The 69,274-nt window shown below is 55.0% G+C and overlaps 2 protein-coding genes across 5 annotated transcripts; one reads left to right on the top strand and one right to left on the bottom strand.

The window, feature by feature from the left end:
* Positions 1-30,460: 30,460 nt before the first annotated feature.
* On the bottom strand, positions 30,461-31,751 carry LOC307107253 (uncharacterized protein; the record flags this gene model as incomplete). The annotated part of the gene is made up of 2 exons (XM_079784375.1): positions 30,461-31,206; positions 31,322-31,751. The coding sequence occupies 2 exons, from the start codon at positions 31,749-31,751 to the stop codon at positions 30,461-30,463; spliced, it is 1,176 nt and encodes a 391-aa protein (XP_079640501.1).
* A 37-nt stretch (positions 31,752-31,788) lies between these two features.
* SMAD7 (SMAD family member 7) lies at positions 31,789-60,369 on the top strand. Of its 4 annotated transcripts, none has more exons than XM_079784372.1 (4): positions 31,789-32,411; positions 33,679-33,732; positions 39,482-39,553; positions 58,362-60,369. In XM_079784372.1, the coding sequence occupies exons 1-4, from the start codon at positions 31,802-31,804 to the stop codon at positions 58,898-58,900; spliced, it is 1,275 nt and encodes a 424-aa protein (XP_079640498.1). In that variant the 5' UTR covers positions 31,789-31,801; the 3' UTR covers positions 58,901-60,369. The 4 variants fall into 4 exon arrangements, with proteins under 4 accessions (XP_079640498.1, XP_079640497.1, XP_079640500.1 ...); XM_079784371.1 differs by having other exon boundaries at positions 39,479-39,553; XM_079784374.1 differs by lacking the exon at positions 31,789-32,411 and adding an exon at positions 32,431-32,970.
* Positions 60,370-69,274: the final 8,905 nt, after the last annotated feature.

Below are 69,274 nucleotides of genomic sequence, written 5' to 3'. Positions count from 1 at the left end.
TGGGAAGCAGCGGTGTGAAGGTCCTGCACCCCAGAATCAGAAACCCAGGGTGTCCTTCAGAGGAGGTCACCGGGGCTCTCCCCCTGCTCCCCGGGAGCAGGCCCAATGCAGGCCCCACAGTGTGCTGGGAACGGCCGTCTCCCCCGTGGGCCGGCCACAGTGGGTCCTCACGCCGGGCGAGGCCTTCCTTCCTCAGCCTGCTCCTTAGCTGACGTGGGCGAAGGTCTGCACAGACAGAAGGGAGGAGTCTGGGGAATGTTCCCGAGGGGGTCAAGGTGCCTGGTCACAGGACTGTGGCTCAGAGGGAGAGACCCAGGTAGACAGATAGGGTCCACGTAAGGAAGAAGGCCTTGGAAACCAGAGATGCCTAATAATGGAGGGGGCCCCCTCATATAGGAGGGAGGCTCCACCATGGGGCAAATTCCAGCAGACACTGGGCCCCCCCGCGGTGGTGTCTGAGGAATCCGTGTGGTGCCAGCGTGGGTCAGAAACCCCCACAGAGCCCTTCAGCTCAGAGGTCTGCAGGGGAAGCAGGGCCTCCTGGGACACCTCCCTTCCAGGAACTGCATTTGCCCTCAATCCCTGGAAACCACTTGGTCCTTTTCCCCAGCTGACGCTCCAAATGCTCCAGGCTATCCGGGTGTGGGGGGAGGGGGGATTGAGAGCCCACCCTCCCATTTTACAGATAAGGAGACTGAGGCCCTTCCAGGAAAGGGACTTGCCCAAGGTCACCGTGGTAACTTACACTTAGGGGCTATGTTACACCAGGCCCCCAACGGAGCGCTTCCCAGCATCTCAGTACACCTGAGGGCACCATCTCCATTTCAGAGACTGAGAGAGGCTAATTTACCCCAGGTCACACCCCTAGAAGGAGGGGGGGGGGGACAGCATTCTAACTGGGTCCCCCCTGCCTCTAAAGCCCTTGCTGGTGACTCAGCACCTCAAACCTCCATGTCCCACACACGGCGATAAAATCAGATAAAATCAGCTCAGTCTGCAGAGAAATGCAGACAGTCCCTTTCAGGGATGGCCCCTGGCGGGTAAGCCCAGCGAGGCCAGCAAGTCCTTTTACCTGGAGTTTGTTTCCTTTGTTGTGTCATGGGGATGATGATAGTAACCGTGAAGTTCGGGGCCTGTAGGATTTGAGTAAATAATAAATGTAAAGCCCTCCCTCGGAGCCCTCAAGGACATTAGTTCTTCCATGTCTTTCTGTCCCCAACGTGAAATGATATACTGTCTTAACTTAGTTCTCTCAAATGTTAAGGATGAGGCAAAAGGCTGAGCAGCCACAGGCCCTTGACAAAGTTCCCAGACTTCTGAGACTAACGGCCTCCATTTACCGAGGTGTGATCTGTGTACAATAAAATGCACCCATTTTAGAGGTTGGTGGTTTTGACAGCTCTATAGCGCTCCTTATAACCTCCTCCGTCAACATGGAGGGCATTTCTGTCGCCTCAAAGGGTTCCCTTGTCCCCAATCCCAAGTCGCCTCCCCTCCCCCACCCCACCCCACCCAGGTCGGGCGTCCAGTGGGTGATGGGTCCGATGGGTCTTCTCCAGGTAGTCGGCAGGGGGTCCTGCAGCCTGGGTCCTTTGGTGTGTGGCTCAAGTTCATGCACGGTTGCTCGTATCAGGAATTTGGTCCTTTTTGTCCTTCTAACCAGGACCTAACAACTGAGCGGGATGCTCCGATGTGACGCCTCGCACAGACTGGGCCCAGGATCTGTCCGGCCTCCGGCTCCTCTGTCTCCTAACCACGCGGGGCCTGGCCCACCGTGGGCGCCCGAGTTTGTAGCGAGTGGATTGATGAACGCGCACTAGCTGTGAGAAGCATAACGCGCCAGACCCAGGGGTGAGTCATCCCATCGCCTTTCCAGCGGCTCCACCGGCCTGGAGGGAAGGGAACACTCACCGTGTGGAGCGGAGAGGACGGCTTAAAGGCAGTGTCTCCGCCTCGGGACGGGTCCCAGTGCTGTCAGGGCCCGGCCCCGCCGCCGCACCGGGATCAGGAAAAGCGCGACGCCGCGGTCCCTTCCCGGGAGGCGGCGGCGCTGCGGTGAATGGGCTGGAAGGAATGAACGAGGGCACACTGGCCTCTTTGTTCGGCGGCCGGGGAAACTGAGGCCGGAGGGCGGGAGGGCGGCCGCCGGGTGACTGGCGGCTGGGTCACCGCGTGAGTCAGCGGCGCGGGCGGGCGGGACCGCTGTCATTAAGGTTTACAGTTCGCCGCCGCCGCCGCCGCCGCCGCCGGGAGCCCGGCCCCGCCCGGCTCGGGCCCGCCGCGGGCGCGCCTCCCGCGCTGCGCTCAGGCCGCCACGCCTCGGCGCCCGGCGCCCCCCTCCCCCCACTCGGCCGGCGGCACCCGGGGCGCAGTGCGGGAGCCGGCCCGCCCGCGGGGGGCTGGGGAAGGGGCTCGGGGCCGTCTCGGCCCCGCCCGGCAGCATCTCCTCCTCCTTCCCTAGCAGCTCGGCTCCCCCGGCCCAGCGCGGGCAGCGCGGTGCTCGGGCCCCAGCCTGGACGCTGGAACCCGAGCCCGGGGTGGCCCCCGGCCTCGCCCCGGCCTCTACCTGCGCCACCCGCGCGGCGCCCCGGGAGGCGGCGCGGGCTCTCGGAGCGCGGCGCCGGGCAGACTGCGCACGGCCGGCCTGGTCCCCGCCCGGCGCCGCGGCTGCGCGCGCTCCCGCCGCCTCCCCCGCTCCAGCCCCCCGCGCGCACCCAGGCCCCCTCCGCCACCCCTCTTACCACCCCCCAGCCCCATTTCTGGGCGCGCGCAGCCCGGACCCCGTTTCCCCACCCCCTCACCGGCTCCCAACCCCGATTCCGGGCGTGCGCATCCCGCAGTCCCACTCCCCACCGCCTCACGGTCCCCTAACTCCGCTCCCGGGCGCGCGCACCCTGTACCCCACTCCCCACCCCCTCACTGTCCCCTAACCCCGCTCCCGGGCGCGCGCACCCTGTACCCCATTCCCCACCCCCTCACGGTCCCCTAATCCCGTTCCCGGGCGCGCGCACCCTGTACCCCATTCCCCACCCCCTCACGGTCCCCTAATCCCGTTCCCGGGCGCGCGCACCCGGCCCACTCCCCGACCCCGGCTCCCGGGCGCGCGCAGAGTCCTCCCGGCTCCCTTGGCCGCCGCCGCAGCCGTCACCCGACGGAGTCCCGGGCCGCGCACTCCAGGCGACGGCACGGATTTCTCGGGCCTCGGACCCCTGCACCCCGAAGAGGGGTGGAAGCCCCGCTTCCCCAACCCTGTCACCGGGATGTTCCTGGCATTTGTTTGAGGGGAGCTGCGAGCGTCCCCATCCTCCCAACCCGATTCGTAGCCCGATACCTGCCTCCCCCACCACTAACCCTCGCTGGGAATAACGTTCCCCCACTTTCTCCGTCCCCCTTCTCCCTCCTCGTCTCCTAGCCCAGCCTCCTTGCCAGCACCCGGCAACGGCGGTCCCCAATGCCCCATCTCTCAGCCCCTCCTCGGATAACTGGCCTCTTGGCTACCGAGTGAGACGTGGGGGTGGGGGTGGGGGTAAAGATGCAGTTTCTGGGGGTACGGGGCCTGGGGCGCCTCGGGACGGCAGACCAGGGTCACCGGGAGGGGAGGGCCAGGTGTTGCCAGCGCCCTGCCCAACCTGAGGGGGGGCGGGGTGTGAGGTGTGGGCCGCCAGACTTGGTGTGGGCCTGAATATATCCTTAAGTTTTTAAAAATAGCCTCGCTGTATAGAGAAGAACACTGGCACCTTTAAGTCTTCATCCCCTCCCCTGAGTCCAAAGTGAAACTCCAAACATACTTATTAAGCAACTGTTGCTTTATTTTGACTCGTTTACATAAATTTTCCACTTTGGGGGGTGGTGGTGGGCTTGTGGAATCCCTAAAATAACTTTTAATGGAGTGAAGCCTTCCATTATGGGAAGCGCCGGACGCAAAAAGGCGTCTGGAGGCCCGGGTTCCCGTCACAGCCCTGCCACCAACGGGCCGAGCCCCGGGACCTCGCTGCCCTCCGGCCCGTGTCAGGAGAGTGAACACCCCCCCGTGAGAAAGGAGAGATGGGGCAAGCTGTCTGGACCAGTCAGAGACAAGAGACTGGGTTTTTCTTCCCTAAAATGCTCTCGTAGTGCAGAGACCAAGTGGAGATGAGATTAAAAATAAGGGGAAAGCAGTTTGCTCTTCTGAATGGCATGCTCTCCGCCTGACGCATCCTATTTATCACTCAGTCCAGGTCAAGGTCACCTGCACAGCCTGCGCAGTTGCCATGATCTGTTACCCTATTGATGAGACCTCCACGGAGAACTTCATTCCCATATCACTTCACAACCTGTAGATCTCTGTACCATCCTCCCCCACGGGACTTTCTGGGGGGGGGGGGGGGGCACCAGGGCCTGAGACTTCTCGTAGACGGGGAGAGGAATGAAGGTGGACAGGTGATGTCAAGCTCCCTTTCAGAGAGCCATGAAAGACAGCCGGGTCTGAGGGAGGCCCTACCCCCACCCCCCCAGCTCTGAGAGGCTGAGTAAGGGGGACACCCTGGGTAGTCAGCCATGACCTGGTCCTGTGCTCTGGGTAACCTGTCTCGCTCCTCTCCACTGCCCTTGGTTGGGGTGGGGTGAGGGTGGGACAGAGTCCACAGTGGTTCTGTGTGAAGCAAAGCAAGAGTCAGAGTGTTGTGTCCCCCCCGCCCCCCCCCCCGCCGCCCGTCCACTCCCGCTCCCCACAGTCCCTCAGCAGCAAGCACTTGTGTGATGGGCCAGAGGTGGCAGTGGGAGAGAAGCAAATGGTTTAGTTTAAAATGATGAAATGGTGGGAAGAATGAAAGAGAAGGCGATTAGTGCTTACCTTTGAAAGAAGGCAGGGAACAATTACTTTAAAAGGTTTTAATTGGTCCTGTTCTGAAGAACTCACTCCTCCTGGGCGAAAACCCCAGGCCAGCTCAGACCTGCCCCTCTGCATTGCCCAAGTGCCTCCCTGTTTTTCCCCTTTGAACACGAGCTCTGAGATGATGCCTCTATTGCCCTCCCCGGCTGCCTTCTCCCCTACGTGTGTGTGTGTGTGTGTGTGTGTGTGTGTGTGCGCGCGTGCGCAGCGGGCTACTTATCTCTCTTTATAGAGCAGATTTCCAGGCTGGCAGGTGTGTGTGTGTGTGTGTGTGTATGCAGCAGGCTACTTATCTCGCTTTATATAGCAGATTTCCAGGCTGGCAGGTGTGTGTGTGTGTGTGTGTGTGTGTGCAGCAGGCTACTTATCTCTCTTTATAGAGCAGATTTCCAGGCTGGCAGGTGTGTGTGTGTGTGTGTGTGTGTGTGTGTGTGTGTGCAGCGGGCTACTTATCTCTCTTTATAGAGCAGATTTCCAGGCTGGCAGGTGTGTGTGTGTGTGTGTGTGTATGCAGCAGGCTACTTATCTCGCTTTATATAGCAGATTTCCAGGCTGGCAGGTGTGTGTGTGTGTGTGTGTGTGTGTGTGTGTGTGTATGCAGCAGGCTACTTATCTCTCTTTATAGAGCAGATTTCCAGGCTGGCAGGTGTGTGTGTGTGTGTGTGTGTGTGTGTGTGTGTATGCAGCAGGCTACTTATCTCGCTTTATATAGCAGATTTCCAGGCTGGCAGGTGTGTGTGTGTGTGTGTGTGTGTGTGTGTGTGTGTATGCAGCAGGCTACTTATCTCTCTTTATAGAGCAGATTTCCAGGCTGGCAGGTGTGTGTGTGTGTGTGTGTGTGTGTGTGTGTGTATGCAGCAGGCTACTTATCTCGCTTTATATAGCAGATTTCCAGGCTGGCAGGTGTGTGTGTGTGTGTGTGTGTGTGTGTGTGTGTGTGTGTGTATGCAGCAGGCTACTTATCTCTCTTTATAGAGCAGATTTCCAGGCTGGCAGGTGTGTGTGTGTGTGTGTGTGTGTGTGTGTGTGTGTGTATGCAGCAGGCTACTTATCTCGCTTTATATAGCAGATTTCCAGGCTGGCAGGTGTGTGTGTGTGTGTGTGTGTGTGTGTGTGTGTGTGCAGCAGGCTACTTATCTCTCTTTATATAGCAGATTTCCAGGCTGGCAGGTGTGTGTGTGTGTGTGTGTGTGTGTGTGTGTGCAGCAGGCTACTTGTCTCGCTTTATATAGCAGATTTCCAGGCTGGCAGGTGTGTGTGTGTGTGTGTGTGTGTGTGCAGCAGGCTACTTATCTCTCTTTATAGAGCAGATTTCCAGGCTGGCAGGTGTGTGTGTGTGTGTGTGTGTGTGTGCAGCAGGCTACTTATCTCGCTTTATATAGCAGATTTCCAGGCTGGCAGGTCGGAGGCCCGGAGGGAGGAGGTCCTCTAATTTATTCTCCCGGCTCGGCAGCCTGACTCACGTGGGGCGGGTCTGCATCACAGTCTAAGTAAAGCCAGGAAAGTGGCTTCAAGCACACTGAAAACCACTCGAGAGGAGGGACAGGAAGGCATGCAGGAGAGTACATAGCTACTCAAACCCTAACAACAGACTAAAATTGGGGAGACTGCCCCCCCAACCCCCAAAGCCCCACGCTGCAAGTGGCTGGTTTGTGCCAGATCGTAAGGCTGGGCCAGTTCCCATCGTGAGGACTGCTTGCACCTTGAAGGGAAAAGATGGGTCAAAACCAGTCAGTCTGCTCTTTGAGCAAATGGCTGGTTCGAGGGCTGGGGCAGGAAGCACCAGAGGAGCCTGGAGCATCTCGTAGTGCCAGGAAGGAAGGAGGTGCCCCAAGATCCAAGGATGTGGGTGTGGCGAGGGGACACTGGAGCCAGCCTGACAGAGCTCCTGATAGCTGAGCCTGGGACCATTTGAAGGGGAAGATCATGTCATACTGGATTTCATTTTATTTTTTCAATTTATTGATTTTTTTTCTTTTTTTGAGAGAGCGAGAGGGGGAGAAAAAGGAACATTGATTTGTTCCACTTATTTATGCATTCATTGGTTGCTTCTTGTATGTGCCCTGATCGGAGATGGAACCCACAAACTTGGCATTCCGGGGTGATGCTCTAACCAACTGGGCTACCCGGCCAGGGCTATATTGGTTTTTAATCCAAAGAATAAAATAAGGATCCATGAGTGGATCCATACTGATACAAAGAAATGATGGATTAAGTAAGTACATAAGTGAGGGAGAAGACTGGAATCTCCCATACAGATTGCTCCAGATGCTTTCTATAGCCTTCCTTTCAGGAAGTGGGGCTTAGTCCTCCTCCCTGGACTGTGACCACACTCAGTGACTTGCTTCCAAAGGGTACATGTGGAAAGGGTGATAGGAGAGAGAGCAGCTTCCCAGTGGAGGAGCCTGGCAAACACCACCTGAGCCAGGGGATCAAGGTCAACAGCATCAATGGTAAGTCAGGTTAAGAGCATATATCCCTGACTTGATGTGGTGAGAACAGTGCTTCACCCCCAGGCTTGTCCTCCAAAACCCAAAACCCCAGTCTAATCATGAGAAAAAGCATCAGACAAACCCCACTGAGGGACATCCTACGAGATGCCTGACCAGCACTCCTCCAAATGGTCAAGGTCGTGAAAAGCATGAGAAACTGTCCCAGCCCAGAGGAGCCTAGGATGGGGATTAAATGTGAGGTGCTATCCTGGATGGATCCTGCGAGAGAAAAAGGATGTTCGGGGGAAACTAGTGGACTCGGAATAAAGGATGGAATTTATTTATTTAAATGTATTTTATTGTTTTTTTACAGAGAGGAAGGGAGACGGGGAGAGAGTTAGAAACATCGATGAGAGAGAAACATTGATCAGCTGCCTCCTGCACACCCGCTACTGGGAATATCCCCGAAACCAAGGTACATGCCCTTGACCGGAATCGAACCTGGGACCCTTGAGTCCACAGGCCGATGCTCTATCCACTGAGCCAAACCGGTTTGGGCAAGGATGGAATTTATTTCATAGTAATGTTCCAGTGCAGTTTCTGAGTTGTGCCAAATGGTGCCATAGTAATGTAAGATGTTTACAATAAGGGAGATTACATAGGAACTGTCTGCACTATCTTTGCAACTTTCCTGTAACTCTAAAACTATTCTAAAAGAAAAAGGGTTTTTGTTTGTTTTTCTTAAAAAGCGTGTCTGGCTTGGCTGTTAGAATCCCAGCGTTAGGTGTTCTCGGGAGGAGAGACTGGGCTAGCACTGGGCCCCCGAGAGAGACTGCCAAGACAGTTGCTTCAAAAGAAGGTGCATTAAAAATATGGGGTGATCCCATTCCTGTAAAGTTCAAAAGCAGGCAGAAGTCATCCCAGGTGAGAGGAGTCTGAACAGTGGTCACCCGTGTTGGGGGGTGGCTGGGCGGGAATGAGGAGTTAGCTCCTCGGTACTAGCCACGCTCTGGTTTTTAACCTGGGAGCTGTTCGCTGGGTGTGCTCGCTTTGAGAAAATTCATCAAGCTGTATGCTTTTCTGTGTGTGAGTTATATGTCAACACGGAGTTTATAAATCATGAAATAAATTGATTTCAAGCCTTCGACTTTAGAGCAGGAAAAGACCAACATCCCTCTACCCATCCACCGGCCCCCCAGGCAAAATGTGGAAAGGGCCACGAGCTTGCCTAAGGGCACAAAGCAGATGCCGTGGGTCACCCCAGAACCTTGGTGCCTGCCGGGTCTTTCCCCCTGCACCACGGCAGCAAGAATCCTTTCATCTGGGCACGGGCAGGTCTGCAGGGAGGGAGCCGAAAGGAAGGGCAGCACCTGGGGGACCTTAGACTAAGTTGACCAGATTTTAACATTGGTAAAGCGGGACACCATTGACCGGGGTGGTGGTGGGGTTCTTGATTAAAAATTTGGTCTATATGGAGCAACAAAAATTTTCATAGAACGCAAAAATAGTATTGTAATATATTTTTTTAAATTTCAACATAAGTACAATTTACAAATATAATAAACTAGAGGCCCGGTGCACGAAATTCGTGCACGGAGGAGGGTTGTCCCTCAGCCCAGCCTGTACCCTCTCCAATATGGGATCCCCGGTGGGATCGGGCCTAAACGGGCAGTCGGACATCCCTCTCACAATCCAGGACTGCTGGCTCCAAACTGCTTGCCTGCCTGCCTTCCTGATTGCTCCTAACCGCTTCTGCCTGCCAGCCTGATCACCCCCTAGCCACTCTGCTGCCAGCCTGTTTGCCCCCAACTTCCCTCCTCTGCCAGCCTGGTCACCCCTAACTGCCCTCTCCTGCAGGGTTGATCACCTCCAACTGCCCTCCCTTGCAGGCTTGATCCCTCTCAACTGCCCTCCCTTGCAGGCCGGGTGCCTCCCAACTGCCCTCTCCTGCTGGCCATCTTGTGGTGGCCATCTTGTGTCCACATGGGGGCAGCTATATTGTGTGTTGCAGTGATGATCAATCTTCATATTACTCTTTTATTAGATAGGATAGAGGCCTGGTACAGGGGTGGGGGCCAGCTGGTTTGCCCTGAAGGGTGTCCCGGATCAGGTGGGGGTTCCCTTGGGGTGTGGGGCGGCCTGAGCGAGGGGCCTGTGGTGGTTTGCAGGCTGGCCACGCCCCCTGGCAACCCAAGCAGAGGTATCTGGAATTTATTTTCCTTCTACAATTGAAACTTTGTAGCCTGGAGCAGAGCCAAGCCTGGGGCTCCCTCCGAGGCCAGCAGCCATTTCTGTTGGGGTTATAATTGAAACTTTGTTGCCTTAAGCGGGTGGGCCCGGCCAGGGTGTGCGGAAAGCTTTGCTTCCCCTGTTGCTGGCGGCAACCCTGGCCTGCTCTCTCAAGCTCCATTCTGCTGCCATTTGTTTGAATTTGTTTACCTTCTATAATTGAAACTTTGTAGCTTGAGTGGAGGCTTAGGCCTGGCAAGGGCAGGCGGAAAGCTTGGCTTCCTCTGTTACCTAGGAAACCTTGCTCTCTGTGGCTGTAGCCATCTTGGTTTGGGTTAATTTGCATACTCACTCTGATTGGATGGTGGGTGTGGGTGTGGCTTGTGGGTGTGTCGGAGGTATGATTTGCATATTTGTCTATTATTAGATAGGATAAAAAATATGTATAGTATTATTTTATTCTTTGGCATATTTCTCATTTGAGTGAATTTTTTTTAGTAGATTGCTGTCGTTGTTTAAAAGGTCATGAATTTGCCATAATGTAAGTCGTAAGTGTCACTTTCAAGGCCGGCGCTAGACTTTTTGCCGCCACTAAAAAATATAAATAATATGAGTACTGTCTGCTAAATTCAAGAAAATTTATATATTTATGAAATAAATAAATTACTTACCTAAATTATCTGAATAGCTGATTTGTAATGACATCACTTGTTTAACTAGCTTACTAGCACGCAGTACGATGTGTATCGTCTGAGAGACAGTTACAAAATGTTTTCGTCGTTGCCAATCCCAAAAAATGCCATTGTTCATTAAGTCCAAACAATGGTGGTCGAATTCTAACAACTGATCAACAATGCGAACTTTGATAAGCAGTTCTCGATAATCAGTTATCAACAATTATTTGTTATCATTAAAGTTTAACATTATAAAATTAACAAAAATAATATAAAACTCATATCCTGGCTAAATAGCCACATGGCCGCCGAAAACCGTATATTTCCTTCCCATTCTCCCGCCGTTCCCTAGCTTGTCGAGCATTCTTTCCAAAAATCGGGACTTTTTTAAAATGCCACAGGACGCGGGACAAATTGTTAAAAATCGGGACTGTCCCGCCAAAAGCGGGACGTCTGGTCACCTTACCTTAGACCAAACTCGATTCACGGCACCTCAGCTTGTCCGCTGGTAAAGAGAATCTTCAACACTTGTACTCTGGCCGAAACCGGTTTGGCTCAGTGGATAGAGCGTCAGCCTGCGGACTGAAAGGTCCCAGGTTCGATTCTGGTCAAGGGCATGTACCTTGGTTGCGGGCACATCCCCAGTAGGGGGTGTGCAGGAGGCAGCTGATCGATGTTTCTCTCTCATCGGTGTTTCTAACTCTCTATCCCTCTCCCTTCCTCTCTGTAAAAAATCAATAAAATATATTAAAAAAACAAACAAACAAACAAAACACTTGTACTCCGTCTGCAGGTCAGCCAAAAATGTCCTCCTGCCATCGTTAGACTAGCCTTGGTCGGTTCGATTTCTCAGATTCCACTGTGTACTGAGGTCCCTGGAAGTTCTGTGCCTGGAAAATAGGGGCGTGGTGGTGCAAATGCTGGTGACCATAGCTCTGTCACAGGTGACAACCGGGAGAGGCTGGATGGAGGTGGGAGGACAGAGTCTGCCCGCGGCTCCGTCTCTCCCACCTCAGAGGGTCCTTCAGAGGTTGGACGTGGGGTCCAGCGAAGAGGCTGCTGAGTCCACAGGGGTAAAGGGACTTGCTCAATGTCACACCGAGAATGGGATCCCCATTGGTCCTTAGCTCAGTAAAGTCCTCTAGCAGTCTGCACTGTAACCATGAGTTTTGTTTCCTTAAAGTAATTTTTTTCATAATTTATTTTATTAAAGAAAATATAGACAATTGAAAAGCATAAAAACCTGAATTTACTGTCCAGCCAGCGTGGCTCAGTGGTTGAGCATCGACCCATGAACCAGAATGTCACGGTTCAATTCCCAGTCAGGGCATGTACCTAGGTTGTGGGCTCGATCCCCAGTGTGGGGCGTGCAGGAGGCAGCCAATCAATGATTCTCTCTCATCACTGATGTTTCTATCTCTCCCTCTCCCTCTCCCTTCCTCTCTGAAATCAATAAAAAATATTAAAAACAAACAAAAACCCTGAATTTGCTTGTCATTCCAGCATTGAAAACTGCAATCATCTGAAAGTTTTACTTGTATTGTGACATTATATTTTGTATTTTTTAAAAAATGTTTTTGATTATTATTATTTTATTTTTATTTTTTTAGAGCGAGAGAGAGAGAGAGAAAGGGGGTGGGGGGGAGAAGAGAAGCATCAATCGGTGAACCCGCAGCCTGGGCATGTGCCCTGACCCAGGAATCAAACCGGCAACCTTTTGGTGCATGGTGCACGGGACTGCGTTCCACCAACTGAGCCGCACTGGCCAGGGCACATTTTGTGTGTTTTTAATATTTCATTTCTGTGGTTCAACGAAGGAGGAGAATGGGAACTCCTGGTTTGCCGTTGTTGGGAGTTCCCTGGGTCTCCTGAGACTTCGGCAGAGTCTGGAGAGGGGTGGAGCTGGGTCGTCCTGAGGGAGGAGGAATCCTGGGGAGGCCCTGGAAGGGTCTCTCTCCTGACGAATTATGCCACCAGACCTCAAACTCGCCAACCCGTGCTCAGAGAGCCTGGTTCAGCTTTAAGTCGTCTTTTAAAAACCTTTTTGCTTTTTGCTTTTTTTGAGCGTTGTAGCTTCATCTGCAGCTGTAAGAAATATTAGAGAGGTCCTGTAGACCCTCCCCCCAGTTTCCCCAGGGATCACATCTTGCGTTAAGTTTGTCTTCTTACGTGACCTGATGGACTTAACCCTTTGCAGTCGCTTGCTTTTTTTCTCGATTCCTTTATTCTACTCAGGATTTAATTTTTTTAAATGCCCCAGATTTTACAAAGCGCGGCTGTAGAATAAAAAAACTGGAGTTTCTTTTCATACAAACTTATTTATTTGGATTTTTTTATATTTCAAATTATTGATACATTCAATACAATTCGACATACGAGCTGCTACCGATGCTAACCGTGTCGAGTCACACTCGACATCCGAGTGCAAAAGGTTAAGGAGTTGAGTGGAAGACGGTTTAGCTAAATCCTCTTCTTGTAGTGATACGAACACGGAGACCTGGGGTCGCCGGTGAGTTTCTCAGGCGCACACCTGGGAATGCCAAGGTCCCGACCGTCTCTCTCCGCACCCCTGTGGCTTCATCAGCATGAGGCTTCGTTTTCTGGGCCCTGGATGCCTGGAATTCGGTCGTTTGGTAGGTAGAGGTAGCAACCTGCTGGGTGCCCCCCCCCCCCCCCCACACACACACACTGGTAAAGCAACAGCGGTTTATTTCTCACCCATCCATGTGCACAGTGGGTTGGCTGCGAGGTCTGAGGGCGTCCCACCTCTGCAGGCCTGAGTGCCGAAGGCAGGGAAAGGGAGCGTGGCGGTTGTACAAAGGCTCTTCCACTGGAATTGTCAAGTCACGCGGCTACCCCCAACTTCAGGGAGGCAAGGGAGTGCGGCTCTGTCTTTTGCCTGCGAATGGAACCAGAGATATTTGTTGAGCAGCACTAATGAACACCCCAGTAACACGCAGTCTATTAGGAGAGACCCGGCCTTTGGGACGGCCACCGGCGAGCTTCTTTCTTGGCGTGATCTGAGTCCCTGTTTTCTGGTTTCTCCCCTTCAGCTGTGCTGCCCTCTTTGGCAGTCTCCCAGAGGGGCGGGCACTACAGGGGGGCCTGAGCTTGTCTCCCCAGGGAGGGAAGGGGTCTTGGGAGGCATGCCTGCACCCCCACGCCAATGAGCTCTGGAAGCTCCTGTTGGAGCTGCTGTATCATCTGAGGCTGTGTTAGTAAAAGGGAGATGACACTAATTGGGCTACTCCATTCATTCATTCATTCATTCATTCATTCATCCATCCATCCATTCATTCATTCATCATGCATGCCCAGAACATGCCAGATCCAAAACATTGTGACCAATTGAGGGTCCCCAGAGCAGGGTGACTATGATGGTGAGGGATCTGGAAATCCAGTCCTGGGACGATAGCCTGACAGAACGGGGCACGTTTCGTTCACAGGAGGGGAGGTGAAGAAGGATGTAGAACTACCCAGGAAGGGCCGGCGGTAGAGGTAGATTTGTTAGGAGGCTGCTGAAGGCAGGCGTTGGATTAATGGGTGGAAGTGATAAACAGGCAAACAGTTCAGTCTAGGGTCAGCCTTTTCACTAAAAAGTTCATCAAGGGGAGAGCAGGTTTCCTTGAAGGCAGGGAATTTACCGTTCCCGAAAGTCTCCAAACAGGCTGGGTGCCTCTCGTATCCGTTATGTCTAATGCTCTTCCCAATTCTGAGTCCATACTTCCCGAAGAAATAGACTTTCCAGCATCTCTTATTTCAGGATCTAAAATTCCATCTTAAACTAAAAACGGAGTCATCCACCACTTAGCATAAGAGCTAGTATTTGTCGTAGGAGGGTCAAATTAAAGGATAACATATTGATGATTGTTTCTTTGCACTTAGAGAGCACTGACTATGTGTCAGGTCCTTTTCTAAGTGCTTTACAAATACCTATAAAACGATTGATTTACTTAGTTCTCAGAACAGTCCTACCACCAAGGTGCCATTATCGCCTTCCTCCCCGTTTTACAGACGTGAACACGGAGGCACATTGCTAGTAAGGAGCGAAATCAAGTTGGAATCCAGGCAGTCTGGCTCCAGAGCTGGTGCTTCTAACCACTGCCTCTCATGCCCCCTTTTTAGGAGCTGAGGAGATGGTACCCAGCGGGCATTCGTGATGTGTCCATGGTCACGGACTCGTTGAATGGTGGCCCTTAGATCTGGGTGGAACCCAGCCTTCTGAGCTCAGTGTGGACGGCTTTGATCACCCAGGACCCACACATCCAGTTAAGGTCCTGGACAATGTATTGCATGAAAAGAGACGATTCTGCTATGAAGACTGAAGCGCATGCCCCCCTGCGCCCCCCGCCCCCCCCCGCCCCCCGCATCTCCCAGCAAATTGAGGACAGAGCTGGGATCATCCCGACGCCTTTCTAACACAGTGAGCCAAATGCCTCTCCACTTCCCAGGATTTGAAATACTTCCCTCACTTTCTATCTACGTAAATCCTACCGAACATTCGAGGCCCACTTGCTGCCCACGAAAGTTCCCGCGTCCTAACCTCTGACCGTGCGTAATTTCCGCACATGTCCTGCGTGCGTGATGCCAAAGGCGGGGAAAGGGAACATGGTGTTGGCATGAGCAAGGGCCTGATAGCTTAGGCCAGCAAAGATTTGGGGCTTTTATGTAGGCCAAACGTATCCATCTTTTGAGCTTGGACTTAGAAAAACTTTCCCTCCTGTGAAATTTTAAAAGAATTTCCCTCTGTGTTCTTCTAATATTATTATGGCTTTAGTTTTTATGCTGAAATCTGTGATCCATCTGGAATTTCCCTTGTTCTATGGAATGAAGTCGATGACCAGTACTCTTTTTTTTTTTTCCCATGTTCCCATCGAGCTGTCCCAACGCTATTTATTTTGGATAATCCATTTTCTCTCAATTGGTTTGAAGCACCATCTAATATACATTTGAAATCATTCACAGTCTAGTCACTCACCACTGTGAAATTAAGGTTTAAAAAGATAGCTAGAAAATCCCCCAAATGTTTGGAAACTCGGTAACAGACTTCTAAAATAACCCATGGTCAAATGGAAAGTAGAACATATTTTTAACCAAATGATAATGAAAATATAAAATATCACCAACACTTGTGAGCTACAGCTAAAGCTAATACTGAAAGAAATGTATAGTCTTATGCATATATTATAAAAAAGGAAAGACTGAAAATCAATGATCTGAATATTTATTTCCATTAGGGGAGAAGTATATTGAGCCCAAAGAAAGAAGGAAGAAAATAATAAAGAATGGAAATTAACAAAATAGAAAACAGACATGTAATATAGAAAATTTCAAAGCCATAAGTTGGTTCTTAGGGAAAAAACCATATGTATTTAAACCAATGTCTGGCCTCTCCATTCTGGTCTCTCTACGCATATGTCAGTGAAAAACTATTTTAATTACTAAAGCTTTATGGTGTCTTAGTATTTGGTTGGGCTAGTCCCTGACTGTCACTCTTTTCCTAATCTTACCTAGCATTCGCCTTTCATTTAAACGTCAGGCTTCGTCTAGTTTCCATGCCTATTTCTTGTTAAACCCTATTGGCAAGTTAAATTACACATTCATTAGAGAAGAGTCGACATTTTTACAATTTCCGAGTCTTCCTATCTAAGAACAGGGTATGTTTTTTCAATTATGCAAGTCTTCTTTAGGGTTTGAAATTTTTCTTCACCTAGATCATGCAGATTTCGGGAATGCTTTCCCTAATATTGCCTTTTATTGGTTGCATTGAACATGGGAGCTTTTCTTCCATTATATTTAGTAGTTCCAGTTGGTCAACTTCTGAGACCTCTATTTACCATGCAACGAAAAATTGTGTTTGGGACATTTCAGCTAAACCCATATGAATCATCCTTGTCAACCACATCCTCTTCAAATGTGAAACACACACCCGACCTGGTGTTTCTTTCGTAATTTCTGACACGTAATCTTTAGGCAACTGCTGTGTTTGTCCCAGAAGTTTCAACAGAACTGCCGCGAATGACCCGGAGCAGCATAAACCACGGAGGGCGACAGTTACCTAAGCACAGATGTTTATCGCCAGTGTCCACAGTGTGCCCTGGCTGCTCTGCAGACAGACAGCGGACGGCACCGACCCGATCCCCCTCCGGAGAGCTGATGGGAAGCATGTGCTGCGGAGCGCGGCCCGGGCACCAGCGAGGCGAGCATCCCCAGGCCCGGCAGGGGTCCAGAGACACTTCCGTAAGCTCTGTGGCCTCTGCACATTGATTTATCGTTTTTCTGATATAAAAGTAATGAATCCATACTCATCGCAGAGCGTTAGGAAACCTAAGAAGAGGAACATAGACCTGCATCCAGGAGGCCTGCCTCCCGGGAGAACCACGCTCTGTGTTCTTACGGTCTCTTTTCCTTGCATGTGTACTGGCATGCGCAGCCCAGCACTGAGATGACTCGGGGTGCATGGCTTTGAACCCTGCTTCTCATGGGTATTTTGCCATGTCACTCATTCTATATCCTTCAAAAGCAGGCTTTTTAATGGTGGCATGGTGTTTCCTAACACAGTCATTCTAGAATGACTATTTACCCATTGTATCATTTTGAATTTGGGTTTCCAGTTTTTTTCCAAAATAAGACTAAACATCTTTGCCCACTTCCCTGATTATGTCCTTTGAATACATTCCTAGGTGGATTACTGTGTCAGAATTGGGAACATTAAAAAATACCGTGGTAGCCCTGACGGGTTTGGCTCAGTGGATAGAGCGTTGGCCTTGGGACTGAAGGGTCCCAGGTTCAATTCCGGTCAAGGGCATGTACCTTGGTTGCGGGCACATCCCCAGTAGGGGGTGTGCAGTAGGCAGCTGATCAATGTTTCTCTCTCATCCATGTTTCTAACTCTCTCTCCCTCTCCCTTCCTCTCTGTAAAAAATCAATAAAATATATTTTAAAAAATGCCGTGGTAAAATATATATAACAATTTTAACAAAAATATATATATAACAAAATATATATATTTACAATTTTAAGCATTTTTTTAAAGGGTCCTGCTCAGTGGCATTAAGCACATTCACACTGCGGTGCAGCCATCACCACCATTCCTCTCTAGAATGTTTTCATCTTGTAAAACTGAAACTCTGTACCCACTAAACACTCACTCCCCATCCCCCCTCCCTCTGCCCCTGGGGACCTCCATTCTACTTTCTGTCTCTATGAACGTGACTACTTTAGGTTCCTCAGAAAAGTGGAATCATGTAGTATTTGGCCTTTTGTGACTAGTCGTTACATGTTAAACAGAGGCCTTTATTTAGCATGTCCTCAGGATTCGTCCATATGATAGCATGTGTCAGAATGTCCTTCCTTTACAAGGCTGAATGATAGTCCATTGTATACATAGCCCACATTTTGTTTATCCATAGAAGCGTTTGTAAGGCTCTAAGTCAAATTGTCTACTGCTGTCCAGAAAGATCACACCACTTCACATATTGGCCAGGAATGTCTGAAATTTGAATTCTAAAGTGTATGCACTCAACTCTGTATTTTAGTAACTCATGGTCTAATTTACTCATATTGCCCACTCATAGAGTTCTCTGCACCTGAAGATATGCAGGATCAAGGTATTGCAAAGGGACCCCAGAGCACTCCCCTCCCTCCTGATGTGTGTGATATACAGCATGGGCTAAAGTAGGCTACAGTTGTGAGTCTGAAAAACACAGTTTATTCTCAGATTATTCTTTATGAGGTATTGTATTATTTTCCATAAAACCAGCTGTTTGTATGTAACTGAAGGTGAGCATCCTTAGTACTATCAAAGGGCAAAGGAGCTTGCCACAGCCTGGATCAGAGCCATCGAATTTAAACTCAGGTCACAACTGGCTTTTTTATGTTGTTGTTAATCCTCACACAAGGATATTTTCCCATTGATTTTTTTTTTTTTTTTTAGAGAGAGTGGAAGGGAGGTGGGGAGACAGAGAAACATCAATATGAGAGAGACACATTGATTGGTTTCGACCAAGGCCAGGGATGGAGTCTGCAACTGAGGTACGTGCCCTTGACTGGAATTGAACCCCGGACCCTTAGGTCCACAAGCTGACTCTCTATCCACTGAGTCCCGTTGATAATGGCATTTGTGCAATTTTGACTTCCCAAGGATTCATTCTTTTAAATCCGATTCCATTTTTGTGCCTGTCAGGAAAGGCACCCAGAATTTTATTTGGGAGGAAGCATCTGGACTTCGGATAGCAGATTAAACTTTGCAAAGGGTGTCACACGATTTCACCTGGTTTCTACAACATCTGCAGCCCCAGGAGGCAGGCAGGGGGATGTTGCCCATCACATTTGTGTAGACACAGGTTCAGAGAAGTCACACTACCTGCTGGAGGTTGCCCAGCGGCTTGGAACCCCGGGACTCAAGCTCCTGCTCTGGAGCTCTGTGGTCGGCCTCGGTCCTCTCACTCACTCCAGCGCGCTCTCGCTGTTGCCAGGGTGTGCTGCTCCTTTGCTTGGCATGTCAAGCCTCCTGGGTTGTCCAGGAATGCACTTTCTTGGAGAGGAAAGGGAATAGATATTTTAGCCACACACAATACACTGTGCTTGCCAGGCACCTAATAGGGACACTCAATAAATATTAATTAAAGAATGCAGCCACACTGGCTGGTGTGCTGGCCAGATCCTAAAGTGTCAGGAATACCCCGTGAATGGGCGATGGAGTGTGAGCTGGAAGGCTGTGTGGAAGCAGAAAGGGTGGTGGAGTTCTGGAGGGATGAAGCCATTCTCCTGAGAGATGAAAGGGCCTTCGGGAGTCCCTGTCCACAGCCAGGAGAGGAGAAAGGGAACACAGGGGTTGAGTGCCTGTTGAGACCCGTGTCTTCCTAGCTGGGCTGGGATTCCCTCTGGCCCCCACCCCCACCCTGGATCTCACACCAGTGGAGGACATTGGGAGACAGCTGGCTGCGGTTGGGGCGAGTGAATCGTGGGGTGTGGAGGGGGTGGGCGGGAAATGGAATGGGTGTGCCCACCCTCTGGCATCCTGAGGGATTCACTACCCATGGCGTAGGTCCCCTTAAATGTCTCTGTCTTGACAGAGAAGCAGCAGAAGTCTATTTGGTAAGCGGTTCTGGGCTTACAGGCATTTTTGGAGCCTCTCCCGTGATTGAGGCCCACGGTGGTTCCCCGGAGACAGAGCTGGTGCCCCCGGAATCCAGGGCCACGGGAGCGAGGAAAGCCAGGCTGGGAGTAGGAGAGGCAGAGGACTGCATGGGCAATCCGTGGGGAGCAGTAGGAGTGCTCCCGCCCAGCGGCTGGTGTGCCAGGAGGAGGCCCGGGTGGGAGCGGAGGTGCTGACCCCAGCCAGGGCCTGTGACCTCCCTCTCTTTGCACCCGGATCTATTAGGTGCAAAAGGGACCCGCCCCCAGGTTAGGCCCTGGGGCTTTTCCAAGTCAGCTGATCCCTGTTTCCTAGGCCACTTTTGGCATTTATTTTATTTTTTCAAAAGTAAGATTTTAAACAAAATGATCGATTTTGAACAAATGAACAATTACAGATTATCTTAAAGTCAGAGGGTTTCTTCACTATCTTCATCAAATTGTACTTCATATGTTCCTCTTCATTCAAGGAGAAAAAGAGGAATGGGCATGAGCTACATATTTGTACATACAACCATGAAATACTAACATGCAAAGGCATTTAGCAGGGAGGCCGCCATGGAGGGCTTACTGGTCAACCAGCCTGTGTCTGTAAACACTCCTAGGACCAAAGGACTATTCCATGCTGGGTTCAGATAGGACTGATTAGAGTTTCTTCTGACATCATGATTCTGTAGCTCCATCTCTACAACGTTCTTTCACATCCATCATCTCATTTAATCTCACGACGACTCTGTGTTGGTAGGTATAATTATCGCCATTTTTCCATGGGGAAATCCATGTCTTCGGTGACACAGCTAATGGTGACAGGCACTCTGGCTCCACCACTGGGCTGTTCTGTGCTTCCCCTGATGTATTTGTGTCCGTGATCTGGGGTTTGCCTGTACATTCTGTTTAACAAACACGGACACTCGAGGGGGCGGGGGGGAAGGAGAAGGGGCCCTGCACGACCCAGCCCCTCACTAGCTCTCTTTCCCTCAATTCCAGTCCCTCAGCCCCTGCTGTCACCTCCCCAGCCACACTGGCCTCCCAGCTGATCCTCTCACCTGTCAGCTGACCCATCTCAGGCCCAGGCCCTGGCCCTGGCGTCTCCCTTTCCTAGAAGGGTCCTGCCTGACCCTTGCTTCTCCCCAGACAGGCGTTCCTCGACCCCAGATCCGGAAGAGCCATTCTCAGCCCCTCACCGACCCCAGCCCTGCGCTGTTTCCCAGAGCTCTTGTAACAGTGAGGTTATGTGTTCTATGTCTTGGTTCTCTTAGTTATTATCTGCCCCCCACCCCCCTGCTGGAATGCAGGCTCCCCTGGAGTCATGCTGGCCACATCCTTGGGGTGCAGGAGAAGTGAGGGGTGGGCTCCACCTGCCTAGGCCGCAATCAGCCAGGGTGACAGGCTCGGCACTGTGAAACAGGATCCTGTGAGGGCACAGGTCATGAGCACTGTTTGAGTCCCAGAAGGGAGGTCAGTGACCATTCATTCATTCATTCACTCACAGAGCACCTACTCCGTGGAAAACAGCCAGGGTCAGCCGGCCAGAGAGAGTTACTAGTAGACTGGCTGTTAGTTTTTTGTGGTTTTTTTCCCCTTTCTGTTTCTTTTTCCTTGTATATTTGCTCTGTTGTCTTTTAGATATTCAGGACAACTGCGCATTCCTGGGTGCAGAGACTCGTAGACGAGGGATAGATGAGGTCTGGACCTGCAGTCCCTCTGACTAGCGGGGTGAGCTCAGAGGATTTCCTCTCCATCTTCAAGGAGCCCCTCGGGAGAGAGCGTACGTGAAGAACCTCAGACGGAAAGGGATGGAAGGGGGAGGACACTGCGCCGGAAGTAATTAGAAGAGTTTTAACTAAGTCCCCTCGACTTTGGGGCACCTTATTCTTTTTTTTTTAATATATATTTTTATTGATTTCAGAGAGGAAGGGAGAGGGATATATATATATATATATATATATATATATATATATATATATATATATATTATTGATTTTTTACAGAGAGGAAGAGAGAGGGATAGAGAGTTAGAAACATCGATGTGCCGAAACCGGTTTGGCTCAGTGGATAGAGCGTCGGCCTGCGGACTCAAGGGTCCCAGGTTCGATTCCGGTCAAGGGCATGTACCTTGGTTGTGGGCACATCCCCAGTAGGGGGTGTGCAAGAGGTAGCTGATTGATGTTTCTCTCTCATCGATGTTTCTAACTCTCTATCCCTCTCTCTTCCTCTCTGTAAAAAATCAATAAAATATATTAAAAAAAAAAAAAAAAGAAACATCGATGAGAGAGAAGCATCAATCAGCTGCCTTTTGCACACTCCCTACTGGGGATGTGCCCGCAACCAAGGTACATGCCCTTGACCGGAATCGAACCTGGGACCTTTCAGTCCGCAGGCCGACGCTCTATTCACTGAGCCAAACCGGTTTTGGCGGGGCACCTTATTCTTTAGTAAGGTATTGAGAATCCTCCAGGGTCTCTCTCAATCTGAGAGGATATGCTTGGGGTGTCAGCAGTAGTTGGTCACCTTTAGGGTTTTGAATCGAGGGACCCTCAGTTCAACTGCCAGCATTTAGTTTTGCTGAATAAGTCTGGAAAGAAACACCATCTATTATCACCACCATTTTATAAAAGTCAGGGCCCATTAATCCCCGAGCTCCGAAGGACCTCATCTCAGAATATAGGGTTTACTCCTTCGTCCTTGCTCACACACTCGGGTCTTCAGCAGATGTTGGCTGCGTGCTCACCCTGTGCCATCACAGTGCTCCGCGGAGTGTAATACTTGCTCCCTGCCTTCGTAGGTCACAGAAATTGTAATGAAATGTACAATTTAAAGTTTTAAAAACTAGGAAAGGGAGATGCCTGGGGCTCTGATGCCTGGGGCTCTGAGGGTACACAATAGTCGGGGCAGGGCAACCTAATCTCAAATATTGGGAGCCTGGCCCTAGCTGGTTTGGCTCAGTGGATAGAGCGTTGGCCTGCAGACTGAAGGGTCCCAGGTTCGATTCCAGTCAAGGGCACATGCCCGGGTTGCGTACTCCATCCCCAGGAGGGGGCGTGCAGGAGGCAGCCCATCAATGATTCTCTCCCATCATTGATGTTTCTATCTCTCTCCCCCTCTCCTTTCTTCTCTGAAATCAATAATAAATAAATAACTAAATGGAGGGGGGTAGAAGGAAGCCTTAGTTTTCTCTTTATGCCTCTTTGTACTCTTTGAATTGTGAACCACGATGCATGTACTAGTATTATCTATGCAAAAAAAAATCAACAAACTATCAAAAGAAAACTAAAAATACCAAATATTTTAGCATTTGAAAGAACGTACTACATGATGCAAACTTGACCGTGGGTGACGGGGTCTGGTGTTGGGACCGGAAATGAGGAACCTCTGGGCTATGTGACCTTTACGATCCCTTCCAGCAGTTTTCCTTATCTTCTCTGGTTGGTCTGCCAGACAAGCAATGCTAGTTCCCATCACAGTCCGCCCACCTCGGAAGTCTTCCCCGCGAATGTGTGTGGGGTGCAGGGGATGGAGGCCGACGGCCGGGCAGCGTCCTACCCACCCGGCCTCTCCTTCCCCATCGCACTTCCCCCTTGCTTGTCATAATGACCCACAAAGGCATTTCCAGGACATAGGAAAATATTGATGACTCATCGAAATGCCGGGAAAGAACTGGAAAGTTTTCTTTTTTTTTTTTAAATTGTGTTCTCCCTCATCCCTATCTCCGTCTAAGGAAAAGCTTTCCCAGGCTTGTTGGTTTGTTTTTAAACTCGGATGCTGCTCCTGCTTCTCGGACGCCGGAAGTAGCAAAATCCACACCAAGTCCCAGACACGAGGAAAAGTGGCTTCCTTCTTCATTACCCTATCCCCTGGACACTTAACGCCTCTGAAAAGTCATTTCCTAGGCCGGGAGGGTTGTCAAAATGATCTTGCTGGAGTCTCCTACCTCCGCATCCATGAGAATCGGGAGCATTAGCATCTGTATTCCACTTAGTTTACATAGTGCTTGTGGCGGCCGAGGTCCCCGCGTCCCGGCCACCCCCGGGGAGGGCTTTGTTTTCCGAGCCTCACTCCGGGTCTGGCACACCGGAGACGTTGTTAATTCAGTGTTTGTTGCTTGAGGAAGGCAGGCCGACGGCGGAAACGGGCTTTCCCAAGGCCTCCCAGCTCGGAAGGGCAGAAAAGTGCATTTAAGCCTAAAACTGGGCTGCGGGTTTCTCCCGCCCCCTGGGCCTCCCCAGGAGGAGTGCTTCGACCTTCGCTCGTGGGGCCGGGCCGCTTTGGTGGGTCCCAGACCATGCCAGGGCCGGGTGGGTGGTCACTCTGACGCTTCTACTGCAGACTGCCCAGCTCACCTTTCCCAGGGGTGTCGCTCAGATCCCGACCTGCCCTCACTAGGCAGAGCTGAGCGCCAGCGGCATTCTTTAATGACTCTTGGCCGGAGAAGGGGAAAGATAAAAGCACACAAAGTCAGAAAGCAGCACAGGGCACCTCGGCAGTCCCGTCTGACCAGGGGCCTGGGATCTGTGGGAGGGTGGTGAGACGAATGAGAGCCACCTGCAACTCGGACCGGCAGGGAGATGGCACCAGGGCTCACCAGGGGCCTCTGGGATACACACTGACGTTGGAGAAAGAGGAGGGGAGACAGAGAGAGAAACACTAATTTGCTGTTCCACTTATTTATGCATTCATTGGTCATTTCTTGTATGTGCCCTGACCGGGGACTGAATCCGCTACCCGGCCAGGGGCCTCTGAGCTCAGCTCAACTTTTATTTCCTTGCTTTGCTGTCTTTCAAATCCATTTCTTTAGTGCCCCTGGGTCTCACCCAAACTGGGTGTGTCTCTGTCCTGCGAGGGCGAAGAATCGTTTTTTCCTTGTTGGCGTCGAGAGCATTATCTAAGCGCCCCCTTGCAGGCCAGGTCGCCGCGGAAGGCACGCCCCTGCCACTCGCGTTAAAACCAGCGCCGCTTCCCGACTGTTGGACAGACACAGTGGGCCTGACTGTGGATCTGGGGAGTGGAAGTCACGGAGGCTTTCCCGGTTGTTTGAGGAGAAGCGTCTCTGTGACCGTAGATGAGCTTAGGTTGTTGCTGCCATTTTTTCCTACAAAGAAAACTGAATTCCGAGGGACTTCCTGAGGTTGAGGAGCCGTCGTGGGTAGTTCTATATGGAAGTGACAAGCACGGCTTGGGTTTGTTTGGAAGAGAGCATGAAGTTGACAGAAAACTACATTTTTTCCCGTTCTTTCCTGTTTTCCTGGTTAGTCAACGCAGCTAATCTCCTCCCAAATATTTCTTCCTTTGTGACACTTTTTGAGACCCTTCCCAGACAGAAAAAAGTGCCTCTATTTTCTGTTCCCCAGGCAGCGCCTGCATTCTCGCTGCCAGGGTAGCTCGGGTGACCTCTGGTTGTTGACATGGTTCTGGTCCCGCCTGAGGGCAGAGCCCCCCTCCCCGCCGGGGTCTCACCTGGAACCTGGCACCACTTCTTTTCTTTTAAAAAAAATAAAGAAAGATATATTGATTTCAGAAAGGAAGAGAGAGAGGGAGAGAGAGAGAAACATCAACATGGATGATGAGAATCACTGATCGGCTGCCTCCTGCACGCCCCACACTGGGGATCGAGCCCACCACCCAGGTATGTGCCCTTGACCGGGAATTGAACCGTGACCTCCTGGTCCATAGGTTGACGCTCAGCCACTGAGCCACCTGGGTCTGGCGCTGGCTTGAATCGGTGCTGCCTACGTGGGTTGAGGGTCATGGGAACACATTTCCGTTGCAGAAAGCCAAGCTCTCGTTCTCGGAGAGCGGGCAGGCTCCTCCCTGTGTCTCTGCGGCTCCGACACCAGTATTTACGAGGCCGTCCGTCCTGGGTCAGGACTTGCACCTGATTGGTATCTAGAATGACTTTTGATTAAGACGGGCATGTCTCCTCGCTGACTCCTGCCGGGGTCATGACGAGGCAGCCTCCGCCCTTGCCGTCTGGGATGACACACTGGCCTCTGCTGTCATCCGCCTTCCTGTAGTCACTGCCCCGCAGAGAGAAGCCGCCTGCAGCCTCGCCTCCTCGTGGGACCTCGCCAGCCCACCCCTTTCTACAAGGACATCAGAGGAGCAACATTCAAGCCCGGCCGGCATGGCTCCGAGGTGGCGGGTCGTGTCGTCAGCCCATGCACCAAAAGGTGGCCGGTTCAATTTCCTTTCCTGGTCGGGCGCCTGCCTGGGCTGTGGATTTGATCCCCTGTTCGAAAGGCAACCAATTGATGTTTCTCTCTCACATCCATGTTTCTCACATCGATGTTTCTCTCTCTCTCAGCCTCCCTTCCTCTCTCTAAGCATATCCTCAAGTGAGGATTTAAAAAAAAAAAAGAAAAGAAGAGCAAATTTCAAGAAATGAGAAAAGCAGGCAGGGATTTTAAAAATGATCTTTAAATCTGTATATTTTTTTGAATAAGTAACACCTTCTCAATGGTGCAAAATTCAAAAGGTACAAAAAGCCATCTACAGTGAAGTGTCCCTCGCAGCGCTGTTCGTTAGTCAATCAGTGCCCTTCCCGGGAAGAAACCACATCGAAACGCCAGGAAATGTTTGTGACTACATGTTTGAATGTTTCTCTTGCCCTGGACCTTTACTGTTTTTGGACGTCTCTCATGTGTTCTCCATAAGCAACATGCATTCCCGCCCGCCCCTCCCTCCGCTCCCAGTACCTGGCTGAGCGCTCTGGACAGCCACCTGGCAAATGTTGTGGTTCAGCTGACAGCCTGTCTGGAATACAAGAATACCTGATGAGTCAGGGCTTAGAGCCTCTCTGTTTGATTGTGAATTACCTGCATTTTCATTCACTCGTGTTCCTGCTCTGCTAAGACAAGCCAAGAAGTGCCGATTGTCACATCGGCCTCACGCACGCCGGCTTCCCTTCCCGAGCCATTGCTTCCACGTGTGTGGCTGCCAGTTCGGGATGGCTTGGGGCTCACTCACACATTTTTCAGGGGACAGTTGTGCAAGAAATGTCAGTATTTTCCAATACTTTTTTGGCCTCTCCCAATTGTTGTTCTCCTTTGGCTTCTGCAAGGAGAAATCCTTATCCCTGCCTCATCTCGGCTTCACCCCTGCCCTCACCCCTGTCCTTGGCTCCACCAACACACACCCACTTGCACGTTGGGCCTCCTTCTGCCCTTCTTTTCCAGGAACCCCTGAAAAGGAGAAAAACACTGAAAGGAGGAACCCTGTCTTCCCTGGACAGGACCGTCTGTCTGCTTTTGCTTAGGGCTGCTTGTAGGTGTGGCGAGTTCTATGGATTCTTATTTTTCTGCCTTCCTGTTTCTCACGTCCATCGCCCCCTGGCCACCGGCGCGTCCTCCACTTCCCATGCACTCTGGGGCTCTGAGGGCTGGGGACCAGGGGCCTGGGAGAAACGTCCCTCCGGCTTCCTCTCCCCTCTGGATGCTTCACCAGCGGTCAGTCAAGTGGCAGCCCCCGCCGCCGTCCGGGTGCCAGGGGCCAGTGATTAAGTAGCCAGGTCTTGAGCTGACTCCATCCTGGTTTGTCATAACTCGGCTGCAAGTTATTTTGGTCTCCGTGACTTGTGGCTGCACCATGATTTCAGTTTGATATCTATCACCAAAGTGACTAAAAGATGAAAATAGAAGCCACAACAGGAAATAAACAACTGCAAATGAGATATTTTATTCCATATTCCCTGCCAGCAAAGTGATTAGAATCAAACTCATTCACAATAGTTTGGTGAACTTCTAAACTTCTTTTTTTTCTCTCTTCCTTTTAAACCATCAGAATAGTTTGAAGCAGGGTGCTTGTCGGTCTCATGCAGGCCCGTGGAAAGGAAAGGAACTCCCTTTCTAGGCACCCCAGCCAGCCAGGAGTTCTCTGCGCCCCAGCTTCTTTCTTGGAAAGGAAAGGAATAAGAATGTGACGGGGTGGGGCCCGCTCTCAGGAAGCCTCGGGATGTTAACCGATTCAGGGAATGCCGGGGCGCCCATAAAGCAGCGCCGGCCTTGTCGCTACTTGCCCAGCATCCCACCCATCACCTACTCAGGGCAGTAAAATGGAGGAGGAAAGCCGCGTGGAGAGGGCAAGAGAGGGGTGACGCCTGAATTAAAGCACCCGCAATTACACTATATGGGAACATATCTCTGCAAGTGTATGCATGTTCCACCCAGACAAGCTGTGACGTCAGACCCAACTCCCGGAACACCCACTACCCCTCCCTGGCCTCTCCTCACAGCGTTCGCACCATTGGCCAGATTTCCAAACGTTCAGATTCTCCGCAGTCCGAAGCTGGCTTTGAGGGGTGACCTTTGCTTTTCTGTTTAAGTCCTTTCTGTCACGTCGAGAGCCTTGCCTCGCCTCTCTTGAAAAGGGAAGATCTTCTAGTGAGGCCCAGAGCAGAGGGAGGAACGGGACCCCGAGAGCAGGGCGCCTGCCCAGAAAGCTTTTAAAACCCTGCCAACTGCTCTCCTGACGCGAGGATCACCACCAGTGCGCGTTATTTAACCAGTGAGGGGCAGGGCCCCAGCCAGGAGTCAGGCTTTCTGACTTCCAATCTGGTATGTTTTCCCTCAGCTTTTCTAAGGCTATACATTTCCCAGACACCTCAAAATTCTCATTGATGTCTCTTCCGTCTTTCCCTGCCTCTGCTGATGGGATCACCCACATCCAAACCTTTCCCTCATCCATTTTTCTGTTTTTCTCCTGGGCTTTCCAGGCTGCTACCTCTGCAGGTTGCTTCTTTAGAACGCTACACACACACACACACACACACACACACACACACACACACACACAGTGTCTTTTCAATAAGCAACATTTAAAAAAATGTGTTATTATCTAATGTTAACGATTACTCATTTATTTTTTTAATGTACTTTATTGATTTTAGAGAGGAAGGGAGAGGGAGAGAGAGAGAGAGAGAAATATCAATGATGAGAGAGAATCATTGATTGGCTGCCTCTTGCACACCCCCCAGTGGGGATCGAGCCAGCAACCCAGGCATGTGCCAGAATCGAACTTGGGACCCTTCAGTCCGCAGGCCGACGCTCTATCCATTGAGCCAAACCAGCTAGGACAATAAGCAACATTTTTATTACAAAATTGTGAACTTACACAATTGCAGTCTATGTGGCCTCACAAAGTAACGTACAGAATGCCAGCTTCTTTGCCACGCCACAATGTTCCTGCACTTGTCATCTCCGCGTAGTGGAGACCCCTTGCTTGGAGATGATTATGTAATCAATGTTCCTGATTTTCTCTCCTATTTATAACTCTAAAGGTGCTTTTGGTGGGTTTGGGGTGTGAGATCCAAATGCCCCTTTAAGTCCTATCCACTATGTTGATTCCTATATATTTATTGAGCACCTATTGCATGTCAGACATCTGTAAATTGCTGGAGGAGAGTGGGGCTGAGCTGTAACGCTAAGAGTCGTTTGTGCTTTTTCCTTTTACGAATGTATAATTTAGCTGGGAAAATGAAAATAGTACATCTCACCTTTCCTAAAGATCCCTTAAACTCCCCAACGAGTTTCATTGTCCTCCTGGTCTCACAATTCTAAATGACATTTTAAAAAAAATCATATTTCATGAAATAAGATGTGAAGTTAGATCACCATGCCAACTAGTGGCCTCGTTAATACTGATGCCTATATATTTAAATCAGTACGTTTCTCAGTACCATCTGCTTTCACAAACTAAACGCTTCTGGTCCTTTGCCCTACCAATGCTTTACCCATTTCCACGCGGTAATCTGTCAGCGGGTCCAGGCTTCCCCCAAACCTGGGGTCAGGGGATAAACTCTCTGACCCTAAGCACCTTAAAAGCTACAGGGCCCAAGAGGGTGCCGAAACAGCCCCGCATGCAAATGCACGTCCTGGGCAGGTCTGCTCCAGAGGTAACCTTCCCGCGCCGGGAGGCGGGGTGACTGAGGTCTTCCGGGCTCCAGAGGAAACCTGCCGGCGGCGGGCGTGCGAGCCCCTCCCGCTCCCCTTCTCTCGCCTGGATGCTGCCCCTCGCAGCTCGTCAACCAGCCAAATGCATTCCAGAGCTGTGCACAAGACACACTTCTCCAAGCAGTCCTAGAAACCCGAGCTCGGAGCGGGAGAGGGCGGGCGGGAGCGCGCGCCCGCCGCTGAGGTCACATTCGCGCCGCCTCCCCGCCCTCGGCGGCCCGGCTGTTCCCTCCAGCGCACACCTCCCAGGGCCTCGGTCCAGTCCCGTGTAAATGTCTTTTAAACCGAGACTGCGCTCTCCTCCCCCTTCCCTCCCGCGCGGCCAAGGGATCTGCCGCCAGGGCCTTTAAAACAAAACGAATGAATGAAGCGCTAGGGCAGGCGCGCGGGACAGCCGCCGCGGAGCGCCACGGGCTGGGTCTCAATCGGGCCACCGACCGGCTCGTTCGGCTCCAAAACTCGTCGGCGAAGCCCGCTGGGTGCCCCCGGGGCTTCCCATTTCCCCTCTGATCCGGCCAGAGCTCAGTCGACTCTGGGAGCTTCTTTGCTCCCCACCTTTATTCGCACCCCCCACCAAGGTTCCCCTCTCTGCAAACCCCGGAGGGGGTGGCGGTGGCGTGGGGGGGGGGGTGGGGGGCGGGGGGAAGAAATAGCTTTTAGAAACCCGATCTGTTGTTTGCGAAACACAATCGCTTTTTTTTTTTTTTTAAAGCGACAGGGTGTCTAGACGGCCACGTGACGAGGCCGGAGCCGGGCGCGCCACTGCGCAGTGGAACCAGCAGAGCAGAGGGCCCGCGGGGGGTGGGGGGGGAGGGAGGCGGCGGCGGCTGGGGCGGGGGAGGGAAGGGGGAGGAAGGAGGAGGGAAGGGGGCGGGGGCGGGAGGCCTTGCGGGAGGCGACGAGCCTGGGGCACACTCACTCGCTTGCACGGCGCGCGGAGGATCCTGTCCCCGAGCCGCGCCAGCCGAGCCAGCCGGGCGCCTTGCTCGGTCCGCTCGCCGCGCGGAGAGAGCTGCTCCAGACAGAGCCAGCCCGCCGGCGCCGAGCTGCCGAGAGCCCGGCCCCAGAGCCCCTGAGTGCGGCGCGGCGAGCCCCCGGCGGCGGCAGAAGGACCCGAGCGCCAGGAGAGGGCGGACGGGGGACAAGGAGGCTCCCGGCGCGACGAGGAGACTCTCAGAGGAGGAGGCGGCGTGAGGACACCGGGGCCTCCTGCCGCCGCAGCCGGGTTGAGGCGAGCAGCCCAGACCGAGAGCTTGGCGGCCGGCAGCGGCCAGGGGAGGGGGCGCCGGCGGCCCCCGCACTAGCCAGCCGCTTGCGCCCAGGAGGGCGAGAGCGCGCGACCCGCCAGGGGCCCGCTGCTGCCGCCGCGCCGCCCTCCCCCGCGCTGTCAGCCCCGCCGGGCGCAGCCGCCGCAGCATCTTCTGCCTCTGCGCCCCCGCCAGCCCCGAGGAAGTCCCCGCCGAGGACCAGAGCTCCTGGGAGCGAAGGAGGAAAGACCAGAGACTCCCCTAAAACACCCAGACGCGGAGGATTGGAGGAGCCTAGCCAAAGCTTTCTGTGGATTAAAAAGATATACGGTTTTTTAATTTTTTTTATTTTTTGCCAGAAGAAAAGGAGAGGAAGACCAGCGGGGATCTGCAAGGAAAAAGGGGAGCTGTAACTCGTGGATACATTTTTTCCACCCTTCAAACGTCTTGTTCTACTTTGTAAACATTTTCTTTTTTTTAAACCCCAGCTCAAGTCTGACGGCTCCAGATCTCCAGGGTGCGAGGAGGTGGTGGTGTTTTTCATTTTGGGCTTTGCATATTTGGTTATTAGATTCCGAGCCTTTATTTCGCCAGACATCTCATGCGGGGTGAAGTCCACTCGGCCCCCTCCTCCGAGTCTTCGTGTGCACGGAATTTGAGGAGATCCGGTTACTAAGGATATAGAGGAAAAAAATAAATCGCGTGCCTGGTTTTTTTTTTTTTTAAATTGCCTGCTTCTCCCCACCCCCAAATTAAGTTGCTTAGCAAGGGGGAAAGAGGCTTTTACCTCCCTCCTGCAGCTCAGCCGAACGCCTTCCGTTTTTTGCCCCCGCGGATCTTCCATGTAGGAAGCCGAGGCTGGCGAGCCCGACAGTCGGGAGCCGCTGCGGGGGGGCCTCTTTTTGGGGAGGCGCCGACCCCGGCAGGCTTCGCCGACCCCAGGGAAGCGGCGGCTGCGTTCCTCCGGGGTGCGCCGGGGCCCGAGAGCCGCGCTCGGCGCGGGCCGCGCGGGGTGGGGCAGCCGGAGCGCAGGCCCCCGAGCCCCGGCGGGCGCCTCCGGGCCCCCGCGCGCGCCCCGGCCTCCGGGAGACTGGCGCATGCCACGGAGCGCCCCTCGGGCCGTCGCCGCTCCTGCCCGGGCCCCTGCTGCTGCTGTTGTCGCCTGCGCCTGCTGCCCCAACTCGGCGCCCGACTTCTTCATGGTGTGCGGAGGTCATGTTCGCTCCTTAGCCGGCAAACGACTTTTCTCCTTGCCTCCTCGCCCCGCATGTTCAGGACCAAACGATCTGCGCTCGTCCGGCGTCTCTGGAGGAGCCGTGCGCCCGGCGGCGAGGACGAGGAGGAGGGCGCGGGGGGAGGTGGAGGAGGAGGCGAGCTGCGGGGAGAAGGGACGACGGACGGACGGGCACATGGGGCCGGTGGCAGCGGCGCAGGCAGGGCTGGCTGCTGCCTGGGCAAGGCGGTCCGAGGTGCCAAAGGTCACCATCCCCACCCCCCAGCCGCGGGCACCGGGGCGGCCGGGTGCGCCGAGGCGGATCTGAAGGCACTCACCCACTCGGTGCTCAAGAAACTGAAGGAACGGCAGCTGGAGCTGCTGCTCCAGGCCGTGGAGTCCCGCGGCGGTACGCGCACCGCGTGCCTCTTGCTGCCCGGCCGCCTGGACTGCAGGCTGGGCCTGGGGGCGCCCGCCGGCTCGCAGCCCGCCCAGCCGCCCTCGTCCTATTCGCTCCCCCTCCTGCTGTGCAAAGTGTTCAGGTGGCCGGATCTCAGGCATTCCTCGGAAGTCAAGAGGCTGTGTTGCTGTGAATCTTACGGGAAGATCAACCCCGAGCTGGTGTGCTGCAACCCCCATCACCTTAGCCGACTCTGCGAACTAGGTAAGAAGTTGTTGGGCGCCCACCCGCTCCCTCCCCCTGGCGCTGCAGGGACGGAGGAGAAGCCCCCGTGGGCTGTGTGCGTGGAGCCGCCGCTCCGGAGGGGAGTGCCCAGCCCTTCCCGGTGGGAGGCTTGGGGACGAGCGAAGCAGGGACCGGGGAGCTGGAGGGCGTTCCCGGGGGTTCCCTTACAGATGTTGCTCCCAGGCTGCGCCGATGGCGGCGGTGGCACTGCTGGTGCACACGCTGCAGAGGCGGTTAGACAGGAGACGTCCTCACTTCCGGATCAGCTAAGGGGTGCAGAGAGAAGTAGGGGTCACGCCTCCCCCGCACCCGGAAAGGCGTTGAGGTGTGTGGCCGAGTTGGATTGGGTCCAAGCCCGCCAAGGAAGGCTGGGAAGTCTCTGCTCCTGGAGTCCATACGGGGAGAGTCACTCGGGCTCGGTGGCCGCGCCGCTTTAGGGATTTGGGGGCAGAGAGGGTTGGGATGGGAGGCCGAACCCTCACAACTCGACCCTCCTCCACTCGGCCAGCCCAGGGTTGTAGAGAACGAGGAGTCGGAAGTTGGTTGCTCCCTGCTTTCCTTTCTTCCCGCCCCCCCGAAAGCACAGCCTTCGCCGTAGGGGTGGTCTGCCGGCTCCCCCGGACCCTGCCCCTGGCTGCGCCGGGCCTGGACGGAGACCCCCGCCGCCGCCTCTCTATCCGCTCGGCCTCCTCCGCTGCTTCCCTTTTTCCTGGGTCTCGGTGCAGGGTGGGGGAAGGGTGCCCCCCGGTGCCAACCGATCCTCCTAAGTTCACCAGCGCACTTGGGGTGTCTCTGGGGTGGGCTGGGAAAGGGCAGCCGGGTGCTCCCCGCGCGCGCGGGTGCCTCCCGGAGCGGCGGGGGGGGGGGCCGGGACGGGGGTGTCGGGCGGTGGGAGTTGGGTCTGAAGTTCGGGGACTGGGAGGGGGGCCTCTGTCGCCCCCCGCCCTGGGGACTGAAGTGCGCGGCCCGCGGAGCCGCGGCGGGTCGGGTGGTTTCCAGCCGGGCCGGCCGAGCGCCGCGGTGGCGTCCGCAGACGCGGAGGAGCGGAGCCCGCGGCTGGCGCCAGGCGGCCTCTTTTGTTTATCTGACAGCTAAATATCAAGGCAATCACCGCCTCGCGGCCCTGCCTCCAACCCCCACAGCTAAGACAAACAGTTGGGCTAAAAGAATGCCTCTGTTATCATAAGTTTTTATCTCTGGTTCTCATGGCTCGGCATTTATTTTTCTCTTACTTTCTTAATTCCAGAGTCTCCTCCTCCTCCTTACTCCAGATACCCGATGGATTTTCTCAAACCAACTGGTGAGTAGATGATTTTAAAAATATCCTTCCTCTCTGAAGTTAGACACACAGCCTCTCGAATGCGGGTTTTTATGTCCTGGCAGCGGCTTGGGGAGGTGCTGGGGTAGCCTGGAGGTGGTTATACGTTGTTTCCTGTGTTGGAAGTTCGGATTTTTGTTTGTGTTGTGGCTGGAGATTACATGTATGCATATGTATATTACATACACATTACGTGTATATAACATGTATATAGTATGTATAAGTTTCTTAGATGTGCTTTACAATCTTTTTTTTAAAATGTATTTGCACCGGGACCGAAATTGGCTCAGGTTTAACACGTGGAATTTGATCCACGCCGGAGTGTCTTGGGAGCCAGAGAGGACAGGCTGATGGGAGAATTTGGAGGCTTTGTGAGTGTCAGTGCAGTCAGGGGGAAGCATGGATAATTCGGGGGAAGGGAAGGCGGTTTGAAAACGACTTGTTGGGAGTAAAAGGTAAGAAGACTGAAGAAGCCAAGACCAAACCACCCTCATGGGTTTCCTCCCCTCCCTCCCCGGCAAGTCAGCACTCCTCCCGGATTTTCTCAGAATTCTAGGTCGGGGCTATAAAAGTTTCTGGCATAGCTCTGCCTGCCTGTTGCTTTGTCACCGGGTGGCATGGGGCCAGGGCAAAAGCTCATTGGAGACTGGCACCAGCTCTGTTGTGATTGTCTGCATTCAACTCCTGGCTGGCAGGGCAGGGCTCACCCTATGGAGCCGACATTCCCCGGGGGAGGAGGGGCCAGCAAGGCAGGGCTGTGGGGGTGACAAGCGGGTGGCCCCTGTGTCCAGGAGCCCCTCCTTGCCCGAGGGAGGTTCATCAGCTGAAGGGTAGTGATTGTAACTTTGAAACTTGGTGCCCTGCGTACTGGATGCCTGGAAAATAGAGTGTTATTTTTTTTTGCCGAGGTTCTGAGAAAAGTGAAGGGTTGGGCCTCATTTCGCTCTTGGAGTTCTACACGTCCTTGGCCTCTCCTGAGCTTTGCCTGTTGGGCTTTCCCCCCCACTAATTAAAAGTTTTGCTGGGGCGTTGTCGTAAATTAAATACTTTAATGAACGGTGTAACCGAAGCCCGCAGCCCTCCCGGGACTCCACGCTGCTCCCTCACGTCGGGAAGGCGTTGCTGCTTGCCGGCTGCCTGTCTTTAATAAGTGGCCTGCAAAGCATGTGATATTTTGCTTTCGATTTACAAAACACCAGATAAATGGTCATTAATGAGGAGATAACCAGCTCTCTGTATTTGTAGCAAACGGTAACTGAAATTATCAAGCCCTTGTTTTCTCAAAGAATAACTTGGATGGGGTTTTTGGCTTCAAGAATTCTTTCCTGAGGTTCGTGCTTCAAAGGCCACTTCTGTCCTGTTTTTTTTTCTTCCCTAGTCTTCAAATTTGGAGGTTTTCCCCAAAAGAGAGACAGACCAATCACCTTGACCCCCCCCCCCCCCCAGGGGTAAAGGCAACTAAGGGTAAAATGTCCCCCAGAAACCTACACCCCTAGAAGAAAAGGGTTGCATTCCCTAGCGTTTCCTGCAGAGATACCGGAATAAGCCTGCTCACCGGATTTAAGCAGCCATCCTGCCAGGCCAGGACGTTTTCAGTGAGTGGAGTGATATATTTATTCATTAGCAAGTGTTGACATTAGGTAGCAAAATGTGTGTAAACAGAGAAGCCACAAAGACAGGAATGTGCCATTTCCAAGGGGGGGGAGAAAAGTTCTGCAGATCAGCCAATAGGAAGTGATTAACCTGCCAATCGGAAACGCAAACAGCTGGTTACTCACCCAAAACGCTTTGTTTAAAATAAAACCAAAAAAAAAAAAAAAGAAAAAAGAAAAAGAAAGAAGGAAAGGCGGTGATGTTTAAGGACATGGAGGGTGGTAACAGGAAAGCCCCCAGGGGACACGGGGAAGGGGCTGGGGCTGGTTTTGCTGGCTGCTAGGGCCAGGGGTGATGAGGTCAGATCCATAGATGGAGGCTCCCCCGGTTTTTCTCCTCACCTTATACGTGGGAGAAGAATATTTGGCTGGGGAACTTAGATCTGCCACTTACATGCATTCTTTTTTACTTTTAAAATAGATTTCAGAGAGGAAGGGAGAGGGAGACAGAGATACATCAGTGATGAGAGAGAATCATTGATCGGCTGCCCCCTGCACACTCCACACTGGACCTGCAACCCCGGGCATGTGCCCTGACCGGGAATCGAACCCTGACCTCCTGGTTCATAGTTTCACGCTCAACCACTGAGCCACGCCGGCTGGGCTGCCGCTTACATTCTTAAGTTTCTAAGCTCTGGGTGGAATTTTTGGTCTTGGGTTACTAGGTGAGAACCAGTCCTAAGGCTTTTACAATGGACAACTGTTAAAGTCTTAACCGGTTGCACAACTGAGGGAATCCCTTCTGTGAAGTCTCCCAACTTGGGAAGAGGCCGTGGGAAGGGGGCTGGGTCCTAACCCGCAGCCTTCGGAGGGACTCGGGGCTAAAAGCCACGCTCCGTTTTGCTGTGGTTCACTGCCCCCTCTGTGAGGGCCTGACATTTGTTGACCTGGGTGCCAGGCGGTCCCGAGCCAGCAGCATTTTCTGGGGAGGAGCGTTAGACTAGACGTGGCTGAACCCAGGGACCGGGTGGCTGTGCGTCCTGCGGCAGTCAGAAGTTAGGAAGACCCTCTCTTTCCCTCATTGCGCAAGTGTAAGGGCCTGGTGTTTGCAATTAGGTCTCACTTCATGGAGGGGATTGCTCTGCAGGCCCCATGGTTTGAAGAATGGCTGGGGACCGGGGCTGTTGCTGGGTGTTAGGCCCAGGTAGCTAGTGTTCGTTGGCAGATGGAGCCTCCCAAGTCTAGTTCAGAAGTTAGAGACCTAACCTGCCTTGACCTGCTAACTCAGCCTCCTCTGACCTTTGCCAGGCCCCTTTATAAATCCAGATGGTCAGAGAGTTGCCATCCATTTGCTCAGTTTTGGGTTCATTCATTCATTCTGCAGGCCTGATGATGCGCCTGCCTAAAACCTGGGATGCTTCCAATGCAGTAGGTTGTCCTTCTGTGACCAGGGTTATGGATTGGGACAGGGCTGGGACACTCGGTGTTTGGTGGTGGTGGTGGTGATGGCCGTGGGTCCTCTGTCCTGGACAGCATTTAGGAAACTCGGAACTAAGTTGACAAGACTATCCTGGCCCTGGAACCATTCCCTCGGTGAGGGGAGCGGGACCCCAGCTTCCTCCCCTTGTACTCCTCCACCGATCCCCAGGCTTGCATCTAGGACAGGGACCGGTGGTCCGTGGGCCACGTGGGCCGTGAGGTCCGAAAGGTTGGCGACCACGGTTCTAGGACTCTCGCTGCTGGGAGAGCTGCTGGGAGAGGGAGGGATCTCCCACAGGCGCCCCACACTTGCTGGGTGCTTGGTCATATTTAGGCTCCAGGAGTGTGTGCCAGCCTGGGCTCTGGGGAGTGGGCATCACCGGCTGTAGCCCCTGACTGCAGCTGTTCTCAGGCGGAGCCACGGAGGTGTGGCTGCCTTGACCTTACTCTGTACGCCTGGCAGTAGCCGAAGCCTCTTAGCCTGCCTACCTGCAGGGCAGGGAGCGAGGGCTCTGGTGGCCTGGGGAGGGAGCGTTTGGGACAGGTGCCGACCCCTTGGGGATGGCCCAGCGCCCCGGGTGGTCCCTTGCGCTAGTCAGTGACGCCTCAGTTTACCTGGGTGCCAGTCGAACAGGTATACTTTGCTACTTCACAGGGGTGGTGGGGAGGCCTAATTAATGTTTGTAAATCCCTCCTGAGATCAAAGACTCTGCAGAAGGGCAGAGCACCCACCATTTCATAAAAAAACGCTTGTGGTTGCCAGTGCGGGGCTGGCTTACCTTTGATCTGAGACAGGCCGACACCCTGAATGTGGTCCCGGCTCCGCTCCGAGAGGCCGGCCCTTCCTTTGAAACACACCTTGCCCTGGGATTCAGCCAGCCAAGACTGGGTGGGGGGAGCCGAGCGGAGCGCCCTGGGTAAGTCATCGTGGTTGATGTGGGAGTGTCTTCCATGTGGGGGGGTGGGTAGCAGCCAACCTGTAGAACATGTAAAAAGATCATCAAAGTAGCTTAGAAAGCACAGGGGACACGCCATGTAACAAGCAACTCCGTTTCCTGCCCTCCCCCATTGTTTTCCACTTGATTAAGGGTATCCTGTAAAACTGTATATTCCTGTTAGGAATTGTGCTTTACACGGACACACAGCCTCTTGTCTTCCCTGCCTCCCGCCACTCCTCGTCTCCCCCTCTCCGGCTCCTCGTCTCCCCCTCTCCGGGTTAAAGAGAGTTCTTGAAAAGTTGTTTTTCCAGCCCGAGAGAATGCTGGAGAGGGATGAGAGAGAACCGAGGCGGCTAGGCAGCAGAAACCCAGAGGTGCTTGGGGGTTACCTGCAGGCCCCCTACCTCCCTTTATGGGGTCACAGAAACAGCTGCGGGGCTAGTAAAAGGGTCCCATGGGCTACTGGCCTCCGGACCGCTCTTTTGCTTGGTTTCCTATTGGCCAAGTGGCTCCGGTGGGAACCTGTAACGCACATCCCGGTACCTCCTGCCTGGGGCCTGGGGCTGGGGCTGGGGACTGGCATCTGCAACATGCACCCTGGTGTGGTGTTTGCTGCCAGGCCTGGAACCCCCTTCTCTGAGCCGGCCTTTCTCGCCGGATTTCAGTCGGACCGGGTCTGGTGTAGTTTTGTTTCCTGGGACTAATTCTGATTCCTGGGCATTATTTTTATTTTGTTTTAATCGCTCGGAGGGAAGTCGGTCAGTCGATTTCTCAGCCCGGTTTGTCATTACCCTCGTTGACTTGCAGGTCACTGGGGCTCGTACCTGAGGGTTCGAAGACGCGAAGAGAAGCTTACAGTGTAGTTAGCACAGACAGCATCTGAAGGTAAAGGATCAGGTCCAGACAGCAGAAGGGAACTCCAAGTGCCGGATGCCAGAAAGATGTTACAGGAAGCGAGGGCAGGGAGCCTCGCAGGCCCGGGGTTGCCCGGGAAGGTTTCCAGAGACGGGGAGTTTGGACGAGGCCTGGAAGCAGGCAGAGAGCATTTCCCCTCTGGCTGGGAGTCTCGCGGGGCATGCTCTGGGTCTGGATCTGGAGGTGGCTCTACACAGGTGAACACACGCAGGAGTACAGGCCATTGAGTTGTACTTGAGAGGTGGATTCTCTCCTGTATTTGTTGCCCCTCAGTTAAAAAGGAAAAAGAAGCCCCTGTAGCCGGACACCAGCCTTGAGAAAGTCCTAAGAACTGGGAAGTGTCTGTCTTGAAAAAGATGAGGGTGAGACCTTGGACCATGGGGCTGGCAGAGAGAGGCCCCCTGGGTCCAGGCAAGGAGTCCCTGGGGTCCATGGCAAGAAGACAGCTGCCAGGGGTGAGAGTCAGAACCTGGGCCTCCTTTGACCTTGGGAGCTCCCTGGTTTCCTCAATGGGGGACTTGCAATAAAAGAGGAGAAATTCCAGCCAGTCTGCCATCGAGCCTGACTTGACTAATGATTAACTGGCCTTGGGAGCCCAGACGGGTGACAAGGTGCTGTGGTCTGTCTGATGATGGGCAGCGAGCCCTGCGCAGCCCATTCATAATCAGCCTCGTGGCTGGGAGTCAGCCGTTTGGAATGTGTGGTTCCTCTTGAATGCCGGTTAGAATGTGCTTAAAAATTAATCTTGGTGCTCTTATTTATTTGTGTATTTATGTCTTCTCTCTCCCCTTTTCACACCCACAGCAGACTGTCCAGATGCTGTGCCTTCCTCCGCTGAAACAGGGGGAACGAATTATCTGGCCCCTGGGGGGCTTTCAGGTAAGACACCTTCTCGGGTTTTCCTGGCAAACTCCAAGACCTTGAAATTACTGGAGACGGAGGAAGGGGGCTGGCCAGCCTTCTGTCGCCCCAGCTGGTCTGGGATTCTCGCTTTCCTGTGCATTAAACTGGATGTGACCTCGGTGTCACGGGGGCCCTTCAACTCACCATTCCGAAGTCCCTGACACGCCAGGACACAGGGCTGCTCCCTGGGTGAGGAAATGGGGTCCACCTGGGACCGGTGTTGTGCTGTGTTTGATGGTTGTTGTTAAGCAACTCCTGCTTGGGGGAGGCAGGGGGCTCCCACTTGGCGCCTTCGTTGTCCTTAGTTCATAGGTTTCGGCTCTGGTTTTTGCTCTTGTCCTTTCGGCTTTGGGCGCCTCCAAGGGGATGGGTCCACTTTTCGGGAACTTGTCGAAGACAGATCCCAAGTGTAGGATGGGCGTTCAGAGTAGATGGCTTTGATGCTTCTCCCAAGTCCTAATTCCCCCCCATCCAGCTCAGGGCCGGATGCCGCAGGGACAGGGTCTGGGCACTGAGACACAGGCACTAACACTGCTACCCAGGAGGGAGGGTTTTCCTTGGAGCTGGGGGTTATGGGACTGGATGGGGGGCGCTGGGCAGCCGGAGCATCATTGTCCCTGAGAGACGAGAAGAGAGTGATACATTTGGAGAAGCTCACTAGCAATGGGCCCGAGAGGCATTGCTGTTCTTTCCAGAGCCACTCTGTTTCCACCTGTCTTTCCCGCCCCAGGATGCCACCGCTGGGCTTTCTAAAAACTAGCTACCGCAAGAGGAAAGGAACCTGGGGGAACATCCCAGCGGAGTCTGGGCATTTGTCCTTTCTTGCCTTTGTCTGGGGCACCGGTGTAGGACCATGGAGCTCAGAGGGCAGCTGTAAGGCTGTCTGTCTGTGGTGCCTCCTCTCCTGTGAGGTGACTGACCGGTCAGGCGTCGCTCGGGCCCAGGTCATCCCGGGCAGCCCCGCCCAGCGCCGCTCCAGGAATGGAGCTTGCGAGAGTGTCTTCAGGGAGACCTTGTTTGTTTTTATTTCTATGCAGTATATACTCTGAGTGTTATCTGAGACAGAAGGGATTGTTTACTCAAAGCGCCGAATGAAAACTGAGCAGGACAAAGAGGGGACCCCCAGAGGGGAGGGGGCTTAGGCCGGGAGGGAGGATGGGAGGGGGCCAGAGCTTGCAAGGAGGGGAGGCCCCGCGGCCACGCGGGAACGGTGTCTTTTCTGCTTTCTAAGGCTCCGAGAGTTCCTGAAAGAAAGGCAGCTAGGGGAGGAAAGGGTCTGGGCAGAACTCCGGATCTAACTCAGGACGCTGTTGGACGGTTTTGTTTCTTAAATCCTGCGCTTGCAGGAGGCACCCAGCCCCTCTGAGCCACATGAGGTGAGCAGGGGAAGTGGCAGGTTTGTCTGATTGATAACATCTTGTCTGTCTCCTGCTGGAGGAAGTGACGACACCGCGCTGTGCGCCCCATGGCTGAGCAGTGCGCCCCACGAAACAGGACACCCCGCCGAGCCCCTTCTGAGATGGGTGGGCTTCTTGTCCCCAAAGCTTTTCCAGTTCTAGAAGGAAACGGGGGTAAAACAGTTACTAATCCTGCCCCCCTTCACCCCCCCCCCCGCCATAATTGCAACCAGTTAGATGAATGAGGAGCTGCTAGGAAGGCGTGCTTCCCTCTGAAAGGATCCCGTGGTTTAACAAAACTGCAAAGAGGAAAAAAAAGGGGGGGGGCCCCCAACATGAAAGAGCATTTGTTTTGAATTTTAGCCCTTGATTTACTAATTCCCAAGGCTTCAAAGTTTGAGCTCTTTCTTCTTTCCGTTCGGAGTTGGAGCAGTTTATTAATAATGTGCCGTGGGGGGGAAATTGAAGAAATTGTCTTTTGGGTTGGTGCCAGCGGTTTGGGGGGGGTGTCAGGAGGGGAGGTGATGGGCATGGAGAAAACCTAGGGTTACACCCTTTGCATCGAGAATGCCCCCCAAAAGATGATTGTACTGGCCCGGGGCCAGGGCAGAGGGTTTTGTAAATGGAGACAGCCCAAACCTCCTCCTCTTCAAGAAGTTGATCTTTCCATGGGGGGGTGGGGGGCAGGGCTGGGTGTGTCTGCCTTGCAGAGGATGAGGCCATTGGGGGCTGCGGTGGCTGCAGAGCCCAGGAGGGGGGGGGGGCCTGCTGGGCAGGGGAAGGGGGGTTAGCAGAGGCAGGAGGGTGAGAGCCTGCTTTGGGGATGGGGGAGGTGGGCATCAAGGTGCAAGCGGTGAAAGCGCCCACCAGGACTGCCCCCCCCCCCCCGCCCCTCCTCCGCCTTGAAATAGCCTCTCTGAGTGTCTCTTTCACAGGCCCCGTGTGCTGTTTTCCTTCCTGTCCTGCCCTGGCCGAGAGCGGCCTTAATGAATGGGGCTCAGTTTAGGGTGGGCGGCAGGTCGGCAGCGGGAGCCAGGGCTTGATGCTCTTGGCACGGGAAGAAGGGAATGAAAAACAGCCGAATGTGAAAATGTGGGGCCTCGGCTGTGGGGGTGGGGCCGTGCTCAAAGGCATGCCCCTCCTGAAATGCAGGGTGACTCCAAGGCGGGCCCTTCCCTTTCCTGCGAGGAAGGGGAGAGGAAGGGGAGTGGGCGGCCGCGGCCCTGGGAGCCGGCCTGCTGGCTGCGGGTCGGAATTCCAGCCTCGCAGCGAGCACACCAGCCCTGCACGCTTCCCGGCCCGGGGAGACGGCGCATTTTTAGCAGGCGGGGCCTCGGTTCCCGGAGAGCGAGCTTTGCTTTCATTCCTGACAGCCGGGCTCCGAGACAGATGGATGGCTCCGCGCAGGGCCGCGTGGGCTGTGCGCGCATGCGCGCCAGCGTGCTGTGCCGCCGACCCCCCGCCAGGCGGGCGGGTGCGCAGACACCGGAGCAGACAGGTGCCCGCAGGCGGGCCTGGGGCTGGCCTGGGCCCCTCTCCCACGGGGTCGATGGGCTTCTTGAGCTTGTGCGCTTTGGGGCCAGGGGAGTGAGTGTGGGTGGGTCCTGAATTGTCGCCTGGGGACGGTGCCTTTTGCAAGGCACCCGGCTCTACCACCCCACAGAACCCCAGAACGGGCCCTGGTGCTGGGAGGTGACCTGGCCTAGGAAGACCCCCGCGGGGAGGAGAGGTCTGACCCTGACGGGAGCTTCTCGGTTGGGCTTGCTGTTGGCAGGGGAGGGGATTGGCTCCCGAGCTTTCGCTGTGTCCCTGGCGATTGAACGCGTGTGCTAGACGCTGCCATCTCTGCAGCGCCCATCTGTGGTTTCAGGGAGGGGGCTGTTACCGAGCGTGCCTGCTGTCCTGGTTTGCGGGAGGGCGGAAGAAACACCCTCTCCCTTGGAAGTTCCAGGTTATTCACCCATTCTCCAGCCGCCTCCTCGGTCTACTGGAGTGCCTGGCGCCGGCTGGGCCTCACCCATGCAGGCCTCCCGGTGAGGGCAGGGAGTGGAGGAGGCAGCCACCACGTGTACTTGTTTAAACTTCCAAAGAGGTGGCCCTGGGGGCTTCCAGGAGGGCGGTGGGAAGCAATGGAGACTGAGTTACCTCTTGGCCGTGCCAGGTCCTGCTTATTGGGGAGACACTGTCCCACCACCCAAAGGGAGGCCAACTCCTTTGCCAGGTCTGGAGGCCCGTGTAGAGTTGTGTCTGAGTGATGGGAGTGTCCTCGCTTCAGCAGCCGCTTCCAGAATCCTCCTTGATCCCTGCTGTCCTCTGTGGTAGTCTCGGAGGAGTCTTCAGAAATACCTGTATGATCTGAAAATTGGGTCCTGGCTCAGGCCAAGCGGCTTGGGGAAGCTTGCTCCATGTTTTAAGGAAAGCTGCTCAGCCTCACGTGAACAATTATGCATTGTCTGGGCTGGGATGGTGATGGCAAACGGGGCGCCCGGGCGCCTGTGGCGGGGGTTTTCGGTGTCTCCTTCCCCTGCCTGGGAACAAGCACTGAGCTCTCCAATGCCAGGCGGGGGTGGGGTGGATTGAACGCATCCAAGTAGCCCAGAGCATTAGGCTTGGAGGGATGAGTCAGATGGACCAGCACATGTGACCCTTCCCTACTCCCCAGGCCGCGGGGAGAAGGGACCGTCTAATCTCTAGGGACCCAGTCCATATCTCGCTAAATGCCAGCATCGTGACTCAGGGCCAGGGCCCGCTCACCTGGGGCACACCCACCCCGTGAAGATCGGCCCTGGACAGCAGCTAGGGCTGTTGGCTGCCGCCCGGTGGAGAAGGGCTCACGGCTAAAACCCCTTTTGTCCCAGAAAGAGGGAGGCTGGCAGGCAGGCAGGGGTTAAATGCAGCAGGGTGGCAGCCTTTAAAGTCTGGGGCAGCTTGGGGCTGCTCTGCCTGCCAGACTAGATGAGATGGGCTGCTGCCTCATGCATCCTGTTGTTGAGGCAGAACAGGCAACTGCGAAGGGGAGAGGGTCCGGGGAGGGCTGAGGTGTGGGTGTCGCTTTTGGCTATAGTCTAGCACACTGCCCCGCCCTCCCCCTCCGGCCTTTTCTTAGCAGAGCCCGGCTGCAGCTGGGTTATACTGGAAGGCCTGTGGGCCCTGACTGGTTCGGTTCAGTGAATGGAATCTCCTGAACCACAGTCTGTGTGTCGGTGGGGTCCTGGCATCCCGTAGTTTTTGAGGACAAGTTGGGGAACCCCAGGTGGAAGGGGTGGGAGGGTCTGTGTTCCTGCGGGGAGTTTCTTCGGTGGCGGGAGCAGGTTTTCTGTGATTCTATACAAGTGGCCTCCCCTTCACCCACCATTTCACTTTCTGCGGGTTCAGTGTCCCAGAAATAAAGCAGTTCCTACGTTGTATATTGCGCACCCTCTGAGGAGTGTGACGAAATCTCTCTCCGCCCCATCCCTCCCCTCCTCCGTGAGCCAGCCCTTTGTCTGTGGTCTCTGCACGGTAGACACTACCTAGTAGCCTCCCGGTGGTCAGACCCACCCTTAGTTTACTTCCTAATGGCCCCCAAGTGCACTAGTCAGAGGAGTGAGGCTGGTGATCGGAATGGGCCATGGAGAACATACAGTGCTAAGTGAAAAGGTGACTGTTCCCAACGTACACCTTCCTGAGAAGAACGGAGAACGGTACGAGGTAGTTCGGGAGAGACCGCATTCACATAACTTGTGTTACAGTATATGGTTATAATTGTTAGTCTCTTACTAACTATCACAGGTGTGTCTGTCTAGGAAGAAACCTAATATATCTGGGGTTTGGTACTATCCGTGGTTTCAGGCATCCACTAGGGGTCTTGGAACGTCTCCCCCCCAGATAAGGGGGGCCTGCAGTATATGCTGCCGCAGTGAAGAATAAGGGTATCTAGCTTTTTGAGCCTCTTCCCCAATAAGGCTTTTGCTTGATTGTGGAAACTTGACAAGGTGTGTTAACGTGTGCCTTCCTTCAGGAGTCTTTGACGTGGAAGGGACCCATGGGACAGGCTTTCCTTTTGGGATGATAAAAATATCCTGGAACTAGCCCTAACCAGTTTGGCTCAGTGGATAGAGCGTCGGCCTGCGGACTCAAGGGTCCCAGGTTCGATTCTGGTCAAGGGCATGTACCTTGGTTGCGGGCACATACCCAATAGGGAGTGTGCAGGAGGCAGCTGATGGATGTTTCTCTCTCATCGATGTTTCTAACTCTCTCTCCCTTCCTTTCTGTAAAAAAGTCAATAAAATATATTTTTTAAAAAAATCCTGGAACTAGATAGTGGTGCTGGTTGCGCAGTTCTGTGAACGCACGCACTGTCACTTGATGGTAAATTTCATGTTAAGCTAGTTTGCCACAATTTTAGAAAGTAGTGCCTTGTGGTAGCTTTTAAGTACATGCAGATATTTAGATAATCGATAAAAAACAGCGACTCTGCGGATAAAAATGGGGAGACTCCTGTTGGGTGCTTGGGATCCACTGTTGATAGGCACTTGTTTCCAAAGCCCCTCTGAGGTCTCCTGAGGTTGGGGTGTGCGTCGATGAGCCCAGCTCTCGGACTCCGTTTACCTGAAGGAGAGTTCCCTGTGGCGTGTTTTTCGAGCCTGGCCTTTCTGTTTGGGAGGTGCCTGCCCCGGTTCCCCACCAGCTCGAGGCAGAGGCTGTCTCCCAAAGCCTGGGGTCCCCCCCACCCCCCGACCTCCCGCTGGCTGATCAGACCCCTCCTCTGGCCCTGCTGCCAGAGCCCCTGGTCCCCCTGGTCCCCCTGGTCCCCCTGGTCCCCCTGGTCCCCCTGGTCGAGGTGACATCCTTGCCCAGGTTCTAGGGCTGCGGAGGAGGCGGGAGGCACGCCTGGGAGCCCCCCCTTTGCGGGAGCCCCGTGAGGATACTGTACGGCGCGGCCGCGGGGAGGTCACCACTGGCCCTACCATCCTCCTCGCTCGTGCTGAATGGCTAGCCCCGGGCCTGGCGGCCTGCCTACTGTCACGGAGAGGCTTCCTCTCCGGGCTATTTTCAGCGGGAAGATATTATTAACTGCTGAGGCACAGCGCTGCATTTAGTGGCTAACACACCGAGAAGGCAACCGTCACCTGGCGGTGGCAACTCCACCAAAACACGTTGGCTCATTCGGGGGACCTGGCTGCCTCCGGTCCCCTCCACTTCTCCCCCTGGGGACCCGGGCCCTGGCCTCGCTCCTGGGGAAACGGATTGTAGACCCAGTCCCTGCTGAGGAGAGAACGAGGCTTTTTGTGAAGCTTCCCCTTTCGGGGTGTAGAGAAGGATGGCGTTTATGTTCTAAGGCGGGGAGATTGGGGGACAGGGACAGGGCCCTGGGTGGAAAAAACTTTCTATGGAGTTCAGGACGGGGGTTTAAACCAGGGCGATAACTTTCACCTTGTAAGCGGACAGGAAACATTGGGACAAGACAGGAAATTGCATCATTCCTTTTATGAGAAGAACTCCAGAAAAAAGTTGTTCCGTGAGAGGTAGTGGCCGGGCCCTGTTCACCCCCTTCTTCCCTTCCAACCCCCACGAGAACGTTCAGGCCGTTTCTTTAAGAAAGAGGCCGTTTGAGAACTTTATGTTATTTTTATTATTTTAAAAAACATTTTACCAGAAGGGTCACCTCCAGTTGAAGTGCTCGCTGCAGCCGTCGTCCCCGGCGCACTGAGGGACCTTTCAGGACGGGCAGCTTCCTCCTGGGCGGCGGGGCCGGGGCGCTTGGCCGCCAGCGCGTTTTGGTTTGGCTGTGCAGCCCTCCGCACTGAGCCCCACCCAGTGTCATTAGCTCTGCTTTAACTTGCAAAAAAAAAAATTAAAAAAAAATCGTATGTATTTAATTTTGGTGGGGCTGGGTAGGCGTTGCCTCGTGCCCTCGGTCCTTCCACCCGGGGGTCTCCTTCCCCTAAATGGAGGTGCCTGGCATTGGCAGGTTGGAACTCGGGGCTGCCTTTATTTTGAAGCCACTGAGTTGCCCTCTACCCACGCCCCCCCACCCCCTACCCCGTTCCCCCGCACCCTCCCCCCTGCACCCCAGCCCCCAGGTCCTTAACTCCTGAGGCTGTTTCTAGGGCACCAGTGGGGAGGGGGGAGGAAATAGGTGGCAGAGTGTCCCTGGGACGGCCAAGCCCAGTGGCTGTGCTCTGCTCCAGGGGGGAGGGGCTTCCCCCAGAAAGAGAACTGGCCGCAGCCCCACCCCATGGTGGTGTGGACAAGGGGGTGCTGACCTGGGTGTGAAAACAGTGTCCATGGATCATCTCTGGGCTTCTAAGCCTGATGATGCCATTGTTCTAATGACCTGGGCCCGCGCCCCACGTGTGTGTGTGTGTGTGTGTGTGTGTGTGTGTGTGTGTGTGTGGCCTGCTTGCTCCCCCCTGCCCCCCCCCCCCCCCCCCCAGCTTTTTCCCTTAGCGTGCGGGGTTTTGTTTTCATAACACTACCAGAGCCCTGGGGTGTGTAAAAGCATTGTTGAACACTCGGTGAGGGTAACTTGTCCAAACAGAGCAGGGCGCCAAGGCAGAGCGCTGTGGGCAGGTGGGGTGCCCACAGAGGTTGCTGGGCCGGCGCCTGGCTCGGAGACGCCTCTCCGGATCCTCTCCGCGCAGCCGACTGGGAAGTCGCCGAGGACGGGGTTTGCCCTCTTGCCTTCTCCACGGGGAGCCCAGGACAGGGCCTTTCTGGCTGACCCCTGCCTGGAAGGCACGGTTCCTCCCAGGATGGGTTCGCACGTGTCTTCCTCTGCCAGGTGTAAAGCTGGGCGGGCCGGCTGCTTTGAAGCCCGCGTGTCTCTGGTTCGTTCACTTAGCAGCTGTTTATTGAGCATCTGCTCGGTGCCAGGCTCTCTGGGGTGCGGAGGCTGCCGTTCTTGGGCCCTGAGAGAACGGAGGGCGGCGGATGGGGTGGCTTCTCGGAAGGTGCCGTTGGGTGAGTGACCACGGAGCCAGGCAGGAGGGGGCTGCTTCCCAGGCAATCTCTCCAGGACAGAAGGAGCCGGGTCCCTTGGGCTTGGGGCCAGGCCTGGGGGTGCATGGACAGGCCCCTGGGGTGATGGAGCCCACAAGGCAGGCTGAGGGCTTCTGTCGCTGGGTTTGCCTTCTGCTTCCATTGTGTGGTCTGTTGAGAGTTGATAACAACAAAGCTTGTGGATAAACAGAGGTCTGTCTCCAGCGCCCCCCCCCCCCCCCCTTTGTTGATTGTGAGGTTACAGCAGGAGGCACAGTTAGAATCCAGACCTTGGCAGCGGCCTGGGTGTGCAGAGAAGCGACCAGCCAAGCACTGGCTCTTCCAGGGACCCCTGGAAGGGTCGTGTCCTGGCAGCCACAGGGGCGGTGGGATGTCTGGGAAGCCTGGGAGTTCGGCTTCCCTTTGGAACTCGGCGGGCTTGGTGCTCACGAAGAGCACCTGGGGTGCACCTGTGCTCTCTAATTTGAAATCTGACGGTCAGGCCTGTGTCAGGTCCCAGGTCCCAGCCCGGGGGTGAGGCCTTGGCCTGCCTTGGGGGGAGGGGTTGCACGTAGTCATCTAATGCTCAGTTACCAAGGTGTTTCATTTTCACACTCATCCTGCGGGTCCCTTCCCTGGGGGCTGACTCATGCTAATTTAATTAATCTTGCTCCTCCTGGAGCCCCGTTGGCCTCTGGCTGGGAGAGCTGTTTGGGCCTGGAGTTAGAGCCGGGGCAGAAAGGGCAGGACGCAGGACACCTCCAGTTTCATCCTGCAAAGGGGGGGTCCCCGCCCTTCAGGCAGAAGACAGCTGGATCACCAGGCCAGGGGGTGTTGGTGGCTCTTGTCTGTTCATTTCTGTTTCCTTTTTGCTTTCTAACGTGGCTAGTCGCTTAATAGGAACCAAAACCGCTTAATAGGAACCAAAACCGTACGGCGCCATAAAAGGGCTGGGCTCTGCTGTCAGCAGTCGCACCCCGGAGGTTCAGTGGTCTCCATCCACCCACCTGTCCCACCTCCCACCACGACCAGTCACCTGATGAGGTTGGGGGTGTGTCCTACCCCAGTCGGCGAGGTGAGCTTGTGAGGCTGGGAAAGGGTCAAGAAGAACCGCTCCCCCCGGGGAGCACTTGTGGGGACCTTCCGGGCCTCACGCTGCCCCGTAGCCAGCACGGCCCCGTCCCCCCATTAATGAGTAACCCAGAGGGAAAAGCGAAAGTTGCGTTCTTCTGTGATTTGGGGTGCACAGTGCCGTTCTTAAAACGTATGGGCTCCCACTCCCAGCTCAGTGGGGTCGCAATGAAAACCCGCTGGGGATGAGGCCTGGAGTCGGGGGGCCTGCAAAGATTCAAGCCCCCCCATCCATGTCAGCTGGAGGCCCGGTCCAGGGGGCTGAGTGAGAGCTAGAACGGGAAGGAAAGCAAGTGATTGGACCTGGTCTTGCAAGTTCCTTGCGGTTCCGACATCCTGTGATTTTGGGTTTTCGGTTTTGTGGTGGAGCGGGAATGAGACCCCTGTTGCGGAGGTAGTGGGCTGGCTAATGGCCCCTTCTGTGACGAATGGAGATTGCAGCCATTCCTGTTTCTTGGCTTACACACTCTTCCTAGAATGAGTGACAGCCAAGCAATCTTTCGGCAGAAAAAGGAAAATGCCTTCCACTAGGGCATACATTTCCGGGGTCTTCAGGCTGGCGGTGGGACCCCCTGCACTCAGGGGGCTGTGCAGGGGGAGCTTTGGGAGAAGCAGGGCCTTTTTCATTGTTCAGGGGGAAGACGTATACCTCACATTTGCCATCCTGACCCTTTACACGTGTGTGGTTCAGTGGCATTAAGTACCTCACATAGTTGTGCAACCATCACCGCCACCATCTCCAGAACTTTCCAGCTCCCCAAACTGAAACTCTGTGCCCACTAAACACTAACGGGGGCCCCGTCTCCCCAGCCCCGGACAACACTGCCTTTCTGTGAGTTTGACTATTCCAGGCACCTCCTAGGAGAGGATCCTACGGTGTTTGCCCCTTTGTGTCTGACTTGGGTTCATGCGTGTTGTTGTGACACGTGTCAGAACTGCCTGTCTTTAAGTGCCTGTATACGGCTTGCTTATCCATTCTCCGTCGGTGGACATGGGTTGCTTCCAGCTTTGGGCTGTTGCGAATAGCACTTCTGTGAACACAGGTGGTAAATCCTATCTTCAGAACTCGTCTGGGTTTAGACCCAGAAGTGGGATTGCTGGGCCAGGTGGGGGTTCTAGGTGAGGGTCATACCGAAGGGCCATCTTGACTTGTGTGTCTGCATAGACTGAGCCCTCGGGCGGCCCATCTTACTCCTGGAGGTGCAGCTGGGTGGGCCTGGGGGTGAGCCCTGGGCAGGGGGGTGAGAGAAGAGCAGGGGTGGGGGTGGGGTGACTAAGTCTGTCCATGCTTTGGGGGGAAGGGGTGGCCTGGCTGTGCAGTGATACAAGCCAGACTGGAGCCCACCTTTTGGAGGACTCCGGGTCTCTGAAATGGGGGGCACAGCACCGAGCAGCCAGCTCTTTGTGTTGGACACCAGGGGCCCGGTGGTGGCAGCCCAGGGTGGGGGAGACGTTTCTGTTTTTTTCATTCCGTTGGCGTCCTCCCTGGAGGCTGGGAGGGCCCTGGAGGAGGGGGGACGTCAGGCCCAGGAGGTCCTGGGTGCTCTGGGGTGAAAGGGCTGGGGTGGCTGAACAGAGAGTGTGTCAAAGCCAGAGAGATTAGATTACAGAGGCAGACAGAAGTAATGATTAACTTTCCCAGTCTGCACACTGTCTCCAGTCTGGCGTACTGTTGTTTTTCCCTGTAAGTACAGTGTGGGCCCCGGCCTGGCCAGGCCCTGGGTTGTAAAGAAAGGAGGAATGAGGTCTGGGAGTGAGCAGGGGGTGGGGGGCGCGGGGGGCGGGGAGCCGGGGAGCCTGCTGGAGGAGGAGGCTTTTCCATCGGCTCCTGCACTGGAATTTATTGGCCGGAATGCAGTAAATGTTCAAAATGTCATCCCATCCAACAGTTTTCATAATTGTTATGGAACAAGGGGAGCTGGGGAAGGGGAGGGATGAAAAGGACTTTTGTTTCCTACTGTATTTTTCCACGTCTTCCGACGGTTTTCCCTCCCAGTCTAGAAAACCTGGAGTTGAGTTGGAGCTGTGGGGGGGCTGGGGTGGGGGAGCTGGAGGTCATTGTGCAGGGGGACTGATTAAAAGGGGCCCACAGAAAAGGCAGAACCAGGCAGCGCTGTCCTGTACCTCTGGGTGTGTGTGTGTGTGGGGGGGTGACCTTTGGGAACATTGGCTTAAGCATTCGTTTTTATTAAGATTCTTACAAACTTTAATATGTAGGCAACATATTTACAAGTGGTCAATGAAAAGCAGAAAGTGAGGGACATTTAGTGGTTTCAGGAATGGTTCCTTGGTTGGATTCACGTGTGAGTGTGCGTGCATTCCCAGTTGGGGATCCCCATGCAGAATTTGGGGGGAGGGGGAAATTCTCTGGACTCCCTCCAGGAAAGGAGGTGGGTGGGTTTTGAGATCTGATTTGACCACCTTCCTGTTGCCACCTTCACATGTGTCTTCCTGGGAGTGGCCAGCCGGGGTCCCTACCCTGTGGGCGGGCAGGTAATGCCAGGCAAGCCTGGGGGACCCCTTTCCGGAGAGAGCGGCGGAGTTATTTGGGGGTGTCGGTGGGAACGGCGGTGCGGCTTGGAGTGGAAAAGTCTTGACGTTACAACTTGAGGAGTTTCAGTGAGGCTGGATGTGTGCTAAACAACAGCCGGAGAGGTCCATTTACTGTAAATATTATGAATGGAGTTGGCCGGACTGGAGTCCCCACCCTCCTCTGAGGCCTCTGCCGCGGGCAGGGCTGGCCTCCTCCGAAGGCAGGCAGCCGGGTACACGCTATAATTTGCATGGCTGACGGCTGGGGCACAGGAAGCCGCGTCAGCCGGGCTGGCGAGACAGACGGGAGCTTTTTGATTTCTGTGGCTTCCCTCCCCTGCCCGGCGCTCCCCTCGGCTGGATTCTCTGACGGACGGCCAAGCACTGTTCTTAGGAAGGACCCCTGGGCTGGGTGGGGGGGGGGGCGGGGGCAGACTTGGAGGTTTGAGGGGCCTTGGGAGGTGGGGGTGGGGCCCATTCGGGGAGCAGGGAAGAACATTTTAGCTCTAGTAACTGATTAGTCATCACAATTTGTCTGGAAGGCACAGTCACACGTTAGTCTTCCAGACCAGCAGGACCAGTCAGCTTGGGAGAGTTTGCAGGAGGAGGGTGATGGGTGGGGAACGCCAGGGCGCCAGGCCCGGGGGCACGTTGGAAGAAGGGTGGTGAGGAAGGAGATCCTCCTCTGGGGACTCAACCTTTTCCTGAGGGTCATGAGTGACACGACAGAGAGGACCCAAGTTAGTGATTCCCTGAGATCGGCATGTGGGTTTAGAGGTGGGCACAGCAAAAATCTGACCCAAATCTCCTGGTCCTTTTGATTTTGCTTTGTTTTTGTTTTATTGTTGCAAATTCAATGCAAAAAAAAAATGTACGCTCTTCTCCCAAAGTGGTTTTCTTACTGTCGGGAAGGTAGTAAAAATAAGTGGAACCAGCACGGATACTTTGTGAGGCATGGAGTGCAGCCAGAGCCCGTCAGAGCCAGGGGTGGGCCCATGGCGCTGTTTTGCCCCAACCCCCTTCCTGTTAGTTACGGACCCGTCAACCTGGGACTCAGAGAGGGCAAGCCACTTGGCCAAGGTCACGGAGCAGCTTGCTTGGCACAGCCGCTTCTTGGTGTGGGAAAGCTGGGCCCCCACACTCAGCCCTGAAGGGGGCATAGCGTTTCCGAAGTGTGTTCTGAAGGACACGTGTTTTCTAACATCTGCCAAGGAGCCCTTGGGGACGGGTGGCTTTGGGGGCCTGGGGTGGCTGCCCACCCACAGCTCACACCTAGCCGCATTCTGGCCTTGCGTCCCAGCTCTGCTGTTAGGCCAGGGACTGTAACGTAAGGACAGGAATAGCCTGCGGCCTCGGAGGGCTGTTTGGAGTCGCTTTGGAGCAGGGCCTGTACACAGTAGGTGCCTATTAGGTGTAGGGTCGGGCCCAGAACTGTTCTTCCACGGGGATGGGGTGGGCAAAGGGGAGGGGGGTTAGTGTTTTCCCAGCAGCTGGAGGCCCCGAGAGACGAGACCCTGGGGTGTAGCTGCAGGCTGAGCCCTGGCTCCCCGATCGTCATAACAGCCCTGGGAGGCTGGCACCGGGACGCTGTGCGCTGCCAAGGTTCCGTGGGAGGTCGATCTGGACTGGGGCGGGGTGTGCGTGGGGGTGTCGCACCACAGCCAGAAGTCCCCGAGGGGCAGGATTTGGGGAACTCAGTCGGTTGGGCCCAGGGAGCTGAGGAAGTACCCGGCCTTTGAAGGAGAGCCGATGGCTCCCCCTGCCCACCCCTCAGTCCAGCCACCTTCGTGGAGAGAGCCTTGTTACAGAAATCCGCTTTCTCAGCCCTCCGGCTGCGGCCAGAATCCCGCCTCCGGACCTTTTGGGGGAAGTGCTTGGTGCGTGGGTGCACGGGGGTGTCTGAGAGGCGGAAGCGCTTGGAGTTCCTTTCCACCCCGTGGGCCGCTTGCTCCAGACCCCAGAGGTGTCGGAGCTGCCTGGGGATCGGAGTCCTGGCGTGATCTCCCGTGTCCCGACGAGGGTGGAACACGGCCGATCAGAGCTGACCCCAGAACCCAAGCTGAACCCAGACACCTCATCCGGTTTTCATATATTTACTTTAGTTCTGGGTCATGTGCCTCTTGAAAACAAGAGCCCGGCAAGGGTCCTGGACAGTTGGGAGTCTTTGGGATGAGAGCAGATGGACGATGGCACCGGCACCCTTCGTCCCCCTCAGCCCTTCTCCCCGAGGGGGGCCGGCTGTCGGAGAACAGCCGTTTCTTCCCTGGCGGGGTGGGGAGCAGGGCCGCGGTGCTGTAACCTTTGAGATGTCTGTAGGGGGAAGGCAGGATGAGGCAACCGCTGGTGGCGCCGGCGTTCTGAGGAGAGAGGACCCTGGACCTGTCGTGGGCGAGGCGTGGTGATGTTTGCGTTCCAGGGCTGCTGGCTCTAACTTCTGGGTCTGCTCTGTGCCCTTCATCTGCCCTCATCAGCCTGGGCGAGGCCGCCGTTCCTGCCCACGCCCATCTCCCCAGGCTTCTCCATCCTCGGCCCTCTGCTCTGCTGGGACCCTGGGGAGGGGGGCTCACAGGCCCCATCCCGCTGTTGGATTTTGGCAGAGAAATACCCCTTTACAACCCAGGGACCTTGCAGAGGTGAGCTGGAGTGGAGACCCCTCCTTGCTCACCTGGCACTCCAGCCCCCTTGCGCCCTGGCCGTGGGGGGCACTGGAGGCAGTGGGCACCAGCTGTGTGCCTCTGTCCTGCTTCTCAGGTGTGTGCCTGTCCTGGAAGGCCACAATCGGGGGGAGGGGACCCTCTCCCCATTAGCCCCACCTCTGTGTGGGCACAGCCAGCCTCAGATGGCCTCCTTCTCACGCATGCCCGTGTTCTCAGTGGCATGGGGTGACCAGATCTCCAGGCCAGGCCAGATTTTAGGTGAGGGAAGAGTTTTCTCGCTGGCGCTTTGGGAACAGCGCTTGCCTTCCTGGTCTCGCGGTGGACTTAGGAGCCGGCGTCCAGAAAGGGGACGCTCGAGGCACTGGCCTTGCCTCTCCTTCCTTCCTCTGTTGCCCCCTCATCGCTTTACTCCTTCAAATGAAACATTTTTAAAGGGGAAAATTCTTCCCCTACCTGAAATCTGGCCTTGAGATCTGATCACCCCATGTCGTTGAGACTCCGGCAAGAGCTTCATTCATGAGCCCCTGGTCTTCCAGAAGGGCCTGGTCTGTCCATTCATGACCCGGGTCCTCAAATGGCGCTTTGTGAGCGGCAGGGAGCTCCCTGCTCCGTGGCCCTCCCGAATGCACGTGCAAACACCGGCGACGGCCTTCCCCGGCACCCCCTCCCCCTTCCCCTTCAAGGGTCGACTTGATGCTTTAAGGGAAATGGGAAAGGGGGGCCGGGGGACAACATTACAGGAATTTATTTTAGGCCGATTCAGCATTTTTTTTTCTGGGATCGCTCCAAAAATTCCCTACACCGTAATAAAAAGAAAAAAAAATTGTGAGCAGGCATCTGATTAAGTTAGCTTTTTTACAACACAGCTTTTCTTTCTGATGCTTAAAAATGCGCAAATACCGTTTTAAAACCGGCCCCTGTGCAGTGTTCTGAGGAGGGAACATGCCGGAAAAGGCGATAGAGCGGAGGGAAGTGAACGAGGGCCGGGGGCTCGCCCTTGGAGGAGTGTGTGTGTCGGCAGCCGCGCTAGGAGCCAAGCTGGGCTTCCGGGGCCCTCGCTTCGCCCCGGTCCCCGCTAACCAGGGAGGCTCTTCTTGGTCCGCGGGGTCCTCGCCGTGAGGCCTGGGGAGAGAGACGCTTGTGCTCGTGGGCTGTGGGCCCAGTTCAGGGCACTGGGTTTCTCTGAAGATGCTGCTGAGCTCTTCCCAGAAGTGAGCCCAAGCGACGGGGAATTGGGGGCGAAGGAGGAGACTCTCCGGATCTGCCACGCGGAGGCTGTGCCGGGCCCGCCGCGTGCGTTCACGGGGCCTTAGTGGTTGCCGCTGTTGGTGCTCAGAGCCGGCCCGGGGCAGCGGGCGGGCAGCGGGCTGTGGGGTGCCTGGGGGTCCCGGTGCACCAGATCCGGGCACCCGGTGAGCGCTCAGGGGCCTCGTTCACACACAGGGACTCCCCCACGCTGCCGTTGATCTGGGCCGGGCCAGTAACCTCAACAGAAAGAGGCTTTTTCCAGGGATGTCTGGCAGCAAATTGCTGGGTGGACTGGCAGGCTGCGCAGATGAAAGAGAAAACCCGCCAGAACGCTCCCCTCTCCCGCTCTCCCCTCCGGCGCTGGGCTGGGCTGGGCTGGAGTCCAGCCGACCTCGGGCCCAGCCCCGCCCCAGCCCCTCCCGGCTTCCTCTGCCCCCCCCCCCCAGAGGCCCGTGGGGCAACTCGGCCCCTACTTCTTGCCCCTGGGCCTGGCACGAGGGCAACAGATCCCAGGCCCCCACCCCACCCCACCCCACCCCACCCCACCCCACCCCACTCTGCAGCTGCTCCTCCCTCCCAGCCGGGGCCGGGGCCGGGTTTCGGGGGGCCGGGCTCCATGAAGCAGAGTATTGTAAGGCTCTGCTGAGGGTCTCCTGCCCCGCCCGCCCCGTGGCCGCCTTCCAGCCAGGTTTGTTGCCCGGAGTTGGGACAGTGAGGGAGAGCTGCTTACGTTTCCGACACTCCCCCCTCCCCCCGGGCGGACACCCCCTCTTCCAGGAGAGGCGCCCCGCCAGCGCCCTGCACGCAGAGCCCTCATTTACGTGGCTGCTGTGGGTCTTTGTGTAGCCTTCAGGGCCGAGCTCCCTCGGCAAGAAAGTTCAAAGATTGCCAGCGCTCACGAGTTTATTAGCAGTTGATGGATCCTTTGCAGAAACAAGTTAATGCCTGATGAGTCACCTTCTGCTCGGAGCCCTTGTCCCTCTCTTGTTTTTCCATATGTTCCCATGTGTGCGCGTGCAAACACACACACTCCGGTGTGCTCACATTTGGGGGGACACACGGCCTCGCTCACACTTGTGCTTTATCGGTGCCTGTGTGGGGGTTGGTTTTCGGTGGGGTGGGGATTGAGGGAAAGGAATGGGCCCTCCGTTCCCCATTGTGTGGCTGTCGGGCAGGCGTCGGAGGAGGCCAGGTGGGGTGTCTGCCGGAGACGGCCACGCAGGGTGTGTGCGCGGCTGCCTCCGTGGGTCAGAGGGCACATTATCCACTTACTCATGGGACACACCTCCATGCGAGACTGGCTGCTGCTGGAAAAAAAGCTCCCGGGGCTCCCGGGTCCTAACGTGCCTGTCGACACCGGACGGAGTTGTGTGCTGAGCTGCACAGGGGGGCAGCAGACGGGGTGGGGGGGGGGCGGGGGCAGCCCCCCTCCACCCCGTGGCCACGCTGCAACAACCCCTCTATTCTCCAAGCCCAGTTGTTCGAAAATCAAAAAAGGCCAAGCCACACCGAAAGACACCTCACAGCCATCCCCTCCTTCCTGTCCTAAGCCTTTGCCTCCTGCCCCCCACCCCCACCCCTCTCCCCATTTTTGTTAACAAATACAAGACTTCCGGTCTCCGCCCTGCCACCACAAACCGCAGCCCCGTTCCTGCAGCCCGGCCTGGCTGGGGAGATTTATGGCTCCCAGTCTGAGGCCTGCCCCGCGGCTCCGGCTGAAGGCGGAGTCGGAATGCCAGCCGCCAAGGGCCCCCTTTCCTTCCACACATCCCCCCGTAAAGAGCTTCGTGTGCCGGGTTAGGAACATCGCCTTACCAGGATCTCCCCGGCCTCTCCCCGGCTGCCTGGCCTCTCCCCGGCTGCCTGCGGGAAGAGGCACTTCTGGGCCGGCTGGGGTGGGGCCTGCGGGGGGGGGAGGAAGGAGGGGGCAGGCCGGGCGCCTAGATGCTGCTGGGAGGGAGGGAGGGGAGAAGGGGTGTGAGCGGAGAAGGGCACTTTGAGGGTGGCCGTGCCCCCTTTAGACACACCATCTTCTGTGGCTGGAGGGAGCTGCGTTAAGGGGGTCGGGGTGAGCTGGACCTGTCCTGGGTTGTGATGTGGCATTTTGGCGGGAATCCACCCTTTGTGCGCGGCGCTGCGGCTGACGGACACCCAGGGTTGTTTTTCTGGTAGGGAGGTTCTTTTGCCCCAAAACACACCTCCATTTACATTTTTACCAGACGGCTCTCTTCTGCCCAAAGCTCAGATCTGAGAACTTGGTGATAGTCTCGGAGACCACGGAGCACATGGGCCTGGAGCCTGGAGGCCTGGGCCTGGCTGTGTCATGCTCCGGGCCCCGAGCAACAAGCTTTCTGGGGCCCAGGTGTCTGTCTCATCAGGATGGCCAGGGCACAGGGCATGGCCTTCAGGATGCCATCACCTTACGGAACGAGTTCCAGGCCATCTGCAAGGCCGTTTGTGGCTTTTAACACCAGGACCAGCCACGTTAGCAGGGGCCCCCCGGCCTCTGAGCACCCAGGGATGGGGCCTCCTGAGGCCAGGGGGGCGCACGGACTGGTGTCTGGGTCCCTGACAGGATGGGGAAGGGGTGGGATGAGGTGCGCCGAGCGAGCCCCCTGCTTAATTTAAAGGCAGGACACTTCTACCAGAGAGGGTCAGGTTTGACGGCCCCAGTGGCAGGACTGGAACCGGTAGGACACCCAGCACCACCAGCATCTCCTCCTGCCCTGTGCCGAGAGCATGGCTGGCTGTGGGTGCGTGGGGATGCGCCTGGGTGCGCGCGTGTGCGTGTGCTGATTCTGGGAGGAAGAGGAACGCCCCGCCCCCACCAACCACGCCCGCCGTTTTGTCTTGCAGATTCCCAACTTCTCCTGGAGCCTGGGGATCGGTCACACTGGTGCGTGGTGGCATACTGGGAGGAGAAGACGCGCGTGGGGCGGCTCTACTGCGTCCAGGAGCCCTCCCTGGACATCTTCTACGATCTACCTCAGGGGAACGGCTTTTGCCTCGGACAGCTCAATTCGGACAACAAGAGCCAGCTGGTGCAGAAAGTGCGGAGCAAAATCGGCTGTGGCATCCAGCTCACGCGGGAGGTGGACGGTGTGTGGGTGTACAACCGCAGCAGCTACCCCATCTTCATCAAGTCGGCCACACTGGACAACCCGGACTCCAGGACGCTGCTGGTGCACAAAGTGTTCCCCGGCTTCTCCATCAAGGCCTTCGACTACGAGAAGGCGTACAGCCTGCGCCGGCCCAACGACCACGAGTTCACGCAGCAGCCGTGGACCGGCTTCACCGTGCAGATCAGCTTCGTGAAGGGCTGGGGCCAGTGCTACACCCGCCAGTTCATCAGCAGCTGCCCGTGCTGGCTGGAGGTCATCTTCAACAGCCGGTAGCCGCGCGCGCGGGCGCGGGCGAGGACAGAGCGAGCCGGGCCGGCCCAGTCCAAACTACTTTGCTGCTAATGTTTTCCTCCTGAGTGCTTGCTTTTCATGCAAAACTCTTTGGTCATTGTTCTCCCCCCCCCCCCACCCCCCTTCTTGTCATTCTTGTTTATGTTCCGTTTTGTTTTGTTCTTTGAGAAATAGCTTACGAAAAGAATCGTTGGGGTCTTTATTTTGCAGGGGGGGGGATCGTACTGTTGGCAGGACGCCCCCGTGTGAAAAGGGGAAGCAAAAATCAGTCCCCCTGAACACAGTGTATGAACGGGGAGCAGCCCCTAACTTTGGGGGTCATCGGTTCACTTGTTCACTTGTCGGAGTGGGTATGTGGACAGGTGTGTGTGTGTCTGTGTGCGCGCCCGCCCGCGAGCTCTGTGCTGCTTAGTGACGTCTCCAGCTGAGAGGTTTGTGCTCCCCGCGGTGTCTCCCTCGCCCTCTGGGCTTGCTCAGTGGGGCAGAGACAGTACCCGGGCAGCCCGCGCCCAGTGTCCCAGCAGTTGGCCAGAAGCAAGGCTCTGCCCCCCCCCCAGGGAAGCCCTCGCCCCACCCTCCCCTTCGAAGGACCCAGGCCTGTCACTAGGCTCCTTAGAAACAACGCTGCCAGAGGCCGACCCGGAATCGGTTGTTTTCAAGTTTGTCTTAGCGCCCCCCCCCAGCCCCCCCCCCCCTGCCATTGTCTTCCCTCTTTGGCACCTGCTCCTGGATGTGTCTGAGCTACAGCATTGCTCACCTGGTGCCCTCTCAGGCCCCCTCCGCCTCTCCCCTGCCCCGGACCCCTCAGGTTTCACCCGGACTCAGAAAACCAGCTCGGCACTTTCCCCGCAGCCCGTGCTGAGCTCCGCTGTTAGACCAGCGAGGGGAGCGCCCCCTTCCCACCAAGGATTCGGTCCGTCGTAACCCAAGGTACCGTCCTGGACTGACGCCTAACTCTCCTTTCGTTTCTCCTCCAACTCATACACTCGTATGACGTGTTGACACTGCTCTTAGCTCAATGAGCATGTTTAGACTTTAACATAAGCTATTTTTCTAACTACAAAGGTTTAAGTGAACAAGAGAAGCATTCTCATTGGAAATTTAGCATTGTAGTGCTTTTGAGAGAAAGGACTCCTGGAAGAAAAAAAACAAAAACAAAAAAACCCTGAGATTTATTAGAGAAAAAAATGTATTTTATGTTATATATAAATATATTATTACTTGTAAATATAAAGACGTTTTATAAGCATCATTATTTATGTATTGTGCAATGTGTATAAACAAGAAAAATAAAGAAAAGATGCACTTTGCTTTAATATAAATGCAAATAACAAATGCCAAATTAAAAAAAGATAAACACAAGATTGGTGTTTTTTTCTATGGGTGTTATCACCTGGCTGAATGTTTTTCTAAAGGAGTTTATGTTCCATTAAACAATTTTTAAAATGTATACTTGATTCCATGTTGTCCTCCAGCTCCTTTGTCTTATGGTGGGGTATGGGGGGGGGAGGGGTGTCAGGAGCCTGGGACAGTTGGGGTCTCCCTGGCCCAGCCCTTGGTAGGGGAGGGGGACCGGGAAAGGAATGTCCAGAACAGCCTGCCTCTCCGTGGTCAGTTCTGTGTGTAGAAAGACCTGGAGCTACACAGACACCCTTGTTAGGCGGGGACCCTCGGGTGTAGCCGGCGGGGTGCCCTGAGTTTGTCATGGGGTCAACCCCAGGAAGCTCGGAGTTACAAAAGTGATTTTTTTTTTTCAAAGCGTGAAAGAATTGAGAAAAGGGTTTTATTCTGGGTCGGAGGTTGCACTGGGAGATGGGTATGGTCTCAGGAACCCAGGTCCACCCCTTCCTGCTTGCTCAAGGTCACTGCCCCCCTGATTCCAGGACAGGTTCTCCGAGGGACGCAGCTCTGGGAGGAAGAGGAGGGGAGGCGAGAGTTGGTGCTGGGCGGACGGGTGGGCCACCTCCCCAGTCCCGGGCCAGGCCCTCCGGGAAGTGGAGGGACCTCAGAGCCCCATCCTGCTCTAGTCTCCTTCCCCATCCACTGACCAGGGACAGGTCAGTCCCCTGGCCCAGCCCAGCCCCAATGGCACCTGCTGGTAAAGTGCCCCTGTGGTACTTGACCTGGGATTTCCGTGCGTGATCTGAGCCATGATTTAGATTCAGACTTGCAGGAGATGGGCACTGTATAACCCATGGGCACAGAGAATAGGGCGGGGAAGGCCTGGGAGGTGCAGGCATGGGGTACAGGGGGTCAATGGGAAAAAGATAAAGGGGACGTCTGTAATACTTTTCAAAAATAAATTAAAAAAAAAAAAACACAAAAAAACACAAGATGGTCACCAACCAGGAGTTGTATAGGTATCTATCTGTTGGAGCTCTTAATCCTTGGATCCAGGAGGGGGTGTCTGAAGGGGGCAGGGGTAAGATTTTGGGTATCATAATCTGGTAGAATTTCAATAAGCCTTTTTGGGTGGCCAAAGTAAGAATGGCCAATTTTTCATTTTGCCAAATCCTGACACAGCAGTACCTCCTCCTGGCACCACCATTTCATTCAAGGGACTTCTAATACAGCTCTGTGGTCAGAACTAACACCTGTCCATCATAGAGTCAAATGGCCAACTGGGCCAGCTGGTTCGTTGAGGTGATGGGGAGCTCACTACCTATCAAAAAGAACATTTTGCTTTTTTCTCGGCTGAACTGAAACCTACCTTCATTTATTCTAGTTCTGTGACCCAGAATAAGCCCAATCCCCACCTCTGGAACACGCCCAAGGAGGGCTCTAATTACCACCAGTGCGGAGGGGCGGAGGGGCGGGCGGGAGGGGCCGGCTGGGAGCTGTCAAAGGCCTTTCAGTTTGCTCTGACTTGCATCAGCACGCCGGGAAGCTGCGTAATGATAGCCACCACCTACTGAGTCTTTACTGGGTGCCGGGCAGGGTGCTCCCCGTTGAAGGGAATTCTTTCTCTTAGGACCCTCTGCAAAAATGGAGGCTGCTTTGCCCTAACCGGTTTGGCTCAGTGGTTAGAGCATCGGCCTGCGGACTCCAGGGTCCCAGGTTCGATTCCGGTCAAGGGCATGTACCTTGTTTGTGGGCACATCCCCAGTGGGGAGTGTGCAGGAGGCAGCCGATCGATGTTTCTCTCTCATCGATGTTTCTAACGCTCTATCCCTCTCCCTCCCTCTCTGTAAAAAAAAATCAATAAAATATATATTTTTTAAAAATGGAGGCTGCTTTGAGAGGTTAAAAGACTTGCCTACGGTCGCTCAGGAGGAAATGCTGAGGAAGGCCAGGGTCTGACGCTTATGTAGGCATGGTTATGTAGGCATGGTTATTCATGGAGTCGGGCTGGTGCCAGCCCCACAGCTCCTCAAAATCAGGATAATATGAGCCACCACGCTGCCTCCTGGCCTGCTGTTTGGGCGCGGCCTCGGGTTCGGAGGCAGGAGCCATGGTGGCAGCGCTTCTAAGCCCTCCTGCTACCCAGGTTTGGGATTTGACATTCAGCCTCAAGAGGTCAGAACTGGGGTGCGGGCGTGTGGATCCCGGGGGAGGGGGTGGCTGGCTCTGGGTGGGCAGGGAAAGAGGACCGCTCAGGAAAAGCCAGGTGTGGCTGGGGAGGGGGTGGCTGGCTCTGGGTGGGCAGGGAAAGAGGACCGCTTAGGAAAAGCCAGGTGTGGCTGGGGAGGGGGTGGCTGGCTCTGGGTGGGCAGGGAAAGAGGACCGCTTAGGAAAAGCCAGGTGTGGCTGGGGAGGGGGTGGCTGGCTCTGGGTGGGCAGGGAAAGAGGACCGCTTAGGGAAAGCCAGGTGTGGCTGGTGGCCCACACTCCTCTCCTGGCCAGAGGGACTTCACCTGAGCGCCTTCCAGGTGCCAGGACTGCGCCGCGGGGCAGCCTGCCCTCAGTGGCCTGGAGGGGGGACAGGACCACACCCAGGGTGGTCTCCAGCAGCACAGGGAGAGGGGTGTGCCCGGGCCACCGGCCTCATGGAGGAGGCGGCTCCCAGCCCAGGTGGAGTTTGGATTAGTGAGGGGAGAGAAGGTGCCAGAGTTTTCCTGCCACCTGGCTCTCCCGCTTCGTATTTCAGCTCACCCCTTCTATTTGGGGGTGTCCCTGGGCAGCCGGCACCACTCAGGTGGCTGATCTCCCCTCACCTGGGCGTGTCTCAGCTGCCCCAACCAGAAACTTGGATTCTCCCATCTCTGCCTCATCCCCAGTCATAAAATAGAAAACCAAATCCCGCCCACCCTGCCTCGTTTAATCCATCGTTATAACATTAAATATCGCCCCCATGTTTCCTTTCTCCATCCCTAGAACGATTTCGTTCAGGGACTTCTCACGTCTCCTTGACTCTCCTCTCCTCCCAATGGCCTTTCAGCCCCTCCCTCGGCCAACCTCACCTTTAACCCCACACACACCCCGCCCCCCTTGCACATAGGGTGACTTCACTTCCCCGCCCTGAACACGCCTTGCTCACGTGCCTCCAAGCAAGTGCTTTCCGGCTCCTTTAATTGGCTGTCTCCTTATCCTTCAGGTGGCAACTTGGGCCACACCTCCTCCAGGGAGCCTCCCAACTTTACAAAATGCCTGCCCTATAGAGATATCAGTGGTGTAGGATTCTGCCTCCCCTCCTGAACCCTAGGTTCTTGGTACTCTGGGGTCTCAGCTGGGGCCCCAGGTAGGATCTGCTGGCGCAGTGCTCAGGCAGGGCTTGTCCCCTAAAGGAGGGGGGGGGGCAGCCCTGTGGGCTTAGCTTGGGCTGGGAATAATAATCATAATGGCCAGCACTGATTGTTTTCTGACTTTGTGCTGGGCAGTGTCCCAAGCCCTTTGCCGTGGGCTGGTCCATTTAAACCTGACAACCACCCTAAAGCAAATAGCATTATCTTTAGCCCCATTCTACAGATAAAGAAACTGAGGTTAAAAGAGTTGCCTGAGGTCCCCCAGCTGGTGGCATCAGATTTCATCACTCCTGTGTTATCTAATCTCTATGGGCGGGCCTGGGTCTGGGGCTGGCTGACTTCGTGGGCATATGTTTTCTCTAAAACAAGTTCTGGTTGAGAAAGACCAAGCTGGTCCGATTGCTGAACCACTGAAGCAACGCCTGACAGTTGTGCAGTTTGCAGGCTCCAAGGGCCTCCCAAGGGTTTGCGGGAGGAAGCAGGCAGGGCGCAGCAGGAAGCAGGCAGGGCGCAGCAGACCCTCCAACCGGTGAGGGACTGACCCAGGGCAGCCGCACCCTGTCTGTGCACGAGGCCCAAGTCCACAGCAAACACAGACTCCCGAGGGGTCGGTCAGACCCCCCACCCAGCCCGCTTTGTGTCAGCCTGTGTTGTCGGTGCTACAGTGTTACAACAGCCAGTGACTGACCCGTGTGGGCAGGTGGGTCGAGGGTCTGACATGACGGAGGACATGAGACACGGGCGTGGGTTGTGCCGTCACACAGACCAGGGTTTGAGGACTGTCGCCTCTTGGGGAAGTCACCTAACCTCTCTGAACCTCAATTTCTGCAGAACGGGCATCACACCTGCCTCATGGGACCAAGAGGCGGGTTAGGGAGAAATACACCTGGAGAGCGGGCCGCATGAGAATGAGGTTGGACTGCGTGGGACTGGGAACGCCGGACCATCCTGACTACAAAGATGGCCTGTCACTGTTTAATCTTCTAGAGGCTCAATCAGGCATCGGGGGTTAGGAATCCCCAACCTTCTTTCCCCTTACAGGGCAGCCAGGAGCACAGTGCCCCTCCTCCTCCCCCGTGTTGGTAAGTGAGCTGAGAGAAGAGTCAATGAAGCCAATTGGCAGTGGAGGGAGGTCTATATTGGGGTGACCCCCTTCCTCCTCAGAATGTCAGCAAACCACTGAGACCAGGCCAGAGAGGAAGTCCAGGCCAGAGAGGAAGTCCAGGCCAGAGAGGAAGTCGAGGCCCACAGTGTTGTAGGCAGCAGGAGTCTGACCCGTGGGGTCAGACCAAACCTGGGTTCAGCAACCTCGGTACTTGGTTTCTGGCTCGGAAAGAATTCAGAGCCAAGACCCAAATGTAAGAGAACATTTATTGGGTAAGTTGCAGAGGCAGAAGAAGCAATTCCTAGAAGAAATGGGCTCAGCAAACAGGTTCTAGCGGTAAAGGAAGGCCTTGGAGCTTGGGAGTGAGGAAGCTGGTGGGAAGGTGCCTGGTGGGGGAGAGGGAAGGGAAAGGTATGGGCGTGCTCCCTGGAGGGAGAGCCCCTGGGTCCTCCATCCTAAGGGTTTTTGTTTTGTTTTTTAAATATATTTCTTTATTGACATTGGAGAGGAAGGGAGAGGGATAGAGAGATAGAAACATCAATGATGAGAGAGAATCATTGATCGGCTGCCTCCTGCACGCCCCCTACTGGGGATCGAGCCCACAACCCAGGCATGTGCCCGTGGCCGGAATTGAACCTGGGACCCTTCAGTCTGCAGGCCGACGCTCTATCCACTGAGCCAAACCGGAGTGATGGCATCGTAAGTATTTTAAGGGGGCGATTTCAGGCGGTCCCAGGGGAGGATCTCAGTGGACTAAGCTGCAGCTGTCCAGGTGTGTCCTTTCGGGGCTGGGGTCTCCACTGATTGATTCCTGGCGCCAGGGCAGGGGTCATTATTCCACTCAGCTGGTCCTGACATCAGCTGTGGCTGGTTTTGTTGCTTATCGGGGCCTGGAGCTGAAATACAACTAAGGCCTGGATGCTATCTCTAGGGAGGAAAGGTCAGGGGTCCAAACCACATGACCGGCGATATGCTAGGGGGGAAGTCACCCCAGGGGCGAGGTCCCACCCTACAGCTGATTGCTAGGCACCTGGGTCTTTCCATCCTGGTGACCTTCTGTACCTGGCCCATCGTCCTTGCTCTGCTCATGTCTGTCTAACTGCCTACAGCAGCAGTAACCAGGACAGGAGGACTGGGGAGCCCTCGCCAGGGAGGAGGGGGCGTGCCACTGAGCGGGGAGCAGCCTGCTCAGCCCGGGTTTCCTGGCGCTGGAGCAGCAGGCCCGAGCTGCCAGCTCAGCAGGTTTTCCAACCAGAAATGCCCCCTCTCTTTCTGAAAGTAATGATTTTCTAAAAATGGATTCCTTCCCCTCCCCCCGCTGCAATTAATCTACTAGAACACCAAGTGGCCGCTGGAGGAGGCCCCTTGTGAGTTTGGACCAGTGCAAGCCTTTGATTAATTCAGGGACGATTTACCGGCTTTGCAGGGGGAGTGGGGGGTGGATGAGGGCACTCGGCCTGTGTGCAGGCCAGGCCAGGCTCACCGCTGGGTCTGCTTGGGGCCTGTCAGAGCCTCAGAGACCAGGAGAGCTGGGAGCCTCTTTCCAGGGAGCCTGGATGATGAGCCCTCCTCAGGGTGGAGAGTGCAGGATCTCAGACCCCGCTCCACGGTCACCCCGTGGGCATGTGTGTCCTGGGCCTTGATTTACACTCTGGGAACTGCCCTTTCAGTAGAAGCCGAGGGGGAGAAAGGATGTGATTGTTTTACCCTGAGACAAGCCGACGTGTATGTCAGGTAGTGGATGCAGACGTGAATTGTCCGCTTGGAGGCTGTGTCCCTGCCCCCAGCGCTGCTCTCCGCGTGGTCCCAGGCCATGTGGGCACTTCGGTGGGAAATCTGAGATGCAGTCTATGCCTTGGATTTATTTATTTATTTTATTTTTTAAATAATCTTTTTTTAAAATAAATTTTATTGATTTTTTACAGAGAGGAAGGGAGAGGGAGAGAGAGTTAGAAACACCTACTGGGGATGTGCCCACAACCAAGGTACATGCCCCAGACCGGAATCGAACCTGGGACCCTTGAGTCCACAGGCTGATGACGCTCTATCCACTGAGCCAAACCGGTTAGGGCTATGCCTTGGATTTACAGGTGGGACACAGAGGCATGGAGGGTCTCTTAAGGCTGCATTGAATCAGAAAGAAATATGGCTAATTGGTAGTTAACAATATTACACCAGATCTCAGCGCCGCAGAGAGCCCGTTCCACACATACTCTCCTAATGAGCCTGGATGGAGCTCTGATGATCCCATTCTAGAAGAAACTCCTCAAAGAGACCCATGACTTACTTGACTACCTAGCCAAGAGGTGGCCAAGCCACACCTGGCAGCCCTCCTTAAGCCTACACCGGGGTTTTTAAATCTGAAGTATGCCTCATCTGCTCTGTCCAATGACCCTTTCAAACCCCTCTTCCTCCACTTGGAATTCCAGATCCTGGCAACACCAAATGTCTGTGGCAGAGGCATTTCATTCCAGGGAGTTGCCACGTGTGCCTGCCATTTCCCAGCCTCCATTGCATTTTGTTTAGGGTTAGAGGACTAGTTCTGACCAATGGGCTTTGAGTCCAGGTTGCACCTGGCCCCTCTGGGCTAAAGCGTTGAAGAACTGGTGAGCACTGTGATCCAGCTCCCTCTCCCTCTGCCACAGGGACCTGGGAGATGTTTTGAAATGAGCCGCAGACTTGGTGTGAAAGTGCACCTTGCGCGATACCGGACTGAGATTTGGTGGCTCGTCTCTCTAGCTGCATCCCTGGCCCATTCCACACACTCAGGTGCCTGACCCGATCTGTCTTGCTTTCTCCTTGTTATGGAGCTTGGTCTTGTATCTCCAGCATGACCGGAGCTCCCTGTGGTCAGGCACCAGCTCTCACACCTGAGTCTTGCACCGCACAGAGCCCAGCTCTGGCTCAGAGCAGGTGCCTAGTCATCACCTGCTAGAAGGGCCAGGAACCAGATGCAGCCCCGGGAGGATTGTTGGGGTGCCCTCCAAGGGCACAGCCTCCCCTCTCTCACCTCCTACAAGGCACGAGCAGCCCCTCCCCAACCTCCTCCTCAAACCACCCATCTCCACAGGAGCAAGTCACAGCCACGGCCCAGCAGTGCCAACTGAGACCCAGCCACGGCCAGTGTCCTCCAGGCTCCTCCCTCGGCCAAGGAGAGAGGTCCGGAGCGCAGCTCTGGCTCCGCTGAACACGTCAGTGCCCGTCGTCAGATAACATTCCCAGAACATCACTCTTCCTATGCTGCTGGGCTTCCCCATAGCACTGTTGGACTTTATATGAATTGTATTATATACACATTTTTAAAAAACTACTTTTTAAATTGATTTCAGAGAGGAAAAGAGAGGGAGAGATAGAAACATCAATGATGAGAGAGAATCATTGATCGGCTGCCTCCTGCATGCCCCTACACTGGGGATGGAGCCCACAATCTGGGCATGTGCCATGACCGGGAATCTAACCATGACCTCCTGGTTCATAGGTTGATGCTCAACCACTGAGACACGCCAGCCGGGCGTATTGTATACACATTTAACATTTTATTATATACTAGAGGCCCGGTGCACGAAATTCGTGCAAGAGTAGACCTTCCTTCCCCCGCTGCCTGTACCGGCTTCCCTCTGGCCACCGGGACCTGGACTTCCCTCACAGAGGGAGGCCCTGCCCACCCGCCACAGCCCAACAGTCGGTGGCCTGGGCCTAAGTATGCCAGGCACTCTCTGCAAGGCCTTTGGTGTTGTCTCGAAGGTTAGGGTTGCCATTAGCCCATTTTACAGGTGAGGAAGCGGAGGCCCAGAAAGGGGGGCAGAGCGGGAGCCAGGTCTGCCTAATGCTGCAGCTCTTGCTCAGACCCCTGAGCCCCCGTGGGCAGCTTCATAGGAACAAACTCTGTCCCAAGGTTGAGATGAAGCCCAGGGCCCAGGGCCCACTAAGGCAAAGTTGTCTTTGCCTGGAGCCTGGCTCTGTGCCAGGCTGTCCTGTTCCATTGGGGCCTGGAATCTGTGCTACGTCTGAGCCTTGTGTCACCAGCATCAGATCTTCCACTGACACCCGGCAGCCCGGGAAATGGCAGTGCCCGGGAGACGGTCCGGGAGACTGTTCCCGAGGCCCTGCTCAGGGTAATTCCAGAGCTGGAAAGAATTCTGGGAATAAAAACAAAGACAGGAGCAGGATGCCAGCCGGAGGGAACGGAACGGTGTGGGATGATAGTGGGGCAATCAGGACGGAGAATTTTATTTTATTTATTCAGGGTTTTTTTTTTCTTTTCAAATTTAAAAAATACTGAAAGTAAAAATCAAAAGTAAAAGTTATCCTTAATATCATTGTTGTAAGCGGGGAGAAGGGCACCAGGAGTCTGACCTGTGGGGTCAGACCAAACCTGGGTTCAGCCACCTCGGACCTTAGGTTCTGGCTCGGAAAGAATTCAGGCCAGATCCGAACGCCATGCCCTGTGCTAAGGATTTTATTGACATAATACAGTGACGTGCCGAACCCAAAGCCCCTCTGCGCCCGTGCTCACGTGTGGTAGTCTGAGCAGGGATTGGGATAAACAAGGACTCGGAGGCGGAAACG

The sequence above is a fragment of the Cnephaeus nilssonii genome (genome assembly GCF_951640355.1).
Source record: "Cnephaeus nilssonii genome assembly, chromosome: 11".
NCBI classification, from domain to species: domain Eukaryota; kingdom Metazoa; phylum Chordata; class Mammalia; order Chiroptera; family Vespertilionidae; genus Cnephaeus; species Cnephaeus nilssonii.
Note: the sequence above shows the minus strand (reverse complement) of the source record. Positions and strands in the feature narration are given on the sequence as shown.

Coding starts and splice junctions, on each gene's coding strand:
- SMAD7 (XM_079784371.1), top strand. CDS start 31,802: ATGTTCAGGACCAAACGATCTGCGCTCGTCCGGCGTCTCTGGAGGAGC. Junction 33,733..39,478: donor GGATTTTCTCAAACCAACTG/GTGAGTAGATGA, acceptor TCACACCCACAG/CAGACTGTCCAGATGCTGTG. Junction 39,554..58,361: donor GGCCCCTGGGGGGCTTTCAG/GTAAGACACCTT, acceptor TTTGTCTTGCAG/ATTCCCAACTTCTCCTGGAG.